Source organism: Tetrao urogallus (assembly GCF_951394365.1).
Source record: "Tetrao urogallus genome assembly, chromosome: 12".
Classification (NCBI taxonomy): Eukaryota; Metazoa; Chordata; class Aves; order Galliformes; family Phasianidae; genus Tetrao; species Tetrao urogallus.
Genome location: NC_136825.1, coordinates 12034853 through 12105773, shown reverse-complemented (window position 1 = coordinate 12105773; position 70921 = coordinate 12034853). Strand labels below are relative to the sequence as shown.

The window sequence follows — 70921 nt, the reverse complement described above, 5'->3', positions numbered from 1 at the left end:
TTTGTACTGGGCTATTTTTAATCAATGATAAGAATAGTTTGAAAAATTTCTGCAGTGAGCTGTGTTATTTTCCTGTCTTTCGTTTGTTGTCAACAGGGGGCGTTTTGGGCAAGTTCATAAGTGCACAGAAGTCTCAACTGGTCTCAATTTGGCAGCCAAAGTCATTAAAGTGAAAGGAGCGAAAGAAAAGGTAACTATGTTCCTGTGAGCCTAAATGAGTGCATGCTGTAAACCATGTGAATGGCATTCATTTTAGCGCCACGTCACTGAACCTCCTTGTAGGAGTCAATTTCTCATTGCATAGTACCAAATATTAGAACTTGTCTGTTAAAGTAGTAGCTTGGGCTTCATATGACTGTTGGTCATTTCCAGTGTTTGTGATTAAGCCATTTGTTCACATGAAACCTGTCATACAGATGCTGCAGGGTTAAAAATTATTGTATTCAAATATATTGGAGTTCAAGGAGCATATTTGCTCTTTTTTTTATTTTTATTTTTATTTTTTTTTTCAGGAGGATGTGAAAAATGAAATTAACATCATGAACCAATTAAATCATGTGAATTTGATCCAGCTTTATGATGCCTTTGAAGCCAAAAATAATATAACTTTGATCATGGAATAGTAAGTTTAAATGATTTCAGGAACTGTTGGAATTTGGGTTTGCTTTGGTTACTAAAAGAAAAGGAGAACGATAACTCTGAGATATGAAAAAGGCTTGAGTGGCTTTTGAGCCTATGAGAGTGGAAGCTACATATTTTAAAGGCAATATCTTCACATTAAAAAATACATACACTGCAAGATTGCAGTTTAAGCAGATGCTAAGGAAGGTAGTTATCTTCAAGCATATGGAGCTAATTACAAGACTATTAATGAAATAATTTTGCTATGGTTCATTTTTCATTTGAGTTTAACGTTGAGGCGTCGCTGTCCCTAGCTACCAAACAACAGTATGGGGTAAGTAAAACCTCAGATAAGAAGTAAAGTGAGAATACAGAGTACGGAAATGACACAAGGGAGATTACTTAAAGTATGGCTACTGGTTTTTTTGTTTGTTTTTTTTTTTTTTTCAAACTGAGTTTCCAGTACAAAATGAATTGCTGTTGACGTGAAAGAAACAAGGAAAAAAAATAGAAAAAAAAAAAAAAAAAAAAAAAAACATTTAAAAATGTCTATATTCTACTCTTTCATTTAAATAATTGTAATTTTTACCCTGCAAAACCTCGTCAGATCTGTGTGTCTGATGTAATGTTCTATTTTTTTCTTTTTTTTTGTGCAGGATTGGTTTCAGTTGTCAGCTCAAGTAATATGGCTTTCAGTTTAGAAGTTGAACGCATTGTATAGGTTGAAGAGTTAATTTCCCAAAGCTAACAGGGAGATAATAATAGATACTTCAGTACATTCTATAGGTTTTCCAGGTCCCCATTTTGTCTTCAGATTGTGTGGCTTTGGATTTAGGCTTTGATTCTCCCCTTCTGCTTCCTCCCAAATGTTAGCAATAAGTCTTCCAGTGTGGAAGGCACTCTAAAGTGATGCTTAATTTCACACACAAAAATAAGTTTCTTACAGTCATTTAGTCTGCAGATGTGATACATGCTGGTTGTGTTGTTAGGACCTGTGCTAAATTAGAAACTGAGTTTCCAATGTGGAAATAAATGAAGTTAATGAGGAATTTTGGTGTTTTTAATGCTTATCTGTTAAAATTTTAGTCTGGATGGTGGTGAATTATTTGACCGGATCACGGATGAAAACTACAGTCTAACAGAGTTGGATGCAATCTTATTTACCAAACAAATCTGTGAAGGAGTCCATTACTTGCACCAGCATTATATTCTCCATTTAGATCTGAAGGTCAGTGATATCCATTAGTGATGGCTTACACCACTACAGGCTGTAATTGCTATTATTTCTTATTTCATTAATCTCATAAAGAAATAGACTTCCTTAATTCAATAGCCACAGTGAATGAAGTTCCAGAGATGTTTTTTTTCAGTGTCTATTTAGTAGCTTACTTATAATAATGGAATAATGCATTTCTGTAATTTTTTTTTTTTGCTGTTAAATCAGAAACTTTTCATTGTGTGACATTAAACAATGACCTTCTGTTCTTCTTCAAAAATAAACAAAAGAAACCAACCCCAAAACATCTTTGGACAGAAATGCTTAGAAATGCTTCCAGTCTTCATTCTTCCTGCACTTATAATTGTATCCAAACATCTTTTCCATCTTCTTCCTATTGTTCCTTTTACTGCCTGGATCTGAACTGTGTGATTCCTTAACTGATGTGGCTGAAAACAGGCCACATCATTTTCCTTGTTCATACAGTGCCTTACTCAGATGGTAGTAGTCCTGGTTGGCCTACAGGCAGCTCTGCAGTTCTGACTTTGGAAACTCACTCTCTCCTTTGAAAAACAGTCACATTAGGGAAAAGAAAACTAGCAAATAAATGGAGAACAGTAGCAAAAACAAAACAAAGGAAACTTTTTCCTCTGCTTTCGTGAACAAAACAGAGGGTGCATTTGATGTGTTTCTTGTGACTTTCGTGGAATCCCTTTCATAAATTCAGGGGTAAACCATAACCATTAGACCTGACTCTGTTGTACATGAAGCAGGTGCTTTTCATTTCAAAATCTATTTATATTCAGTACAGGAATAGTGTTGTACTGGAGTGGAAGTTAAACTTCCTTACAGGAGATCCAAAACCAAACCTTTCTCTAACTTATGTGTCAGCCAAATCCTTATCTCTAATAATAAGAAGGAAAAGAGTCATCCTAAAGATTCTAAAATCTCTGAGATATTTTTCTTATTCTTACTAAATTTGTGTACTAGTCATGTTTAACTTGTCTTTTTGTACTAACTCTTGTCTTTTTGTAGCCTGAAAACATATTATGTGTAAATCACACAGGGAACCAGATAAAAATTATTGACTTTGGATTCGCAAGAAGGTAAGGGTTCTGTTATGAATTTTTAAAAAATCCCATTGAAATATGCTACTGGTAGTTCTTATTATATTTTTTATGCATTTACTGGCTCTGAGGTGATTCTGATATGTGAATGAGCTAAATACTATGCTGCTGCAGGCATGAGTTCTGCTGTGTGCATTAATTATCTAATTGCTTTTTCAAGTAGGGTTTCTGTTGAATAAAGATATACAACTGTTCTAATTGTTTCAAAATGATTCCCCTTCTAAAGCTTTTACTCTAGGGACTCCATGCACACATCTCATGTGAAACATAAAGCCCTCAGAGAAATAGAGGCTTTTCACTGTGCTCTTACTTTGCTTGCTTTGTTTGCTTGAGGAAAGCTGTGGGAACATGAGTCAGATCCTCAGAATTGAAAGAATTGACTCCTGTTGGTGTAACTATAAAAACATTTCTTTATTTTTTTTTTTCTAAACCCTTTGAGGATTTTGTTAAGTCAGGACCTGGTATATGCATGCATATACGTGCCAGCATGTACATATGTATCATACATACATATATGTATTCTGGTGTCTATCCAAGGACTCTTGTTTTAGAAGTATTTATGAAAACAGATGGATGCACTGAGATTAATTTATTTATGAAATGGAGGGTAAAGATGTAATTTTTTTACTTAAGTAGAGTTTAAAACAAAATCTTCCAAGAAGCTGAGATATAAAAGCAATGCTTTAATTGCTTTCTGTCTGTGTACTTAGATGTAACTCCCACAGGTGTCGGTGAAACTTATTACTGGTTCAGTGTCTGTACACTTAATTTTTAAGCAATAAAATTGAATCATTTTCTCCCTATTCAGATCTGTGTTTTACATGTTACTAAGCCCAAATAATCCTGTTAAGAGAATCTCACTTTTGCAGTTACATTTTGCTGAAGTCTGCTGTACAGACCTTTAACCTAAGACGTAGCTGAGCATAGGGAAGCAAATGCTCTCCAAACCCCTTTTAATGGAAACAGGTTTGTTTGTTTTATGTTGGACAACATCTGCTGGAAAGGTGAAACCTGGCAGAAAGCATAGCTTCTCTCATTCCCTGACAGAGGTCTACGCAGATTTTATTGCTCTTGGTCTTTTTTTCTGTTTTTACTCAGAGAAGTGGAAAACTGATTGTCTTATACCTGCAGTCACAGCAGAATTCACTTCTTAGTTTTCAAGATCTTAAAAAAGACTTTTAATTAAGGTCTTCAAGACCTTAATGCTGTTCTGGTTGGCTTGGAGACTGCTATGCTAGCTTTTTTGGTTGTTTTTTTTTTTTTTTTGTACCATGCTTTGATTTCTAGAGATGAGATATTTGTTCTCCTGGCCTGCTCTCAGCATTGATGTCTGTTTCTTTCTGTTAAAGGTACAAACCTCGAGAAAAATTGAAGGTTAACTTTGGAACTCCAGAGTTCTTGGCTCCTGAAGTGGTGAACTATGACTTTGTTTCCTACCCAACAGACATGTGGAGCGTAGGCGTCATCACGTACATGTTGTGAGTATGAGAGGTCATGGCAATGGCACCAAAGGCTCTATGAGAACAGAGCAGTGGAGGGTGTCTGTGGTACAGGAGCGTGGCAGGCAGCGAGCCCATCAGAATGGAACTCCTAATTCATGCTGTTAAAAGCAAACAGTGAGCTGCAACCCTTTAATGTGAAGGTACCTCACAGTTGGTGTTAAGTCTCTGAACAACAAATAGGCCTTTAGATAAGAATGTAAACATTCTTCTCCTTTACCCCACCTTATTTATCAAGTTCAAGTGGATCATATTGTGATTCCTTGGAAAAGTGGCCCAAAGCATTTCAGAATTTCCATTTTTATTGGATTCTTGAAGATTTAGATTAATTTTCAAATTTGCAGTCTGATAATTGGTCTGCATCTGCCCAGAGGAATTAATGTTAAATGCTGGGCCACAGGTCACATCACAAATGGGAGTAAGACTTTTTTTCTGTTGAAGGCAGGGATGGCTGTGGAATGCTCTGGTGAGCTGACTCAGCGTCTCAGAATTTTTCACAAATGCTTTCTGTGAACGGAATAAATGGTTTAAATTTGTTAGCCAAAAAGTAACTGGATGAAATAATGAATTGCTGAAACAATAAATCTGAGGCTAGAGGCTAATTGAAAACAATATGCTGTTCAGAAACCAGTGTAATTTGAGCCAACCTTGGTTATAGGCTTTGATTTAGGAAAGCTCTTGAACCCTCCTAGCTCTTCTAGTTGGGAAAGCACTGAAATATGTACTGAGACTCCTGCTGAATTTATTTTACTAGAGATCCAATAATGGTGTGCTCTGACTTAGCTGACTGAGCTGCTGAGCAGTAACATTAACAATACAGTTCTTGGCGGGGACTGACAGGTAGGACCCCCATGTCTGAGAACTCTTCCTCTTGAAAAATTGGCCAGAACTATAGAACAGAAGATTCAAGGGAGAAGAAATTCATCTTGCATGTAACTGTTTATCTCCCACTTCGCTTTTTAAAACTTTTTTTTAAATTTTATTTATTTATTTATTAAGGCTTAGTGGCTTGTCCCCATTCCTGGGAGAAACTGATGCGGAGACGATGAATTATGTAGTCAATTGCAACTGGGATTTTGATGCAGAAGCTTTTGAACAGCTGTCAGAGGAAGCAAAAGATTTTATTTCCAGACTACTTGTGAAAGAGAAAAGGTACCTCCTTCTCTGATCATGAGAACAGTGTAGCACCTAATAGTGTTTACTTCCTTCTAGCCCACTGTTTGAATTACAGTCAACAATGAGAAGTTATTATATGACATTTTCTTTTGCTGTTCTGTGCTTACTGGACAGTTCCTCAAGGCAGAAGAGAGGAAGTCTGGAAGGATTTGCTGTGTAGAAATCTGTCTTTAATATTCCTTCTCTGCATAAAAGCTATTTCGTTTGTTACTTTGAATTCTTACAAGCCTTGTCGTAAATTGTGGGGGGGAAAAAAGAAGTTTATTGAGTATACAGAGGATGAATAGAAGCTACAGCTGTGAAAATGTGCATAGTTTTCTTCTGAAGTGGTCTAAGTGCATTTGGTAGCTATTAAGAAGCATTTAGGACTTACCTCTGCATGTTGGTTTCTCATTCTGGGATTAAGTAAAATAAAAAGTGATTGTATGTATGAAACAACAGAAGAATGAGAGTGACATTGATGTCAGAAAATGGCTATGGGGCTGGGGTAGGGTGGATAGAAAATAGTTTTCTCTTGCTGGGTGATGATACAAAACTAATCAAAACAGGAAATAATGCATACAGAAAAGCAGAGGGCAATATTCGAGGGGTATTTCAAGGAGTGCTTAGAATAGTACCGTCTTCCAGATCATTGCCTAAATCAGACAAATTGGTTATAATACTTTATTACATTTTGAGCCAGAAGTCATAGGGTTTGTTTTTAAAAAATGCAAATTGAACTTACTTCAAAATCTTGTCTCCCTGCCTCCCTCACAAGATTTTCTCTATTTTTCAAGGTTTTTGGACAGGTTTTCATGTTTGGGGCCATTGTTGAATGTCTGAAAATAATGTTATATTTATCTGTATCTAAGCTTAGGATGAACGGATGTTTGTGCTTTTTAAATATGAGGCACAGAATAAGCCTGCACTCTCAGGACAGGTGGATGGCACCACAACAGTTTTTCTTCATGCGATGATTCTTTCAGTGGTTCTTGATTTGCATAACAAAATTATACATAACCGATGAACCTGTACAGCTGCTGCTTCACAACAAAATCCAAACAAGGTAAAATAGAATAGTTGAACACCGGACAGTCAACCCACTGCACACCCTGCCAGCAACTTTTCACACCACTCATTCCTTACACTGGAGAGTGCAGGATGTTGTTAGGACTCTATGCACTGGAATGAATAGCATCTCAAGAAGCCTTTCCACTCACTTGCATTGGTTTATTTAAGGGAAACATTTATGTAATCTGTAGATTGAGGAGCCTGAGATTCAGAGAAAATGGCAAGAGGGGTGGCTGTGTTTACACGGTACTTCTGTTTTTTTTTCTTGCAGCTGCCGGATGAGTGCAACACAGTGTTTGAAGCATGAGTGGTTAAACAACCTGCCTGCCAAAGCCAAGAGGTTCAAGCTTCGCCTGAAGTCCCAGTTGCTGCTGCAAAGTTACATAGCTCAAAGAAAATGGAAGGTAATTAGCCTGGAAAATCTTCCAGGGGGAAAATCAGCTCAACCCAGGCAGGTTCTGCTTTTCTGAATATTGGCTCAGTTTTACTAAATTATTGTAAACATGAGTTTAGGAATTCTTCAGTTTGTTATTTGAAGTTCTATATTTTTTTTCTTTACAAGTTCAGAGGCTTCAAATGCTATTTAGCTCACTCCAATTTTTTTTTTTTCTTCTTCTTTTAATGGAGACATTTTTGCATTGACAACGGTTGTGATGGGATACAATGAAAGGCAGTTTTGTTTCCCACTGCAGAGAATGGAAGACTGGGAGAGGGAAAAAAAAATAGGCTTAAAGACATTAGGAAAAATTCTCAGAACCTTTCTGATAAGCCCAAGACTTTTCAGAAGTAAATTGTGAGTGAAGAAGGAAGTGATAGATTCCACTCGTATGTTTGTTGGTTTGTAAATAATTGACATACTCACCTTTTACAAACAAGCAATGGAGGAAATGCTAAGAAAACTCAGATCCATCTTCTGTCCTGTCACTGGAGACTTGTAATTCCTTATCAAGAAGTTGAATCTTATACCTTCTCAACTCTTTGACTCAAGCTGTTTCACTCTTATGCATTTGTGTTGTAAAAAACGTGTCATCTAAGACATGACACTGTAACTCGTACTAGTGCAATCCATGGTACCAGCTTTCTGTTCTGTAGTAATCAGAGGTTTCTCAGTACAAAGCATTGTGTTACCTCCTGCTGGCAAGATTCCAGTATCATCCTTGAGGATTCTTAGAATTCAACTAGTGGCAGATCATTTTTTTGTTTTGCACTGGGCCCTGTATACCAAGGCTGAAGTGCTGCAGCCAGTGCGTGTCACATAGGGAACCATGCTATATCCATACGTAACCATGTTCCCTGCAGTGTAAAGACAAGTACTGAAAGCTGATCAGCTTTTCCTCAGGCTTCTCTTTGATTTTATTTGGCATTTCTGTGAAGGAGGGCTGTCGTCATAGCATATAAAACTAAGACTTTGGGAGCTGTAGAAAGACTGTTTCTTGCTTTAAGTGAGCTGATTTACCTGTGGCTTAGACAGTGATTGTTTTCTGACCCTGTACTCAGTTTTCCCAGAATCACAGAATGGCTGATGTTGGCAGGGACCTCACGTCCACCCCTTTTGCTCAAGCAGGACCACATATAGGTGGCTTTTCAGTAACCTGAAGGAGAGAGGCACCCCGTCTGTGCAACGTGTTCTATTGCTTACTCATTCTTACAATTGAAAAGGATTACTGATGTTCAGATAGAACCTGCTGTCTCAGTTTGTTGCCAATTGCCTCTTTTGTCAACACTGAAAAGAGCCTGACTACATCCTTTTTGCACCCTCCCTTCAAATATTTATATATATTGATAAGATTCCTTTGAGCTTTCTCTCTTCCAAGCAGAGCAGTCTCAGATCTCTCATCTTGTCCTCATAGGAGAGACTCCAGTCCCTTACCCATCTTATGGGCCATTTATTAGACTCTCAGGTTTTAGGTCTCTTCTCTAATGTGGAGCCCAGAACTGGACACAGTACTACAGCTGTGGTTTCACCATTGTTGAGGATCAACTTCTTTGAGCTGCTCACATTAAACAGTGCAACCTGGGGCACCATTAGCTACCTTTATGGCAAGGGCACGCTGCTGACTCATGTTCAACTTAGCAACTTAACATGTTCAACCTCCATGAGGACCTTTAGGTAAATAGATTGTCTTTTTTTGCTGAAGGAAAATCTAGAAAGAAAAAGTCCTTTTCCTCAGTTATACTCACACTCAGACCACTCTGTTTTGTTCACAGAAACATTTTTATGTGGTGGCTGCTGCTAACAGACTGAAGAGATTTCAGAGTATGTCTGTCAAGCTTGCATAATGTTGTATGAAGCAACTACCATGCTTGAAGATGGATGTGAAACCAAAGGAGAACAACTCAGTATCTTCAGTAATTTCTATCCCGTATATAATGTCAAGTCTTGCATCTGTCTTTCTCATATATTGTGTGTTAGTGCTTAGTTACCTGAAATGTCTCTGAAAGCAGACAAGAAACAGAAAGTGTTACCTGAAAGCAGAGGCACTGAAATAACTTAAGAAAACAGAATATACTTTGTTTTGTTCTTACAAGCTTTTAGTTGTACATAGTGATGAAAAAATAGAATTTAGTGGGGCTGACCTCTTCCTGAAGGCGTTATTGGTCTGTTTTTACCAAAAAGACCAGCAGTTTTCTGGCTTCTCACACCAAGCACGGGATCTCTAAAGACTTTCTTCACAACTGCTGTGTACACAATCAGTTTTAGTGGACTGCCACAAGAATAGCACGATATTTTCCCTCAGGTTTGTTACTTAAGCAGGAAGATCAAACTTTTACTTTTGTGAGAAGATAGATGGGTGAAACTGCCACAAATAAAAACTAGGCAGTGGCTGCTGGGTCGCTCTGCAAATATCTCATAATGTACTGGAAAGACTTCCAGACACTTCATTTCACATTTTAAATGTGTAAATGCTTTTCATTGGGTGTGACTGCAGCCCTTAGTATTGTAGTTCTTATTTTGAGATTTTTTTTAAATCCTTTTCAACGATTTTAATGCATTTTATCTGGAAAGTTGATATGCAGAACACATTCTAATGCTGTTTAGCTCCAGAGAAATGGTGTATTGCTAGACTCTGTTTTTGGCCCAGCTGGAACATTGAAACCCTTTTTTTCCCAACTTGCTCTCAAACATAAGACTTTTTCTTCACAATACTAACTCTTCATGATGTCTAAAGAATTGAAGCCACTTACAATTTCTCAGCTAAAAATGCAACATTATTTATTAGACCTGTGGTTTCTTTCATTCCTGTTCTAGATTTTGTAGAGCTCAATGTAAGCTGAACAGGCTCTTTATTAGTGATACTTTTTGGTTTTCCTAAAACTAGCTTTTCAGTGAAGACATCTAGCTGCTGCCAAGCTCCCATTAACTTTACAGATTTTCATATCCCTTAAATTAGCAAAAGTGCTGGTTGCTAATAAAGAAGATTTTATGAATGCCTTACCCTAGCCTAGTTATCTTCTTTCCACTCTAGTGCTTCCCACTTATTCTAATCCCTGGATTCTGGACTGGTGCCGATTTTCTACTATCAAAGCAGTGAAAAATGATTAAAATCCAGTGAATCTTTACAATGTATCACCTTCTGTGAAGGCCCACTTTTGTTCATATTTTCCTTCCACAGTGGTTCTGCATGCTAGAAGTGGATATATTCTTTGGTCTGTATATTTCTGAACTAATACTAATAAAATACATTATAAAGGAACAGGCCCATTCCTCCATTTTGGTTCAAAAAACAAACATTAGAAAGCATCTTTGATTAGGTCTTACAGAATGTAAGATCTCACCCCTCTGCCACACGTTAGATATTAATAGCAGATGTTTTGTTACAGCTCCTACTGGGGGTTCATTAACTAAGATTTTTCTCTGCACGCCATGCATTTGTTTGGAGTCCATTCCACAATAAAGTTGCTGTTATATTTCAGGACTCTCACCAGGTATGAAATTGGCTTTTACTATTTAAAGGTGACTAGAATTTATTTCTTCTTTATTTTTCAATTATACTGTGAGATGAAATGAAAGGTAATTTGCTAGTAAGCTTCATTTTACCACTTACTGTGTAGTACTTCCTCTATTTTTGTAAGGGGTTAATACATATAGCTGTTCTCTGCTGTCTTATATTTCCTCTCCATCTACGAAAAGAGGATGCATCTGGCTTGCTATTTTGTTCTTAACAGAAATCTTTTTAGCTTCTGTAGCCATGTAATTCTGCAATACAGTGAAAACCATCTCTGCAGTCTCATGGGATATTTCATAATGTCCTGCATGGTCTACAAAAAGCTAAAAACACCCTACACACAGTCTGCAAGACACTGGAACAGAGTATGGAAAAACAAAAAAACAGGTGGCCCTACAGGGTAATAGCTGAAGCTGGAATCAGTGTCACCCAGGTAAGCAAGGAACATGCTAAGCAGTGAGGTATTTGGCAGACCATCAAAATACTGTTGAGAAGCTCAGATGGGAATGATGTTTCAAATCTAAGTGCTCAGACAGGAGTTATTTCCCTTCATGCAAATAGCTAAGGAGTTTCTGGTTGTTTTTTTTTTTTTTTTTTTGGAATGATGATTTATAAAAGTTAACTTGTTCATACAACTCAGACAGAAGACAAGAAATGGGCAGCAGAATTGGCTTGACTTTATTATAGTAACGCTAGTCCTGGACTGCTAAAGGTTATGATTTTTCTTTCAAAAATAGTTACTTTAAGTCCCACTCTGAATAGGTGGGATGAAAGTATAGGATGACACAAGTTGCCTCTAAGACCTATGGGTCAGGGCACTCTTCAGTTGAAGCTTAATGCTCCTGAGATACAACAGAAAGGTCTGTGTCCCAGCTTCACTAGGTTCGAAATCCTTGTTCCCTGGATACCTTCCACAGATGGGTCCTCCTGTCTTACTTTGCTCCCCAGAAGTTTTACATACAACAAGCATGTGCATAAAAATGCACGTCCTAATGCAAAGCTTTTCCTTCTGATATCTTTATTGTTTCTTGGAACAGCTGGGCCCCATTACATACACAAGAGACTTCAGTCCTACACAGGCATAAAAACTATTGTCAGTTCAGTGAATAAGTGTTTGACAGTTTTAAAAATTACTCTGTCTTTAATTCATCTGTTGTTTTTGCTGTTTAACAAGGCACAGTTGGTCTCCTCCCACTCTTTTTCATTGTCTACTGCCAGCTAGAGGCACAAGGACATGTGACTTATAATTTATTCACATTGAACATCATATTGGAGCGTCACCTGCTGCTTGTACCAGGAAAAATGAAGCAGTCCTACCACCTAATGCTACATCTGCTCAAGTACCAGCCTGGCAAATAATTAAACATGCTTCTTCCAAAAATCACCTCAATTGTCATTTACTAAAAATAACTTTTAAAAACTAGCTCAAAAAATAAAATTAGCTGAATACCAGCCAGTCATCACTTGTATGCTACAGGAATTGTGAAGAACAAAAGGACTGTTAACGTTATGAGCAAGCAGTAGTGATATTACAAGGTGGCACTATAGAAACAGTACCACTGTTTGTCTCTTGTGCCTTAGCAGCATTTTCCAGGATTCTCCTTTTCCATTCTTCATAGTCTTGCTTTGTTTCAGTCTTTGGCCGTTTACATGGAATCTCATCATCATAATCTTCAGAACCTATGTTTGAAAAAAAAAAAAAAAAAGGTAAGTACATGATGAGCCAGCACCAGCAATGTGTTGTTGGAAATAATCAGCCAGTGTACAGAGATCAGCCTATTCGTGTACAGAGACCATTACTGCACTATCTCAACTCTCTGGTTTCCTCATCTGCCCCCCTCCCAAGGCAGTCACCTTTTCACTTTTCTGGTTGAGTGTAAGAGTTAACTTTACTACAACTACTCAGTATAATAAACATTGTCCTTTTGCTGCGTTTAATTAGTCCTTCTATTACAGTAGATTGCAGAATGGTGTCAACCAATTTTTATTGCTTATTCTACAACTAAAATACTGCAAAGCAGCAACAAAACCCCAAACTACTCCGATAATCTTAGTTCACAGCTAAACACAACTTACTTTCTTTCTCACATTGCTCCAGGTCAGTCTGCTGGGTTTCAGATGTCTCTGCAGCTAATGGAATATCATCTTCTAAAAAACAAACAAACAAAAAAGTTAAGTTACTTTACTTCTGAATGATGTGGGATGAGTGATGTGGGATGTTATTCTACATCCAGTTGTTCACGGCAGTGATGCCTTCCCCCAGTGCCCTCCCTTTGTGATGTATTCTTTCCAGGTTGCTGCCTGCTGTGTTAGCATAGCTTCTTGTGCAGCTAGATAGTGAATAGACTTAACTGATTGACCTGGCTGGAAAACAGCTTAGCAGGCAAGTGGTGTTTCCTCATCAAAAAGATTCTCTGTTAAAGACTGATAGCCAAACTGTATATGCAGAGGTGCCAGCACCCTCCAAGGCTTGCGAGGATTGGCTGGCTGCTTTACCTAGTGCTGCTACTGCATGTGTAACCATAATCATCAGCTTTGTTCATATCAAAAAACACCTTGCTGCCATTCTTGATTATTCACAAAGCATTCTCCCTTCTGTACCATTTCCACAACTGCTTTGTTTTACAGATACCCACAGCATGCTGTCAATTTATACCTAACCTGAAAAAGGAACTCCTGTCTGCCTTGAAGCTGCTTTTGTGGTGGGATAATTTCTCTGTTGGCAGCTCCATGCCTAGCAAGAGCAGCTTTTGGTTTGGATTCAGGCAGCACACTCTAGAAAACACTGCAGTGTGAAATATGAAGTGGAGGAGGAATACTGTCAGTGGGAGAGTGAGAATAAAAATCTGGGGAGGGAAAGAGGAGATAAACAGGAAGGAACAAAGATACAAGGACAGAAAGGAACATATACTTCAATCTTTGCCCTATGCTAAAGAGTGGGGAGAGCTGGAAGTTCAGCAGCAGGTGAGAAAGACTCTTATGTCTGCCTGCTGTGTGTGGAGGCATGGTGTCAGGTAATGGTTGAATTACTACAAGGAGATCAAGGCTTAGCTGTGTGTTAATCCCTGTGAAGGAAAGGAAAACACAGGAGCGTCAATTAAAGCAACAGAGGTAGTAAAAGGTTTATGCTAATTTCCATATTGTGTTGCTATATTAAACAGGATGAAGAAAGCAGGCAAGGATGAATCCAAAATGCTTTAGTGGTATGGGAGAAAGAGGGGATAACTTTCAGCAGCAGAAAATGTAAAGAACTGTGAGCATTAAGGAAGAGGATAGGTACTGTGGGCCTTGTCATGTTCTAAACTGTTGTGACCTTCCCAGAAGCAAGGACTGTGAGTGGGAACAGGACTGAGGGAAATGCTGGAATGGTGGGCAGGTTTGGCTGAAAGAAAATAGTTGAAGTGACCAAAATGAAATCACCAGCAGAAATGCATGGGGACACTGTGAGCCTAGACGTTGGGTAAGCTGTATTACAAAGATAAGGTCAAAAACATACTGTTGAATTGCTGGCTTATCTTCTCCATCTGACTGCACAGGCGATCAAATATTGCTTTTTTCACTCCAGATATAGCCAACATCCTAGATTTGTCCACTTTCAGCTTCAAACACCTGTAACAGAAAATTAATTTATCTCTCAGCAAGTATCATCCAGCTGAGATGATATTTATTACTCTATCAACGCTGCCTTTGGGAAGGAAGAGTCAAGATGGATCTGGAAGTGAAGCCCACAGTTAGCTCAAATTATGAGAGGAAATTCTATCAGGAAAAGGTACTTCATAGGTTTCAAGGGAAGCAAGGCAACTACTCTTGTGAAGAACTGAATGGGACTGCAGTCAAAACATTTGTCAAGAGCTATGAAACTACACAACACCTGAATTGTTGACTGTTAAAAGGCACAATATTGAGAGGGAAAACATGTACGCGCAAGCAAATTCTTCCCAATTGTTAAATGTGTCAGGCTCTCCTATCAGCCATCTCCTGAGATGATGCTGGTCTAAAGCTGAGACAAATCCATCCCCCAAATGTTAGAGCCTGAGGATGGGATGGTGCAGGTGCTCATTGGTAAGCTGGCAGCAGCCATTCTTTCATCTTGAGCAATATCTCACCAAGAGACATGCAGAACTTCTTGCTTTATGTCCAACACCAATCTACACTGACAAGAGAAGAAAGTTCTGGTTAAATCTGAAAATATTACTACTGTTATATTGGCTTGGTGGACTTCTTCAGCTACTGTCAGGGATAACACATCCAAATGGAATTATCTGCTTCATCAATCACACACCAGGAAAGGCAGATTTCATTTCTTCTAGGACAAGTAATTCAAGATCCTCTTCTGTACGTCTGCTGTAATACTTCTGCTCCCCCCTGAAAGCAAATGCAGTGTAGGCTGGAGATTTCCTTGTAAAAGGGTTCTTGTGCTAGAGATGTCTCCAGTTCCAGGAGTAGAGATGCAGAATGCAGTAGTAAAGAGCCTTTAGCCATGCTGAATCAATCAGTTGCTTACACTGCATGCACTATTTCTGTTGAATGTCTCACCAGCTATCTAAGCCTATAAAAGAACCCCTTACACTGTACTCACCTGCACGCAGTGAATAGTGCAGCTGCTATAAATAGTGGTTTTGAGAAATCAAGTTCCATTTGCTGTGCTTCAGGGAGGCTGGATTCATACCTAAAGAATAACAGAGTGATAGTTGTATAATGCATTTGCTTCAAATGAAACTTTTGAAATTAATTTGTCACATGGTACTCAGCAGTTAAATATTGGATATCTCAGTCCTTTGAAACCTAGTCAAGCACAAAAAGCTGCTACTGCTTTAGAGGAGATAAACAGACTGGGGAATAGAAGGGAATGGGAATCACTTCCTCTTTTTGATTTAAAGGTATTTTAAGGTAGAGATCTGAATCGAGGTATATCAGAATAATTTCATTTGTGCTACCCATTTACGCTTGCTTTTATCTTTAAAATTACATGAAGAGATCTTTAGATCTGTCCTATTACAAAGGGTAGAACTATAGATTTTTTGATCTATATTTAAACCTTCACCTGTACAATATATAGTGGATGACATACTGGATATTCAGCATTGTGAAGAATTTAAGTTTTTATTGTTCACCTTTACCAGGCTGTTTAAGTACCACAGCGTTCACAGCCTTTGTTTCCCACCAGAATCCTCGGAAACCCCACCAACATTTAAACGTGCTCAGCAGCAGAACAGCACTCCAGAGCTTCTCCCTGACTGCTCTTGCTAAAGTAGATCTTACAGCCAGGTTTTAGTAAAATTTTTTGGATCCCCACTGAAGTGCTATATCTCATGTTCTGACAGGTAATGTGCACTGTAAGAGATCTGCTTCTCCAGAATGGTTGTTTCTCCCGCCTGTTTTGAACTGTGCCATGAGCAGCAGCTAATTACAGTGCTGCAGGCAAAGACACAAAGTCCTGTTTTTTCAAACTGCTCTGAGCTGAAAAACTGGAACTTGGGCAGCGACTTACTGTGCTCCAGAGGCTCAGTCTTTCTAATGTGTTTTAAATAGGTAACGTGCTGTCAGTGCTAAGAACTCACCTCGTGGGCCTTCAGAAGCAGCCGCCCGCCCTTCTCCCCAGCCGGCTCCTCACCCTTGCGGGCACGGAGCCGTACAGCCGCTCACCTCTGCAGGATTTCCGAGGCCGCGCTCAGTGCCTCCGTGCAGCACAACTGCACCGCCAGCTCGCGCATCCCCAGCCGGGCGTTCACCCCCAGCAAACACTCCAAGGCCTTCACGGAGCTCTGGTACGCGGTCTTGTTCAAACCGGAGAGTTTAACAAAGGAGCTCTGTTCGAGATAAAGAAAGAACACGAGGATCGCCGAGGCTCCTCGCCGGCTCTGGCGGAGAAACCACGCGCCGCTTCCGACGGCGCTACGGCGGAGATCCGTGCGGGGCGCGGGAGGTTTGGGGCCGGCTCACCTTGCCGGCGGGATGCTTGGCGCAGCGGGCCGCCAGCTCCAGGCACATCACGGCCAGGCCGCTCGCGGTCACGTGCGCCATCAGCCCCGCGCACTTCACCTGGGACAGCCGCAGGTACTCCTCGGCTTTCCTGCAAAACACCGCGGTGACGCGGAGGCGGCGGCGGAGCCTCGTCCGTAGGTGACCGGGCTGCGTGCAGGGCCCGGTGCACGCAGGGCACGCTCCTCCCGCCACCCCTGCCGATGCTCTCGAGCCCCGCACCGCGCTACCTGACGACGCGCGGCTCGCCGATCCCCAGCCGTACCGCCAGCCGCCGTACCGCGCCGCGCTCCATCCGCCTGGCTCTCGATTCCCGCTCGTTGTGCCCGCGTCGCGCGGCTCCCGACCCGCCACCGGGCTCGCCGACCGACCGGTCCGTCTAGCCGTCAATCGTCCCCGCAGAGCCAATCGACCCGCAGAGAAGCGCTTCCTCGGCGCCGGCCAATGGAAGGGCGGCGGCGCGGCGGAGGGGCGGGGCGGCGCGGGCGGCGCAGTCACATGACGGCGCGCGGCGCTGCGGGGCGTTGCTGGTGGGGGCGGCTCGTGGCGGCGGCGCGACCATGGTGAGGGGCGGCGGGGTTGGCGCGTGGTGGTTGTAGGGCAGTGGGGGGGGGAGCGGGGAGAGCCCCGAGTCCCGCCGCCGCCGCCCCCTCGAGGGCGGGAGTCGGCCGCTGAGAGAAGGCCCGGGGTCGGGCCGGGCCCGGAGGCTGCAGCTCGGGAGCACCGTCAGCGGTTGCGCGCGGCGGGGCCGTGCGGGGGAGGCGTGGCGGGGTCTGAGGGCTCTGGAGGCCGCGAGGCCGCTGCTCGGCGCGGGTGGGGCCGAGGCGAGGCGGGGCCGGGTCCTAAACGGCAGCGTGAGCCGCTGCGGCCGGGGTCTGGGGCAGGCCGCTCTGCAGCGGTTGTGAGTGCTTATGAAAGAACCTGGAGCGTGGAGTAGCGCTTACCGAGACGTGCTTCTGAATGCTCGGCGACAACAAAAGGACAGCTGTGCTTCCTGGCACAACCCGAGTTCAGTGAATTTGCTGAGGCGATATCCTCAGCAGCGTGTGCTGTGGCATCTCTGCCTCTTGGTCCGTCCAGCTGCAGTGTGAGCAGTGCTGGCCGTGTCTGCGCAGCGAGGCGCGGACATACTCGGTGCCACAAATGAACTGAAGCAGAGCTGTGCAGTCCCAGGGCTGCTGGGGCAGATTTGTGTTCTGACGACGTCTGTGTGTTGGGTTGGATTTAATGCTGCATCCTCCAGAATTGTGTGTGTGTGTGTGTGGCCGTGAATCCTGTCATGAAGGGGAAATATTTGAATGGATAACAGGAAATGTGCAGTGTGTGCAGGTGATCTGCCTCCCGAGTCACTGCCACAGGTACCTCATGGTTCCCAGCTGGCACGGCTCCCTTGTGTTTGTCACTTCCGTGTCTGCTCTCTGTCCCCTTCTTCCAATGCCCTGTGGTGTCTGATGGAGGAAGAGAAGACCAGCGCTGTGCTGGCGTGGTCCCCTCTACCAGATCGAGCTCTGCTGCTGTTTCCAGTGGCCATGCTGAAAGCAAAATGTTTGAGCCTTAAACTAGAGTGTTGTTTCTTGCTGCTGTCAGTTATCTCATGACTAAACAGCACAGCCCCTTGATTCTTGTGGATTGCTTGTGCCTTCTTGTGGAAGTAAATGACATCTTAAACATGTGAAAAAGGTGTTCTTTAGTTTACCCTCAGGCTTCTCTGTTGTGAGACTTACAAGCTCTGGTGTTGCAGAGTAATGCTTCTAATATAAATGTAAAATGCCTGTGCTTTCTTTTAGTTAGTGCCAAGCCATGCTGTGATGCTCACAGCAATCTGCTGTGTGTGATCAGGCTTCGTAGCTAGGCCGGCTTCAGTCCTAATCTTCTGCAGCAAGCCTGTTGTCTACCTTGGTTATATGCTCCTTTTGCGTGGGCAGTGATAGGGTGATTGGTGTCCTCATGAAATTTGAAGGAGGTAGAGAAACTTGGGTAAGTCACTTCTGTTGTGATACCAAACATGGGATGTGAGCAAACAGGAGGAGAAGTTGGATGGAATATGCTGGAAGCACATCTAAGTAATGATACTTAGGGTAGATAAAAAAATACACCTTAGAACAGAAGCAAAATCTTCCACTTAGTTGTGTTACCCATACCCTACATCCAGTTTTAGGTGTGTGCATTATCAGAGTACAGGCTGCTTGGTAGGTTCTGCAGGCTTACCTTGATTTCTTTCGTGGTTTAATGCTCTAAGTTCTGTGGAGTGCTGCAGTTTGCTAGACTTCAAAGCCATCTGCACCCTGACCTGGGGTTTTTGCCATCTCCAGAGTGCTGCTAAGCCTTAAATATGCAACAGACTGTGTATTGATGTCTTCTCGTGGAAACGAGTGTCAGAAATCAAGTAAATTATACACTGTAGGTTTAATGATAATGTTCTGTGTCAGCAGTAGCTGTTACTGTCAGAATGTACATGTCCAGAGCCATGTTTGCAGTACGAATTATCTTCCAGGTAACTGGTGTTACCATGTGATCAGCCAGGCAATATGCTTCTTCCAAGCTAGTTTGGGGTTTAAATTTTTTCTTCCCCAAGGCAACTCAACAGCATCAAACTGGCAGAAAGCACTGTGGGGTGTTAAGACTCAAGCATTTAAGTCAGGCTGGCTGCATAGTTGCTGAGAATTGTTATCTTGTGTTTGTGCAGTAGCTTATATCTTACTGTGCTTGGTGCTGAGGAGGGAGGCCGTGTTGTGCCTTGATTACATAGCTCTGCTGCTTTTCTCAGGAGTCGATATATCTTCTACTTCGGGAGTTTAGATTGGAATAGGATTCCACAGAGCAGTTGTGTTCCTGATTAAATAACGCTTGGAACTGATGTGTGGGTTCTTGCTATGGAGTGGAAGGTACAGGACATAAACAGCTTTATTCACCATTGTATCTGGCACAGCAGCTGGTTCCCAGTTTGATAGGAGCCATGTCTCCTCAACCTCAGCCGTGTGTGTCTGGCACGCGGTAGTAACCAGCTCACATGCAGACGTACCCTGTGCTTCTGAAGCTTAGAGCAGTAGGTAGAAAAGGGTCAGCTGGTACTTTCTATAGAGATTTCAAAGTCAGAATATTTGGGAAGGAGCTGGAACTTGTTTGGTAGCGCTGCTGTTCAGATGCTCATCCCTTTCAGAGGCCGTGCTGCTACAGGCTGTGCCCCTTGGGCTGCCTCGGTTATGTTTGTTGCAGTCAGGGAAGGTTTTTTTTTGCCACTTGTGCAGCTGTAGAACACCACGATTGCCTTTTCTTTAGGTGCAGAAGTGCAGTACCTTCTACCTATCTTCATTTATTCCAAGTTCTATTGGAAAGACAAAATTACTCAAAGCCTTTGTAGAGTTTGTAGCTATGAATTGCCCCGGAGGTACAGCCACCTCACTGTGCTGCTCTGCCATATGCTTCAGTGCTGTGCAGAAGGCCCATGCTTTGTGGTAAGTGCAGTCACTCTGATTAGCAGAGCTAACTTGCTCTGTTGACGAAACAGATTTGCTAATGGGTTATTGTTCATGGTTTAGCTGTTAGTGAGGTGCTGAGTTACAGTTGAAGAACTTCCACCCATAGCCTTCTGCTCCAAGCAGAACTGTCACCGAGGTTGGATCAGAGCAGCCTTGACTTCTCCCTGCTGGAAGAAGGATGGAGATTCACCACCTGGTGAGATAGAACCAGGGCACAAACAACATTGTGTGGTATTGCCTTCTCTGTAGGGTAGTAGGGAAAACACACAGGAGAAGTTGTCTGTGGCTCTTGTGAGGGAGATTGCAGTTACAGGATAGGAATCAAGGGTAGTGGTGAATGTGGAAGAAAGGAGGAAAACATGGTATGCCAAGGCTGCAGTGCCCTACAGCTACTAAATTGGTGTTAAATTTAACTTCTCTATTTTAATGAAAACCCAAATTAAAATCTTGCTCCTTAAAAGATGCTTATGGGAACTGCAAGCACGGAGCATTTGAGAGAAGTGAATACTGGAGATACTGGTTTTAAGAACATCAAGATGGTGTTGTAGTTGATGGCCTTTTAGATTCTTATCAAGATATTTGGTTACAGAGGGCAGGAGCCTTCTGAACACAGTGGAAGAGGAAGGGAACAAGAACCAAGAGTTGAGAAATTACTGAAGCTGTGGGCTCAGAGCACCAGCACAGGATTCTGTGTGCATAAATGGTATTTCTCAAGACCAGAGAAGGTGCAGTTGGGCCACAGTTCCAGTGCTTCTATCTGATGATAACTGAGGGGTGCCCTCTGAAACCAAACCCCCAGGCTGAGAGAGGCCAGGGGAGCTCTAATGAGATGCTGAGGGCTGCCCTAAGTGACAGCAGCGTGGTGGTGGTTCTTCTCTGGGTGTTAGGTATGGGGAGTGGTACTGAATGCAGTGTGTGAGCTGCTGGGGCACTGTGAGGAAGCTGGGTATGGGTTTAGGTTGATGTAGACTTGAATGTCATGTGTAATGTAAAAGAAGGAAGCTCCACTGACCTCATTGATCTGGCAGAGGAAAGGAAGCAGCTGCAGGAGGGAGAGCCTGTTCCAGCTGTGTGGGGGGATGTGTAAGGCTGTAAGCAATGGGTCTAATCAATACAGAAAATGCAGTATGACCCTTGGAAAGGCAGATGAATTTGTTTTGTATGGTGAAGGCCTGGAGCGTTCTTATTTGAGGAGAAACTCAGCAAATCTCTTCCTGAGGAAGATAGGGGACATGAGGAAATGATGATTCTCATTGGGTTTCTGTTACTTTCTGCAAGTCATCTTTACCTTCCATGAAGAGGTAATTGTACTTTATCCTTTGCTTATCTGGAGCTAGGCCTCAGCAGAGCTGTGTGGCTTGGATAGTAGCTAGCTGATAGCTTGTGACCTGTGTGTGCAGAATACGATCTGTATGGTTGTGGTCTGGGCTTCATGCCTTGCTTTGATCTTCTGGCAAGGAGTAATGATGCTTGCCATCAGGGTGATGATGTCCATGTGTTCTCATGAACCTTCTTCTTGCCAAATACTGATGTTGTATTTTTGACCTGAAAATGCTGGTAAAGGAGGTAGAAGTTGACTATTCTACCCTCTTGGCTCTGTGTTCTAGGAAATAACAATGCTGTCCATATTTATATATGGATAATATAGGCTGTCCATAACTCATCTTGTCCCTGCCCTCAAGTTCATAGACTCATAGAATGGCTGAGGCTGGAGAGGACCTCAAAGACCATCTAGTTCAAACCCCCTGCCGTGGGCTGGTTGCCATCCACCAGCTTAGGCTGCCCGGGGCTGCATCCAGCCTGGCCTCGAGCCCCTCCAGGAATAGGGCAACCACAACCTTGTTGGACAACATGTTCCTGCAACTCACCACCCTCTGAGTAAAGCATTTCTTCCTTACATTTAGCTTAAGTCTCCTCTGTTTAAGTTTAAAGCGATTCCCCTTTGCACAATCACTATCAGGCCGTGCAGAAAGTTGCTCCCTTCAAGTACTGTAAGGCTGCAGTAGCGTTTTCCTGGAGAAAAGAAAGTTTTTGCAGAGTAAACCTTTACCCCATAATTAATGAATATTTAGCTATTTGACAACTCTTAATGGTCGTGTTGCTGTGACACTTGCACTGTATTCTAAACTATGGGAGAACAGTTTGAATCAAGTCATAGGTAGATTCATTAAAATTGTTGTTTGTTTTCCTTCCAGCCAACAACACAGCAGTCTCCCCAGGATGAACAGGAAAAACTCCTGGATGAAGCCATTCAGGCTGTGAAGGTGCAGTCTTTCCAAATGAAGAGATGCTTGGTAAGAATGTAACTTAAAAATGCGGTGAAGCTTCCCATCTGCTAGGAGTAAAATAGTAAATCAATACTAATCTGTAGTGCATTGAGAGAACTTAACTCCTTGTGTCTTTGTGTTAGAGCCTTTGCAAGTGAATGAGGCAGCTACTAAATGAGTGAGGGAGTCTTCAGTGTTCCTTAAATAGCTGTTGTTTGTTGGTTGTTTTTTTTTTTTTACCCAGTATTTGACAAGATAAATTATAAAGGTGCACCTTCATTAGTTGGTGCTTCCATTTGAATCAGCCTAAACTGAGGGTGAGCCTGCCAGCTGTTACCAGTTCACTGCTCAAATGCACTCTATGTGCAGCTACACGATGAGAAATTGTTCTTGTCAGTGTTCAGTGTACTGTTGCTTTGTAACTGGAGTCTTTTCACGAGCTGCGGACTGTGAGGCTAATGTGTTATCTGCTGCTAAAGAGAACTTTTATAGGACTAATTGTAGACTGATGCATCAGTTCTCCTCTAATTGGAGAACAACATTGACTGGGGTTTCTGCTGGAATATTCAGCTTGAAATTGTAGTCAGTGCAGACCATAGTATAATCACGTGAACGTTTCTTGGCTTTGAGAAGCTTTAGCTTTATCTAGAGAATTATTTAGAGAAGCTGTTTAAAGCCGCAGTGACAGAACTTAAATATTCCCATATATTTTTATTTTCATCTGGCTGGGCAAGCTAACTTTGTGGTCAGATGACAGTAGCAAGGAAGTCAATGCCTCTGCCAGTTTTCTGCTGCATGAAATATTTTTGAAGTCTTGAAAGCAGTTGCCTCTGAACTTTCCACTTTTATTTGTGACTGAGTAACCATATGCTAAGTGTGTAACCCTAGCCATTCCATCCACTGCCCTCCCAAACTTAATGCTGTTTTTAATGATGTGTTCAGTAAGTACATATAGATGGTTGATTGGCAGTTTCTTGTGTCCTGTGGTGCTAGGCAGTCATATGCATTGTAAGCACATGCTGTATGTGACTCTTGCTTTCAGTAAGCTGTTATTGTTGGGTGAGGAGGGGAAAGGAGAAATCAAACAGTGGCTCCCACTGGCATTATGTGTGTTCTGAGTGCTGGAGGTTTCTTCGTAAGATCTGAGAAAACAGGAGATGGGATGACTTAGGAGTAGTCCTAGTTTGCTTGCTGAATAGAACTTGAGTGATGGGTGTGGATTTCTAAACAGGAAAAAATATTTTTTGATAATATAATACTTTATTGCTACAGCTATATCTTGTGCTTTCTAGCTGCCTTCAGCTTAGTTTGTAGGGAGGATGTAATATAGGCTAGATACTAATTTATTTGAATTAGAACTCTCACTTTCCTGATGTTTAGGTACTTAATGCTTGCATGTTGGGTTTGTGGTTTTTTTTTTTGTTTTTTTTTTTTTTTTTAAGAAACCTATGCTTTAAGTTTTTTTTGTTTGTTTAAGTACTCTGGTTTCCTGGAGTTATTTGTGATAGATTGTTGTTTTACCTCCTCTGAAGGACAAAAACAAGCTCATGGATGCTTTGAAACACGCGTCCAACAAGCTTGGTGAGCTGCGGACTTCTATGTTGTCTCCTAAGAGCTATTATGAGCTCTGTATCCTTTGAAGGTTAAAGGAACAAGTGGTTGCTGAATTTGGAATGAAATGTTCACCTGCTCTTTTTGTTGTTTGTGGTTGTTCAGTTGCTATCTCTTTTCTCATTTTTGTTAGCACTTCTCTACTAATTATCTGGATGTATAATAAGAGAATATCCAGGTGTTTGCTCACTGTTTGAAGTTATTTTCCCTTTGGTGTGAAGAAGGTCTTTAATGTCTTTTGTATCTTTCATTGTGAGTCTTCAGGAGTCTAGGTTTATAAGAATAGTACCTCTATAAAAAGTTGTGCTTACTGTATGCTACCCAAAAATATCTATAAAACCAACTTACTTTGCCTTTTTGTTTTCACAGAGTCTAACCCTAATTCAAGTGCTGTAATCTATGCACTTGTCTGTCGTCTTGTACCTGAATGACAGGAGGCTTTTCATGAAGTTTGAGAATTGAATGTGAATATATTTGAAATTGCTTTCTTTGTGCCTGCTGTTGAGGAAGTTGTTCTTCTGTACCACGTTGTTTGCCTTTCTTAGTCTAGATATTCTGTTCCATCACATTCACTTGTTAGCTGTTTTAACTGCTTGTATTTCTTGCTCTTTTCTAATATGCTAAGAATGGAAATTGAAGTTTAGGTTTATTTGGTACACTTAATGCCAGTAGTGATGAATTTTTCTGAAGTGCTACCTAGTTAGGCTTGACTTGTTTAAAACCTATGATTGTATTTGAACAGCATCTTTCCTCTTTGGTGTGATTGAACAAATTTCTCTCTAGGTCTGTTGTAGATGCTTTGAACTAAAATCCTTAACTAAGAGAACAAGACATGGCAATTTCTGATGAGCTACACTACTTGGAAGTCTACCTGACAGATGAATTTGCCAAAGGAAGGAAAGTGGCAGACCTTTATGAGCTAGTACAGTATGCTGGAAATATTATTCCAAGACTGTAAGTGTATATGTGTTTGGCATTTTCTTAAATAAAAATGTCAGATAATGGTCAATATCTGAATTCTGATAATGGGCTGTATTCTTGCTTGACAGCAAGACTTGCTTGTAAATGTTACAGCTGCATATCTTAAGAGTGGATTCCTATGAGATTTAGGCCAAGAGTGCAACTTCAGAATGTAGATTGTTCCTGCCAAGATCTTATTTTTGCACATGACTGAGATGGGAACACTTTTTAGTAAAGCAGGCTTGGAGTAAAGAGCTGGTCAGCACAAAACTAACCAAGTTGTCCATTCTGCTCAGTGAGATTAACAGCACATCTAGCATTTTTTTTTTCCCAGTGCTACCTGTTAAGTAACTTGTAGCTGAGGGTCTAGGTCTTTGAGCTACACACAGAATAGGTACTTCATAAGCATCTGTCTCCTAGTGGTGAGTAACCACAGCTTAGTCTTTCTAAATGTAGTTTTTAAGTGAATGTGCTAGAGGTAATACTGAAGGGCTTATGTTCAAATGTGTCACTGTAGGGCTAGAGTGGACCTTCGAGATATAAAGACTTCAGAAGTTTCTGTGCTAAGTAAAATTTTATTTTTGGCCTTCACAGTGGTGCCAGGAAGGGTCTCTGGGGTACCAGGCTCATGCAGATTGGGTGATTTGGAGTAATGCCACTATGTCTTTACCTCATCATAATCATCTGATTTTTATTCTTACCTACTTGATGTAGGCTATGTTTCTCTCTGATGAACCCTTCTGGTGCTCTCATGAGTTAGCAAAGCTTGCAGAGTTGAGGCTTCTGAGCCAAATATTTGCATGTTCTGAGGATTGTAAGGGTGGTTTTTTTTTTTTTGTTGTTGTTTTTTTTTTGTTTTTTTGTTTTTTTACTTTTAAGCTGTTCCTTCTATGCTTTGCTTAATACAGAGATAGGAAGGACTAAGTGCAGTTGTGAGGATTTCTGAGGAGCGTAACACCTTTTATGCTAAACTACAGTGTGAAAGAGGTTTAATGCTTCACCGTTATACATACCTTATCTTTGTGCCAGAGTTACTTTCCAGTCCTGCAGGGTGTTGTAAGTATAGACAAGCAGTAATTCACTCCGTACGTGCTGAGCATGTATGCATTCCTTGTGCAAAAAATTGCAGTGAGGTAAATCAGCTTTTCAGACTTACTGTGTTCTGTAGCAGAGGAGAGCAGGAGTTGAAAGCTGGCAAAATATCTGAAGTTATGGCACCCCGGTACCTGGATGTCATCTAACTGCTTTCTGCACTTTGGTAATGCTGTCAGGATTGAAGTGGGCTGTTGCCTTTAAGGTATTTTAGTGTTATTTGACAATCTGTTGCTCTGTTCTGTGCCTTCTGCAGGTATCTCCTAATAACAGTAGGTGTTGTGTATGTCAAGTCATTTCCACAGTCCAGGAAAGATATTTTGAAAGACCTGGTGGAGATGTGCCGTGGAGTACAGCATCCTCTTAGAGGTCTCTTCCTTCGTAACTATCTCCTGCAGTGTACCAGGAACATCTTACCAGATGAAGGCGAGCAAGCAGAGTAAGACAGCACATAACTTTAAACACAAGTGTTTTTAAACAGAACGTAATTACATATGTGACATGACTTTTTCGGGTTTGAAAGAGGTGGATATCATCTACGGTTTGGGTTGGAAGGAACCTTTAAGGTCATCTAGTTCCAACCCTCCTGCTATAGGCAGGGACACCTCCCTGTAGACCAGGCTGTGCAAAGCCCCATCCAGCTTGGGCTTGAATGCTTCTAGAGAAGGAGCATAATTTAAAAATTCTTGTCAAAACTGAATTCTGTTAATTTGGGAAGGGAATTCTTAAGGTTTCCTTATTTAAGTGAGAATGTGAACTGTTCTTATGAACCTAGACATCCCACCACATGCTTCCCCAACCTTTTATCTTAAAATCTGGGTAGACAGAAAGCTTTTCATATTCCTAACCTGTTCTCAATTGCAGTGAAGAAACCACTGGAGACATCAGTGATTCTATGGACTTTGTGCTGCTGAACTTTGCTGAGATGAATAAACTTTGGGTGCGAATGCAACACCAGGGCCACAGTAGGGACAGAGAAAAGAGAGAGCGGGAAAGGCAGGAACTGAGAATTCTGGTAGGAACCAACCTTGTTCGCCTCAGTCAGCTGGAAGGTGTTAATGTGGAACGATACAAGCAGGTAGGATGACTGTCCACACTTTCCAACCTCTGCTGTTTTTTCCCCATGTCAAACCAGTTTGGGCTTCCAGATAAGCAGGTTGGGAAGAGTTACAGCTGTGCTAAAAGCTTGGTAGTCATGGCACTTCTAGAACCACTTTTCACTTGAAACTTGGAAAGCTAGTGAAACTGTGTGATGTGTTGAGAAGCTAAGCTAAAGACCTTACTCATGGATTTTTCCTATAAACTTTTTCAGTAGGGTTGGCATGAAGTTTTGACTTCATTTTACTGATTCCCATAATAATAATAATAATAATAGGTGGGTTTAAGAGAGATGTGCATATAGAGCATTCTGTAGTAGACTTCACAACTTCTTCTAAGTTATGCCTTCCAAAGCATTTGGGAAGAATTGTTTGTTTTGTGAAAGGATAGCCAGCAAAACTTAATATTCCTGCCTAAAAAAGACTTGCATGTTTTGAATTAGTACCATGTGCCAAAGGGGCATCTGACTGGGAGCGGAAAACTTTTTCTCTGAACACTTAGACTTTCTGATAAAGTCTTTACATAAAGAAAAGCCAAGAAGTGTTAGAAATACTGCTCTACTTGGATTAAATGCATCTATGAGTATAAACTTCAGGACTGTAAAAACACTACAGGGCTGTTCTTCTTATTACAGATTGTTCTGCCTGGAATATTGGAGCAGGTTGTAAACTGTAGAGATGCTTTAGCTCAGGAGTACCTCATGGAGTGTATCATACAGGTGAGCTACTTAAATTCAGTTGCATTATTAGTTTAGAACACAGGGATAATTATTTCTGTGCTTTTAGTCAGGTTCAGAGTATTTTTACTTCTTCCTTATGAACTGGGAAATTTCTTCAATGGTACTCTTTCTCATTGGCTTGATGCATACTAGTTTTCACCAGGTGGACGGAGTGGAGTGGTATCCATTTTGTGCTCCTTCTGTTGCAGAAGCTGGTAAGCTATCTGAGCAACCATGCTTGCAGTAAGAATTATGATAGGTAGCCAGGCCTTCAGGTTACCAATTTGTCTTTCATCTTTTGCTTTACATATTTGCTAAGACAAGATCAGTTTGGGAAACCCTAGAACAGTCATAGGACTGTGTTTAATGTGTGGTATTTGCTTTTCAATAACTATTTTGTTTTACTGCTGTGTGATAGTGGGCAAAGTCAGTTAATAACTTGACGATTACTGGTCTAAAATTTCAGGTTTTCCCAGATGAATTTCATCTCCAAACCTTGAACCCATTTCTCAGAGCTTGTGCTGAGCTGCACCAAAATGTTAATGTGAAAAATATAATAATTGCTTTAATTGACAGGTAAGTGATTGGGGGGTGTGGAAATTGGCTCAAAATGAAGTGTGTATTGCACACGCAGATGATAACTCTTAGCAGTTGAAAGCTTTCAATTTTTCATATTTTATTCATGTTTAACTTTACTGTATTTTTATCACCTGCAATTAAGACTGTGAAGAATATTATTCATGTAGTTTCTGTTCTCTGGGCTCTGCTTTAGCGGCTTCTAATGTGTCCTACTTTCAAGGACAGATTAAAACTTCAAAAGCAGATGAAGCCAGGAAACAAGTTATTGACCAGCTTTGTGTTTTTGAACTAGAGTGGCAGCAGTATTCTGATTTGACAACCTCGTCAGAAAAGAGCTGGTAGGAAGCAGAACTACTTTATTGATTCTTATTTTGGGGAAATACTGCTTTTAACTGCTTGCACTGAATTAAAATATTAAGGGAGGAATCTCAACTGAAGTTTCTATTTGTATCCTGAATGGAACCAACACCCATGACAGCGAGTACCTGTACTTTCTTACTGCAGAAAGATGCACTTAGGATAAGATCATTAACCTTGAAGCCTCAAAAAAAACCTTGCTTTTGCACACCAATGTACACCTTTGTGTAACTGGTCCATTCATACCACTGTAGGAAGTTCAGTTACTGTAGGGACCTCTTGCTAGATTTACATAATCATGTAGCAATGTAATTCTTGCATAGAGGCTTTCATTTTGTACCTTCTGTTGTCACATTTATTTGCAGGACTTGAACAACTTTGGTATTGCCTCCACAGTAAGTCTTCTGTTCTTACTCTTACAGATACTCAGTAGTAAGGAAATGAGTGGCAGTGGACCTGCTGTGTTTCTAGGCATATCAGTACTGTGTTGGCTGCTGTTAGTGTCTTCTGGAGCCCTCTCATTCAGAGATAGGATAGAAGAGAGGTGGTGTGATTTATCTTCTTTTGTAATTGGTCAGTTTTTTGTTTAGGACTGATGTTACTCTGAAGGATAGCAGTGTTATCAGTTATTTGAGTCAATGCGTGTGATGAAAATCTTTTGTTTTGCTGTTGTTTGGAACAATTATGCAGTTCAGAACTGTGCAGTTATGACTTAGATATGTTCCACGCAGGGTTTGCTGGTTGCATTTCTCATCTTGATTTCTGGCATGAGGTAGTTGAAACTGGGCATGAACAAAGCAGAGGAGCTCGTGAAGCTTTAGCCTCTATTCCCGTGAGGCTTTCCTGTTTAAGGAGTCTTTCTGAAAAGACTTGTTGCTTTGAGGTCTTTCTTGACTTACTGTGCCATTCGCAACTTTTAATTATGCTGCCATCTGCCTGCAGCATGATGGTATTTGGAAGCCTGTCAGCCTCACACTTTGAGTTGTTCAAAGAAACTGTCTTGTCCCTTTGAGAAAAGGCAGTAATTTTCCTTGTCTTTAGAAAACCTTCTTGTTCCCAACCCGTCGAAATGTGAATAGTTTAATGTTTTCCCTGGCAGTGAGGTCTTATTGGTGCTTAAGCCTGTTCTTACGTATCTTTATTTCAGAGCAGAAGTTTGTGAAGAATTAAGTTTTTAAACTCTGTGAGAAATAATCTTAGAAACTTTAAATAGGTAATTTTGTAGATCTTTCTGTAACTCAGGAAAGAGCAATCTCTTAACTTCGCTTTTATGGAGGAAAAAAAGTCATCTACTCCACTTCAAATTTACTTTGAACTTTGCTCTTCACAGGCAGTGGACATCCCAAACATGTTATCTATAATCTATACATCTATACATCTATACATCATTATACATCTATAATTCTTTTGGAAACAAGGAGTAGTTGAGTCATAGTTCAGTTCTTCTTCCTCCCTCCTCTGGAGACCTTTTAGCTGAAAATGCTATTGGATGTTCAACACCGCTGTGGAACATCTGCTGTCCCATCAGGCTGCTCTGTAACTTTTTCTCTGCTGGAAGGAACAATCAACTTCTAGGTGAAGAGCACAGATTTGAACCTACTTTGTTCTTTCTTCATCTTGCTGTCTATCAGCACTCTTTTCTAGGACAGATATTTACTAGCCTCGGTGGTTGATTATCGCCTCTGACTCAGATGAATTTCCTTTTTGCTTTTAATAAAGCTTGCATGTATACCTAAAAAGCTTACTTTTTTCTTCTAGTATCTTATTCTGACCAGTGTCTTTCTTGTTTTTTGTTGTTACCAGGTTAGCTTTATTTGCACATCGTGAAGATGGACCTGGTATCCCAGCAGATATCAAACTGTTTGACATCTTTTCACAGCAGGTTGCTACTGTTATACAGGTATGCTGGGAATTCTTGCGTGCAGTCTGTTCTTTTTGCAAAGTTATGTGGTTTTGATCAACTCAGTGCTGTCTTAAATTTCAGTCTCGTCAAGACATGCCCTCAGAGGATGTGGTATCCTTGCAAGTTTCTCTCATTAACTTAGCTATGAAGTGCTACCCAGACCGTGTTGACTATGTTGATAAGGTGTTGGAGACAACTGTAGAAATATTCAATAAACTTAATCTGGAACAGTAAGTAAATATTACGTTCTCTCTGGAGTAGTAGCTGCCCTCAAATCTTGACTTCTACATTGTATTTTTTAAGATGAAGAGGCCTGGTTTAGATTCTACATCTTGGTGCAAGAGCCAAGCTGTGGAAGTTCATGATAAGCTACAATGGGGGAAAGCCTGACTCACCGGGATTTACTCGTCTGTGCATAAATCTCCCCATGTAGCTGTACAGATGCACAGTGTTTATGCCAAGCTTTGTGTAGTCACTATCTGTTCTTTCCCTTACAGCCCTCTGGAGTTTTCCTTTGGCTGAATTAGCAGCCACAGTTTGTTCCTGCTGTCAGTGGCTTTAAAATTTGTAATTCCTGCTGTATATCCCAAAGAGCAAGATACTGTTCTTGAGCCTTTATCTTTCTGATCTTCTTTGGTGTGGGTTGCTTAGTTGTTATGGTCTATATCAGAGTTGGTACTGGGGCAGATTTAAGTCTGCCTATGTATGTAAACTAGTAATTAATTGTGGTCTCACATGTATTTTCTTTTAGTATTGCAACAAGTAGTGCTGTTTCGAAGGAGCTGACCAGACTTCTGAAAATCCCTGTTGATACTTACAACAATATCCTGACAGTTTTGAGACTAAAACATTTCCACCCCCTGTTTGAGTACTTTGATTACGAGTCCAGGAAGAGCATGAGTTGTTATGTGCTTAGCAACGTGTTGGATTATAACACAGAAATTGTGTCCCAAGAACAGGTATGATAAAAGCTTACTTACTTGCAAATTCTGGATATCTTAGCTACTGTTTGAAGACTTGAAAACATTCTAAGGGATCTCACGTAGGTTATGCTTAGATTCTGTTCTTGTCTTCCCCATTTTATTAGCCCAGGTTTTATCTGGCTTGATTATTTTTCTGCCCGAGTTCTCAGATATCTTGATTTATGTATCTTGTTTACCTCATCCTAGAAACTACTTCTTAAGCTTTAACAAAGATCTTGATTTTTTTTTTTCCCCCTTGAAGTTTGGCTTTTTACCTGAAGAAGGTTTGAATAGTATTTTTAGAATCTGAATTTTGTCAGTACAATTATTCTGTCCCTCTATGCAGAGAGGGACTCTTCAGTGTGTAAGGCAAGTAAGTCTTAAAGCATCAACAGTTAACATGTTCTTAGTCCTTTGTCAGGACTATGAATGGCTGTAAAGACACTTCCAGTTTCTATCAACGTATGTTCATAGACTACTCATTTAAACAGCTTATGTTGCCTTTAACAGGTTGATGCTATCATGAATTTGGTATCCACGCTGATCCAGGATCAGCCAGATCAACCTGCTGAAGACCCTGACCCCGAGGACTTTGCTGATGAGCAGAGTCTTGTTGGAAGATTTATTCATCTTCTGCGTTCAGATGACCCTGACCAACAGTATAAGGTATGGCATTAGTGCTTCTGAGTGTGTTTGTGTTCTGTGAAGTGTCAGTTTTTGCATTATTTACTATAAAAGATTGATTGGAGCTTGAAGCTGCTCTGGCACTGCCAACTCAATACACAACATCATGCAAAAGTGTAGAAAGCTGCTTACCTAGAAGTAGTGTTAAGGTGCAATTCGACTAGCCTTCTAACTGCTTCATATAACCATCTATCTCAAAAGCATTGAGTGAAATTTGATTGACTTGTTTTGTTAAACTTAACTGCTTTATAGTTTTTACAGGCTATTATAGCAAAGGATGGTCATTTTTTTTCTGCAGTCTGTGTTATTCTGAGAATAGAAGGTATCTGATGCAGGTTCTAAATGTGTGCCCAGCAACTTCTGTCTCTCTACTCAATCCAGAATGTATCTGTAGTTAATACAGTATGAGCATTGCCTACTGCTTATTAAGCAGTTACAGGAAAAACTTTTGTCACTCAGTACACACACAGATACTGTACAGATGTAATTCATGTTAAGCAGTTCATATGTGTTCCTGATCCACGGAGTGCAGATTGTTGTAGATGCAAATGACGTGATTTTTTTTTTTTTAAAGGATTCTCTAAGCTTCCACTGCTTCTGTTTTTAGATCTTAAACACTGCTCGAAAACACTTTGGTGCAGGTGGGAACCAACGTATTCGTTTTACGCTGCCACCGTTGGTTTTTGCAGCATACCAGCTTGCTTTTCGCTACAAGGAAAACTCCAAAGTGGTGAGTTGGTCTCTGTATGTCTTCTGTGTACTTGTTTCTTTTTGCTTGCTTCTTTAGAGGAGCAGGGAGCATTTTGTCTGGCTGCAGCTAATAGTGTGCAAAAGCTTGACTTTTTTTTTCCCCTCAAGGCAGACTGCACAGTCGTCTGCTGATTGCACTCTTTTAACTACTGCTCAAGTTACACTAAAACAACTCTTCTTCAATTTTTATCTCTTAAATGCTTTCTAATTGAAAGTAATAGCTTAAACATGCATTTCCCCTTACTGTGGGGTTGTAGAGTGAAGAAAAAATGTTGTTTGTTAAAAGCACTCTTGAAATTGGATGTCTTGAAATTCTCTTGCAATTGTTTTGTTAAGACCTGCTGAGATCCACGCAGTTCTGTGAGGCCCACATATACCAACCCATTTCAGTAATTGTCTGACATCCAGAAGGGAACAGATTGGAGTGCTTAACACAGTTTGCTACAGTTCATATTCTTTTCTCTTACTGCTATCTTGTTCAGTCTTTAACTTGTTTTACTTCTCTAGGATGACAAGTGGGAGAAGAAGTGCCAGAAAATCTTCTCATTTGCTCATCAGACCATCAGTGCTTTGATCAAAGCAGAGCTGGCAGAGCTGCCTCTTCGTCTCTTTCTACAAGGGGCGCTGGCTGCAGGGGAGATTGGCTTTGAGAATCATGAAACTGTGGCCTATGAATTCATGTCCCAGGTAAGTGTCCAGCTGTCCTTTGCTGTCACTGTCCTGTGCTACCTTAAATTTGATTTGGATCAGTTTTCTGAACGTTGAAAATCTAGCACGATTAAAACATCAAATATTGCAGCAAATACTACTAGGTAGAAACTTCTTAACTTTGTTCTTGCTTCCCAGGGTTCTGTGTAATTGAGCTCCATTGATAATATTTCGAGTACACAGTCTGACAACGTGTTACGTTGCAATGCTGCCACATCCTCACGCGGTTGGTTTGCAGGAGGAGTGTGGCTTTCTCAATGTAAAATGCTTTTTCATTGCCTTTAAGACCATTTTCCAGCTCCTGTAGCTCATATTGTACTGATCATAGGCACTCTTGGAAGTCCTGTAAAATTTGTGGTGTTCACAGCTGTCACGCTGGTCCTTATTGATAACCATCTTTTTGTTGAAAGTCATTAAATTATTTCCAAGTCTGCTTTACCTGTGACTTAAGCTTTTCTCCCACTTGCCCACATTAGATGAAGAACTGACTTACTAATGCTATCCGCATTACAGGCCTTGTTCTAATCTTTCCTCTCATACTGCTACTAATGCATGTTCTTAAACTGAGTCACTGATACCCCCCCGTCTTTACTCACTGTGGATCAGTTGCTATTCTGACACAGCACAGTCCTGATGGACCTTATGTGCCTTACCTTACAAATAGTTTGAGATTTCTTTAGTGGTACATTCTTTTTCTGAAGGCTCTTTGTCCACACAGCAGCAATGTAAACATTTTCCTGACTGACAGTCAGGAAACCTGACTGGTCAGTAACCTACCACTTAAGCTTTTGCTGTGCTGTTTTGCATTTCAAAAAATCTTTGTTAATGAATATTTCTGTTACTGAAGTTTCTTATTTGAACAGATGCCTGAAATAAGGAGAAACTCGATCTCTGTTTTTAGAGAACCATACATGTTTTCTATGACTATTTCAATAACTTTGTTGCAGGACACGCTTCTAGTCTGTGGTTTTGACTAGATGGTGACAGTCTCTATGAAGTGTCCAATTGTGTTTTTGTTATTGCAAGTGTAATTCTTTTTATGTTGTTCTGAAGCAATAATTAAGATTTGCCTTCTTCTCTGACTAGGCTTTCTCTCTGTATGAAGATGAAATCAGTGATTCAAAGGCACAGCTGGCTGCAATCACATTGATAATTGGGACGTTTGAGAGGATGAAGTGCTTCAGTGAGGAGAACCATGAGCCGCTGAGGACTCAGTGTGCGTTGGCAGCCTCTAAGCTCCTTAAGAAACCAGACCAGTGCCGGGCTGTGAGTACTTGTGCTCATCTGTTCTGGTCTGGCCGAAACACTGACAAGAATGGAGAGGAGGTAAGAATTAAGGGACACAGTGCAGCACATCCTACCTCAGTGATGTAGCTGTGTCTTCCTTCAGAATGCACTAGCTTCTAAAGTGAACACAGTGTGATCAGCCTTGGCTGGACTGTGTTCCAATATATGAAGCTTCTAAATCTTACAGTGCACACAAATAGAGAATTAAAAAAAAACCTCAAGCTTAAAAGTGGAAGTACCATGCAAAATTTTGTGATTGTCAGCTAGTTTAAGGCTGGCTCAGAGTAATCTCCTGCATTTTACACGTCTCTATAGTTGTTTGCACATGAATCAATGAACTCTGAAGGTACAAATTGTTGAATTCAAACGTAAGAAGGGGTGCTTTTCCCACATGAGCAACAGCACTTAGGAACATTTGTTTGAAATTTGTTTCACAAGCTACGTGTTAGTGTACGTACTGTAGTGTAGGTAGTGTACAAATTTAGTTAGATACTTGAAGGCTTTCAACAACTGTTTGTTATTGCCTGGTTTACGGAAAGCTTACCCAAACTGTTAAAATCGAGAAAGGTACAGTTTTAATGGTAGGTTGTTCTGCAGTTTGTGTCATTCTCTACAGTTGTTTTTGTAATGTACCCCTGTGAAATGCTATCTGTGTGTTGAGGGAAGAGATGTTGGTTCTCCCTATTCTATTTCTTATATTATTTTATTCTATTTGTAACTTTATTTTTCCTTGTAGCTTCATGGAGGAAAGAGAGTGATGGAGTGCCTGAAGAAGGCTTTAAAAATAGCAAATCAGTGCATGGACCCTTCTCTGCAAGTCCAACTTTTCATAGAAATTCTCAATAGATACATCTATTTTTACGAAAAGGAAAATGAGGCAGTGAGTAAAAATGCATTATTCATTAAATCTGTTTTCTAATACCTGTATTCACTTATACCCCGGATCATGTCTGCTTAGTGTGCTAAATAGTAATACTAAGTGGTCAATTTTTGGTATGCTAGTAAAATACAATGCTCTCCATGTTGTAGAGATAACTTCTTTCATAGGAAAGAAAATCACTTGTAATCTAGTTCTGAATTTAAATTGTGAGACTTGGATACATCTACTTTTATTAGGTCAAAACTGACTATGATTTAAGATCTTACTGCATTTTCATTTAACTTCAGAGGTATTTAACTTAATGTGCACTAAGGGAAATAAAATTCTTAGAGCTATTCAAGGTCACTGCTTAGAGTGCTGCCAAAGGTTGGTGTAGACTTTAATCTCAAACTGGTGTGATGTCTTGCATGCCAGCCTAAGTTTCACCTGACATCTGAGATAATGGTTGCAGCATACTCATTGTTTAGTTAGCATGTAGCTGGTAAACTTCTGAAGTTCCTATGTCACCATTTAGTGAAGAACAGATGTTAATAACTTATCATGTAATTCTGAGAGAACATCTGAAGAGATTTTAGGGATATGATAACTTCCAGCAGCAGAACCAATTTCCAGCTACTACAGTAGTGTTGGAGTTGTTGGATCTGTGGATTGAGGCAAAACACTGTGTTTCAAGGCACTGAGCACATCTGTAAGAACAGTCCCTGATACAGTGGCGGTCTGCAGTGCATTTTGTGCTTTGGTGTTCTGTGTAATGCTGGATTTGTTGCCTTAGACAGCTGTACTTTCCTAAGCTGTGACTTGGTTACTAGGAATAACTTAATCTGATGCTACCATCCTGACTTCTACAGGAGACAGATTGTCTAGACAGTCTGGTTGTGTGCTTTATTTGTTTAAAGTTATTAACGTTTGTAATGAATAAAGTGAAGAGAAATGCTGTGTTAAGTTACAAATCTATAGGTTTCTTCACTTGAGAGGCTGTTCATATTTGCTGGAGTTGGGGGGAGCTTTCACAAAATTCTGAAACCTGAAGTATTGTGCCTGCTAGGAGGAGCAAGAGAAGGTGCAGAATCCAGCAGTTTGTCTGCATATGTTATCAATAGTAACTGTAAGAACTGCCCAAATACCAAGGGAAGTCTGTCTGTAGTCTATTAAAACTAATATTTATGTGTTACACAGAGGTCTTGTCAATTATTTTGTTGCTCATGTCTTCTCCTGCAGGTGACAATTCAAGTTTTGAATCAACTCATACAAAAGATAAGAGAAGATCTTCCAAACCTCGAATCTACTGAAGAAACAGAACAAATTAACAAACACTTTCACAACACACTGGAGCACTTGCGTCTGAGGAGGGAATCACCAGAATCTGAGGGGCCAATTTATGAAGGTCTTGTTCTTTAAAGGAGAATGCACTGTACTTCTTTCTTTTCATTTACATACCATATGGTTTGTTTTGTGTTTTTTTTTTTTTTTTTTTTTTTTAAAGATAGTTTCATAGATTGTGCCTTTCAGAAATGTCAAGTTAACATTCATGTGCTCAGTCTGGCACTTCAAACACTTGTGTTAAGTACTCTAACGAATTTGAAAGGTTGGACCAGCAACTACAGGTTTCTTCAGTTAGCATGGCTGAATCTTTCTTTGGAATCTATGTGACATGGTAGGGCTCTTCTGTTTTTGACTTCTCTTGTCTGTTTGCTGTTGCTTCTGTGGCACTAGAGTTCTAAACTGGCAGTGACTGTCATCTGAAACTGTGATCCTTGCAGAGCATCAGACTTTTGGGATTATTGTATGTCAGGTTCTGCTTGTGCTTTTCTTTTAATGCAAGTTAAGACTAAGTGTAATGTTTTTCCCTAAAAACTAGAATATATTAATGCATGTTTGGAGAGTTTTAAAATACCATGTTCAAAAACAGAAGCTATATTTTGCATATTAAGGCTCTGTGACATTCAGCGAGAGCCAGTACCGTGCACAGGGAGTATTTATCAAGATAATTTTGTTCCAAATAGTATAAAAATAGAGAAATTGCAATCTATATAGATATGTATAACCTTCATTACTGTAAATTTAGGGGAAAATGCATTACACCAGTTTATTCCGTATCATGATTTTTGCACCAGTGAAACAATAAAATTGCTATTAACACCTGTTGTTTTGTCTGTTCAGAGCCCACTGTTGAACCTAGTACTACCTTCTGATAAAAGCAGAGGGACTTCTACTTTGAAGGGACAAAAAAACAAAGGCATGGTTAACCTGGACCAACTAAGGAGGGTGCTAGCTGTCCTGATGCAGAAAACTGTCATCCAAAATCAATTTCTGCTGAAAGGTGCCTGTTCATACTTCAGAGTGCTTTTCTGACTTGAATGGTGGAGAAGTCTGCTAGATTCTGGGTCTGTGCTAAAGAGATACGTGGCAATTAAATCATGAAGCTGTAGAAATTTGAGTGGTAGAGCAATTCCCAATGATATGTGAAGACTGATCTAGTTGTAGATTTAGTACCATTTCCTAAAAACTTTGTTGAAATCTTGTTTCTTTACCTTAACTGACTGCAGTGTTCTAAAGCTACCGACTGAACTTGGTCACTGCTATTAAAATGGCATAGGCTATATTGGATGAGGTAGTCAAACTTTGCTGGGTTGTTCAATAATTTAGTGTCACTGCTTGTTTTTGAAAATGACAAATATAATCCTAGGAAACCTAAGAATTACAGAGAAGATAAGAATTAGGTTGTTGCTCTGCTGGTTTGGAAGTGGAGGAGGAATGGAGGGAACCTCATGGCCTCATTTGCTTTGTGGTGTAAGTAAAAAACTTTTGAATACCATTACTCAGTATCTGTTGATGCTGTCCCTTGTTTAAGAAAAAAGTTAAAGCACTTTTTGTTATGAAGCATTCATAGTAAAATGTGATTATTATGTTCATGTAGATGCATTCATATGGTTGGAATATGCCCTCTTATCTTAGAATATTTGTGAAACTATGTTTAATTCTTAAGGTAACCTGTACTTGTAACTCAGGAATTATTTCTTAATAATAGTTTTGTGGCTTCAGCTGCAGTTATTCTCATGTTATAAGCTTACTTCTGTATGCTCTTGGTTAAGATGACAGTCGTAACTCTTTCACAGTTGTTAATTACCTTTATTGAAATTTTACAAAACGAACTCCATCATTAGTGAACTTTCAGATCAGCTGTGCTAAGATGCTTTTTGGCTGTGGCACTGAGTGACTGTGGATGTTCAATAGCTATGAATTGTTCTCAGAATTAAATGTCTGTAAAACTGCAGAAGATGCTAATGAAGGTGGAAATGAATCACCTTTTCCACCCAAGTCAGTGTTCCTTTATTGGTGTAGTTGTTCAGCTTTTCTGGTAACCTGACTGTTCTGGTACCTCTTGTTCCAAGCTTTTCCTTGGTACTATTGGTTAGGGACTATTAGGTTATTAGGGACTATTGGTTAGTTGGTTAGGGACTGGGGATTTCCTCCCCAGAATGCATATACCTAGCAGCTAAGACCCTGAAGTCCTTACAGAGTGGCTGGGGGCAAAATAATAACAAATCCAAACTAACAAATTTCTTACCAGTTTTACTTAAATATTAATAATGAGACACTCTCCAGTTGTTGGATATGAAATTTGTATTCCCTTTTTGTCTCTTCAGTGCTAGTGCATCATCACCAGAAAGTACACTGTAGGCAAATCCTTGAAGAGCTTTGAGAAATTACCTTTGTTTTCATTGATTGCTATTTCTTCAGCTATGCAGATGACTGTATTCTATAAGTTCCTGAATATTTACTCATCAGTGTTCCCTTAAATATTCAGTGCACAGTGCATTTACTATTTACAGATGAATACTGGCCAGTTTGTGTTCCCACTGAAAGCAAGATGTGCTTACTGACAAATTTCACAGTTTTTTTTTTTTTTTTTACATAAAAATATGAGGATGAACTTTAACTTTTCCTGGGCACAGGAGTTTGATAAAGGCTTTCCTGAAAGTCATGTGGCATAGTGGGTACAGAATGGGATTAATGGCTGAATTCACCCACAGAAGCCAAAATGAAGTCTCATAAAGTGAATGTAACACACAGTGCCCATGGCAAGCTGCTCTGATGATCATTAAAAGTGTATAAGGTGCCCAACACAAACCAAACACACTTACAATAATTGCTAAAGATTTAGCTACTCTTTTATCTCGAGTAAGTCTAAATCTGTTTGTCATAGCAGCGTCTGCTCTCGTGGTGGCGCTGCCTGTGTCTTCTGTAGTTTTACAGAAACTGTTCCTATGAGACTTGGTCTCTACGTCCACCTGAAGTGGTGTAAGGTCTTGATTGACATTCACATTTAATGACTGACTGTCAAATTTACATAGGCTGAGCCTTGAAGCCTTCTGCAGGGGAGAAAGGCTGCTTCCTTTCTTCTTCTTGTGTTTCTGTCTGTTAGCAGGTTTTACCAAAAATATGGTGTGTACCCTTTTTTTCCCTCGGAAACTCATCTCACAGTCCTCTTGGCCAGGAGATAAGTTTTCATTTCTAAGGGATATGCGTTTCCTAATATTGAGGTAAATGCTTAAGTTGAGGTATGTAACAGTGATGAAAGGTGTAAAGAATTCAATGGTAGAAGCAATCATTAGGAAATACCAGTTGTAGAAGAACTCTGCATGACATTCTCCTTCTGGAAGGATGCTCTTCTGGGCTACGTACTCCCAGCTGAGAATGGCTGGACCATAGAGAAGAAAAGCAGCAATCCATACAGTGATCATCTTCAGTACTGCATTTCTGGTCTTCCCTTTCTGTGCTCTGTAACTCACCTGAGAAAGGAAGAAGTCACGTATATTAATGGCATCTCAAGTGGTTCCATGGGCACCTTGGAATGTGGACCTCTTATCTTTTGAAGGTTGATGATAACATATATTGGTTTGGGGGTAGGGGTTACAGGCTCACAAAACCACGGAAAATATGTTTGTTAGAGTGGGTGTTTCAGAAATACTATCATGGTGATGGGTAGGTTCTGAGAATGTGCATCAGACCTTACAAACCAGAAAATAGGCTTTTCTGAAGTAAATACTCACTGCAGTTTCTAGAATTAGCAGTTACTAGTTGCTTATGTATTCTGTTGCATAAGCTATGACACAAGTTTACAGTTCATCAAAGCTATCAAAGACAGCTCTTTGAAATTCATTGATGTATTCTATATTAAACGATCTAGAAACTGTAATAAATGAATAGAGCTTGCACGGGTATTCTGTGAATGCAGATCCTCGATGCTTTGTATAGATAGCTTTTTTTTCTTAAGCGAAAGTTGCCCACAAGAAGAAATGGCGAAGAGCTTTTGTTTTATACCCTTATTTTCATTTTGTCACAAATTACTTACAGAACTGTTACCTGCAAGTGGGATTGATTTGTGGTCTGCAAAATGCTTCACAGGGTGAGTATTTTTTCTTATTTAGAAAACAGGGAATCTAAGGTGCCACAAGGGTTGTATGGCGTTAAGTCAGTAAACTACATCAGCACTACAGAGTAGAACCTCAAGATCATCTAAGTTTTCATATTCTAATTTGCTGGTGTACCAGACAATATTCATATAATGAATTGGAATTCCATCTTCCTGTCTCTACAGTGGTTAATCCCAGGGACCTATGACACAATATTTTGGAATACAAAGTCCTCAGCCTTGAAATCTCCTTGAATTCATGCCCGTTGCCCCAGTCTGTGAATTTTGGTCTCCAGGGCTTATGCTGTTTTGGTTAGTATGGCAGTACAGCTGAGGAATTCTGAGTTTGTCTGAATTGGGTCTCATTTTTGCAGTCCTTTTCAAGACTGCTCCTGAAATCATTAGCAACTTCTGTAGGAACTTTGAAGCTTTCACTGAGAGAATAATTTAGAACTCATTCACGTATTCTCATGTTGCTCTACACCAGTAGGCAGATTCTGTACTCTTTGGGAGGGATTTTTATATGGACGATTTATTTGAAATGTTTCAAAGAGGCTGAACTCTATCATTTATTATAAACAGCTTGGTTCTGAAACCATCCAGTCTATATATTTATATTATGTGTACAGTCATGAGTGTGGTTTCTAAAAGTAAAATTCATGGCTAATACAGAACTTAGAAAATAAAGGAATGTTGTGTTGACTATTTGAGAATTAATCTGTTTATTTCTCCCGTTGGAAAAAATAGTTGGTGAAATACTAAGCTACCTATGAACTGTGTTAAGTGCTGTTGTTTCTTCTAACTATTTACTGAAAAGTTATTGTTGCTTCAGTGTGATTTACATTGAACAATGAAGCTAATTCAATGTTTTAATGAAATACAAGTGAAATGGTGCTGAAGAAAACCCACGAACTGCTTGTAGAAGAATGAGACCTAATGCCAGTGATAACGTGTTGTTTGGGCACCATGGAAGGGCTTAGTACCTGGTGCAGAGCTCTGCCTTTACTGGAGGCTGGCAGTAGGTGTGTTGCTGTGTTTGAGGGAACGCTCTGTTGCACCCGGGTAATGATTTTCTGAGCTCTTCTAAGGTGTGACTGCAGAAGAAGTGAGAGGCTCTGCTCTTCTAGCTTCAACAGCAGCACGTACAGCCTGTGCCAGTTTCTAAAGCAGCAGAGAAGTGAGAAACAACTCTCTGCCAAAGCCAATTGTTCCTAAACCTACTTCCAGAACAGAGCGGGTGTATCGAGACTGCTCCCATCTCCTGTGTTGTCTGAGGAGCACAAGGATCACCCAAGCAAGCCCTTCCTGCAGCTGCTCTGTTCTGGGCTTCTCTCTGCTAGCCGCGGCTTTTGCCGTTCGTGCCCTGGAGCGCAGCCCTTACCGCCTTGGTGACAGAGATGAACCTGTCGAAGCTGATAAGGACGATGTTGAAGACGGAGGCGGTGCACACCAGGTAGTCCACCACCAGCCACAGCTTGCACAAGCCCCGGCCGAGCCTCCACTCGCCCGTGAGCACGTAGGGGATGTAGAGCGGGATGCAGAAGCCGCCTGTGGACACAGCCGGTGGTGACTCTCGCGGCGCACCGCGCTCCCCCGGCCCTTCGCCGCCCCGGCACTCACCCACCAGGAGGTCGGCGACGGCCAAGTTGAGGAAGAAGAAGTCTCCCTGGGTGCGGAGGCGCCGGTCCACCACGAACGCCAGGATGACCAGGGCGTTGCCCAGCACCGTGACCAGCACCAGCAGCCCCATGAGCGCCGCCAGCAGCGCCGCGGCGGCGCCGGAGAAGGGCCCCGCGCGCTGCCCGTCCGCCGCGCAGGCGCCGCCGGCCGCCCGCGAAACGCCGGACCGGTTGAGCCGCGCCGAACCCTGCCCCATGGCTCGCCCCGCGATGCCGGCCCGCGTCTGCCGCGCGCCCCGCGCTGCTCCCGGCCCCGCCCCGGCGGGCGGAGGGAGGGGCCGGGCGGGAGGCTCGCCCCGAAGGGACGGCGCGCGTGTAGCGAAAGCGGTCCGCCGACGGTCGCTGGGGGCTGCGCGGCGCCGGCCGTCGGCGGACCGCTCGCGCCCTGCCACGCGCCTACGGGTCCTCCCCGGGGTCCCCGCCGTAACCTTCGCTGAAATCAGCCGCTGGTAAGCTCTTTCGTATGAGCGGCGAAAGATCTGTGTAAATCTGCCGTTTGAAATAAGTGTTAGGAGCGATCACCACAGCTTTGTGAAGAGAGGACGGTGTGTGCCGCGTCAGGTAGGGCGAGCAGCGCGGCTCTGTAACGGCTGTCCGTCGTGTGCCTGAGGTGCCGCTCTCGAGCCCCCGGCCGCTGCCTGGGGTGCTGGGGGTGCACCTGCGAGGCCCCGCACGTCGTTGCCTGTGCGATGCCTGGCAGCAAAGTGTTCTCACAAAGTGTCCCTGTAGCATCCTCTCCCTAAAGCAAGTAAGTGAAGCTACCACAGTGAAGCAACAAGAAACCGTAGCTTGTTACCACATTGACTACTCCTTTATTTGGGGACTCTTTTTCACTTTGTTTTGAGCTGAGTTCTCAGTTTGCCATTCACTTGAGTTGGGGCGGCAGCGAGCTTGCGGATAACTGCTGCTGTCTGGTTGTGTGCTGGTATGAAAAACATAGAGGCAGCCAAGACACACAATGAAGAGAAGTATCTCAATCACCAGGAGAACATGGGGAAGTTAATTTGTTCTTTATTGAATAATCACTTTTAAATGGATGTTTTCAGGCGTTTTCTACTGACTTGTGTTGGTTTTCCTTTAGCATGCTTCAAAGCTTCAAAGATGATCTCCTCTTTAGTTAATCCCTTCTTTGAAGTACAACTAGGATAGTAAGCATACTTGAACTGCATATTTTCCCATCAGCTCTTGGGAGAAGAGCTTCCCTTCAAGATGTACGTTGTAGTGGTGTGGATATGTTTAGGAATACTGTGGGGAAAAGCTCGAAACACACACGGGCGAGAGAAGAGAGTGCAGCTCGTTGCTCCCATTGTCGGAGCAGGCTGTGCTGGAGGGAGGGCACTGATAACCAGGCCTGGCAGGGTGAAGTGAAAGAGCATGAAGAGCTCTGTGTAAAACGTTCTTATGTAAGGCTGAGCTGTAGACTTCTGAAAGTAAATTTTGTTCTTGATCTTGAATAGTCTCTTGCTGAAAATCAAATAACTAGAATTGTTAAAGAGGAATGACAATAGCCCAAGATAATAATGAAAAATGTGACATTTCCCAAGGCAATCAATATTGATGTGTTCTGAAACTTAAAACTTTTGTTCCATGATTCTTTCGCTGATGATTGTTTTAATTTCCAGAAGATTTCTCTCAGTCCTTAATGAAAAAGGGAGCTGTCTGATTCATGCAACTTCCCATGACTAGTGTATGTGGGTGAACATATCTACAGAAATGACAGAAAAACAGAATGTTTTTTCCCCCCATCCCAGGCAGATGACTCTTTCAGAACAGGCCAAATTCATCATCCAAATGGATTTGGGAAAGCTGCATTGTGAGGGGGTAGACTCCAGCTGGCTGCATATCCTCTTGCTTCAAAGATGATCTCCTCTTTAGTTAATCCCTTCTTTGAAGTACAACTGGGATAGTAAGCATACTTGAACTGCATATTTCCCAGAATCTCAATTTGGAATTACATTGTTGTGTCTTTTACCAAATAACATCTTGTATGTAATAGTTCTTCCTTTGCTTGTTCCTTGTGAAGATATTTAGTTCTAGTCCCAGGACTCCACATACAGGATAATTCTTTCCTGGTGTATATGTGTTGACTGGCATGAAGCTTTAGGCTTTAATTTCCAGTGGTCTGAAGAGCACTTCTCAGTGAAACAGATGCAAGCATACTGTAGCTGGAACCATCGCTTACTTAAAGGAAGTTGTTAACTAATTTGCATGTTTCTGAAAAGATATGTAATTTCTAATAGCCTCGTTTAAGGTTCTATCAACTGTTCTCTAGCTACTTGTTGGTATTTCACAGTTTAAAAAGAAAAAAAAGCCTCCTTGTCCAGGAACAGTGGAATGATTTTTAGACTTGAGAGACTATACAGGTTGCTCTATCAGATGATAAATCCTGCTGTCAAATGGGACTGAGCACAGCTAAATGAACAGGGGAAACAAAAGTCCGTAATGATCATTTCCTATTAATTTTATACACTCTGCCAGTCAGGTTTTTGCCTGCATGGTGGTTCACTTTGTTCTTTGAATCTTCTCTAGATGTCTTCTTGCATGAGATGCAATAGTTATTTAAAAATAATAATTCCTCTTGTTCCTGCGCGTGTAGAGAAAGCACACCTATTTGATCTGTGCCAGTGTAAAGACATCTCGTTCAGAGTACGCGGTGTTAACATCTGCTGATTATGCATTTTCTTCTGTTCAGTAAAGAAACATTCAGTCCAGTTCAGTCCTGTGCATAATGAGTGCTGTGGCACAGCAAGGTTTGGTGTAGGTATCAGTGCTAACAGCTGGCTCTGAGTAGCCCCACCTGCCTTTAAGACACATAAAGGCATGGTTAGAGCTTGAAATGGAGACAGTACTTCCTTTCTTGTGCAAAGGAGGAGTACTGCTACCCACTCAGTCCTTATGAGCAGTGTTGTCATCTCTTCACACGTAATAAACTGGTTTCCATCCACTTCAAGTGTGATCTGCTGCTTGATGAAGATCTGTTTTGTTTATGTGTACTACAGTGCAGCACTGAGGAGGTCATAGTGTGCAGGCCAGGGTTCTGCTGTGTTCTGCATTCAGGTGATGTCATTACTAGCTAATGCTCTTGGAAAATTAGACTGGCCACAAGATCCCAGAAGCAGTTATCCCATAGGCAACTGCCTCAAAGTGAAACCAAAGTTGTTAGCGCTGAGGAACATCATAACTGAATATATTATAGGCACTAGGAATAGTTTTATTCCATTTTGCTCCTCCTAGATACACTCAACAGCTTCTCACGCTATTCCATGTGCATGGTACTACCAATCAAGTGATGCAGCATATTTGGCTTTCATGTCTTTCTCATCCTGACTGTTGATGTATGGATATTTCACTTAAGTACTTTCATTCATGTTATCCAAGGGTATCAGCACAGTTTTGTCTCTTGGCTGTAAGCATGTTGCAGAGGACTTAATGTTTGTTTATGTAGTTATTTGTATTTAGTGAGAGCTGGACAGACATCCAAAACATCTCTCAGTACATTGGTGGGCATTGCAAAAATGAGAGAGGGATTGTGTTTTTTCTCTATTCTTAACTGATTCTCTCTTCTTTGTACTGACAGTGACCAGACACATGATCTTACGTCCTTAGCATGCTCAAAGTGCTGTGGTATTTCTATCCAAACTGTTGCTGAGGTCCCAGGATCCCCTTTTCCCTCAATGAATGGCATCCTCCAGAACTGAGCTGGTGCCCATCTGGCTTCTGCATCCCTTGTGGAGACTACATTCCCTTCACCTTGGCCTACAGGGAGGCTTCTTAATAAGAACAGGTGAAATTAAGAGTACGTTCATGTAAGAAAATCCAACACATTTAATGAGGCTAAATCATTACCATGACTCAACGCATGGTAAGTGACAAATTAAATTTAAAAAAAGAAAATGGTAACAACAACAAAGCTAGAGAGAACAGTTGGAAGAAATTTTCATGATAAGTCAAAGAGACAAACGCTCAGCAGTACTCACAGTTATGTTCCCCCCTCTGGTCTTTCAGTCTTTACCTCTCTGTACATAGGCAGTCTTCAGTGCTATGAATCAACCATTCCTGAAAGAGGTGTATGGGAAGTGGTCCTCCAGCAGTCACTGAGCTCCTTCACTGACTTCAGCATACTTGGGTCAGCCCCTAATTGTACAATTCTCTGGGCAGCACAAAAGGGCTGATTTTAGCTGAGTGCAAAGGGGAAAACTGCAATACATGAGTAGGAGGCAGAAGCCCATGTTCTGTTCTTGGCTCTGTCACAAACTTGTACATTGGGCTTCATAGAAAGTCTCTTTTTTGTGCGTTTCCCTATTCTTGCAGGGGACAGGGTACTTAAAGCTCTTTCAGAAATATTCTAGAAGCAACAGTGTTCAAGATTCACAGCTAGACAGACTGTAAAACAATGGCAGCAGAACAATAGCTCTTACATCCTGCTCTGTTCATAGTTAAACTCCATAGGCAAGGCAGCTCCCACCTGCTGGGTGTTCAGATAGATTCATCTTTGCACATGGTGGTTAAGCATGCTGTTCCCATTAGTGTCAGTGGGAGTTAAATAAGCAATTACAGAACATTAAGAGGAAATGCTAGCCTTTAATCATCCTTTACTTTAAAAAAAAAAAAAAAAAAAAAAAAAGCATCCTGAAACTGAACTAACACAGTTCTTTTTAAAGTGGTCACTGACACTCCTCATATGCTTGAAGTTCATCCTTGATTCTGTACTAGCAAATATCCCTATCCTGGCTAGAGCTCTATATAGCAGTATTAAAACCATTGCTTCTGTGTGTTACAGTTAAAAAATTGACCAAATCTAAATGTGCCTTTTTAGCAGTTCTCCAAACTGCACTGTCTCTGTGTTGGGCACAGAGCTGAAAATGTTTTGCCAAATGTGGATGTCATTAAATGTTCTGTTCTGTAGAAAGAGCTTATTTCTTCAGGAGAGCTTCATACTGGACTTAAAGTTTTGTCTCAATAAAAGTAGGGAATTGTTTCCTGTGTTGGAATGTTGTGTTTAAAGAGCGTTATTCTGTGATGAAATAGTTGAGCTTTTCAAGTAAAGGAAGATTTCATTTCAAAACTGTTATAAGTACTGCAAAGAAAAACAGGAAAAAAAAATGAATAAAATTATGAACTGTCTCAAGTATGGAACTAAGAAAATGTAAGAAAACAAGTTTTCTGCTGGGGAAAAAAAGCTTTTGGATTTGATGCAAATCCTTTTATAGTCTTTTTCTGTTATGCATAAATGTTATGCTTATGTTTTGAAATAATCCCATTGTTTTCCATTTCATACACCATTATTTCTTATGGCTCTACTGGTTATCCTGATCTGCACTTCCACCAAACATGAGTAATTACCTCTCTTAAGAAAAGCCACTGCTCACATAGGACTTGAAGAGTGAACCTTTAATGTTCTTTTGTAAAATATTTGGGTTTCTTGTAGTGCTGCTCAGGGGTTACATGTACATAACCCCTCCTAGCTGAGACCTCAGGATTGGGAAATTAGCTCCTGTGTGCTTGGATTCTCCAGCTTTAAGAGAAGAACTTCCAGGCTCCAGGAGGTTGTGGTAAGGGTCAGTAAGGAGACTCTTAGCATTTCACATAAGTGATGGTGTGGTGTTGGTGGCTGTACGCGGTGGAGAAAGCTGGGGATGAGACAGCTTGGGGAAGTGCTGCTGGCCAGCATTGTGTTATTTGTATCACCTGGCACTTCGGGAGAACTTGCAAAATTACTGGCTTCCAAATTTTTAAGGCTAATAGTTGAGATTATTTTTCAAAGTGGGAATTTTTTACTTTCATACATTGGTTTGTAGTGATGGACTTTTACTGTGTGTTTTTCCTGTGTTGGACAGCTATCAGGAAAGCTTGCCAGGGGGACACCCTGCTTCCCAACTGTCTTATTTTGAAGGCAATCTTTTGTTCTTTTGTGAAAAAGCCCGGCTGTATTAACGCAGTGACAGATTCTCATTAGCACACAGTGCACTGCTCTGCTACAAAAGTGGTGTATCTTAAAAAGACATATCTATAAAAAAGCATGTAAACAATATCCAGGGTTTTTTTTTTTAAAGTTGGATGAGAAATATTTTCCATTTCAGTTGAATTGTGTTCTACATTATAGACACTGTTACAGAGTGTCAGCGCATACAAAGGGAAGAAAGAGTGGCTTCAAACACATATAAAAGCATTGCTTTTATTTTTCAAATAAATAAGGACCTGTTTTTGAAGGGTAAGATTTCCAGATGCAGGGGGAAAAATTTATTTGGATGTCAGTGGTTCATTCAAAAGAAAAATAATTTTTGTCTTTAAACTACTTAACCGTTATTTTATTTATTAATTTGGCTGTAATTTAAAGTTTATACATCCTGGTTGAAATGCATCTTTTCATTGTTTTGTTTGAATTCAAACATTTCTTCTCAGGAGCGGTGAGGCAGCGGAGCAGCTGCCCAGGGCATGGGGAGTCACTGTCCCTGCAGGTGTTGAAGAAGAAATTGGATGCTGCACTGAGTGGCGTGGTTGGGAGCAGTCGCTGGCATAGGCTGGTGGTTGGACGGGGTGACTTTAGTGGTCTTTCCAACCTGGATGGTTCTATGATTCCATGATAACCAAAATAAATTCTGATTTTTTGGGGGGGAAAAAAAAAAAAGCTTATTTTTTTGATTCAAGCTGTTGTGTTAATTGATTATGATCCAATGCATAAATTGCTTCTCCCAGAGGATGCATCTTGTATTGCGTTTACTTAGAAACAAAATTAAAAAAAAAAACAAACAGGGTACCTATCCTGAACAAGCTATGATAACCACAGAAAATGAAGGCTTTCATTAAAGGAATTTGTTATGAGCGTTTTGGAGGAGTTATGGAGCTGTGTGCACATATGAATCCAACTGCCTCCAAACATATGTGCCATCCAACCTACAAGAAATAACATTCTTGCCAATTTTATCTAGATGAGTAGATTGCAGTCATTAGGAAAGACTGGGCCACGTATTCTGTTGTTTTAGAAAGCCACCACAGAGGATATTCCAGTATCTGCTGTACTGAGCAGAAAATGTGTTTTCTGTAGGAAATGTTTTTCCTGACAGGGCTTAAACATACCTTTAAAACTTCAAAATATTTTAAGAATTCCACTACAGGAAGAGTTGACTTTATCATTTGAGCATATGTGCAGTTACGTGTTGTGTTGTAATTTCACATAAGCATATACGTTTCAGCAGTATTTAGTGAAATTGTTGTAATTGCACACAAATTGCTAAGGAGATTGAAAGCACGGAAAATGAAGTCAACTACAGAAAAGCATCTAGAAAAGTCTGATGTCACTGTGCTTTAGTTCTGCTTTACCACATCCAAAGCAAACTGGCTGCCTATTGCTGTTCTATCAGCTGAAGTAGCACGCTTCACATAGCTCCAGCCTTTCAAACTACCATCTGCTAAGACATAATCGTAAGCCCACTGACAAGTGTTTGTCAGAAATCACTTCATGCTAATTGATCTCTTTTCCAACACACTTCAGTAGCTAATTTTTAAGACCCAAGAGCCATCGTTACTCTGCTTTCATCATCAAGATAGGGACACAGCTGTACTACAGGGAAAAAAGAACTTAAAGCACTTGAAATACAACAAAATCACAGGAGGACAATTTCTAAACAGCCATGTTCAAAATTTGAACTGAAATGAAGCATTGATCACAGCAACATGTCCCATCACCAACAGCTGTGTTCTTTTGCATCTTTAGTAAACTTATTTTGTTTTGTTTGCAGTGAATGAGGAGGTGCAGTGATCATACAAAACCAACGCTGTCAGCAATTTTCATTCTTTTCAAGCTTGCCATCTTCCTGATGTGATTATGCCCAATGATTTGTTGCATTCTGCATTTGCAGTAATTGTGATTTCATCCTTATCTTAATCACTGCTTCTTTCCTATTATTTCTAAGATGTGGTCAGCAGCTCTTTGGGTGCAGAAAGTTGAGTGGTCACTGTCAGCAGTGATGCCTGTTCTTATGAATGCCAATGGAAAATGACGGTAATATGGCAAAATATAGCTTTCATAGTGTTGTGCGGTGCAAAATGGCATGGGCTTGAATTTTGTGTTATTATGTAGCTTATTTCTGAAAGTCATTATCTAGAGTGAATTCCCTCATTCTGAAAATGAGGCACTTGGCAATGTCAGGCACGTTTGTGGTTAAAGAAAGTCAATACGCAGCAGATAGAGTAGTGTAAATCTTGAAACTCTTCTGGTGAATTGCAAGAAAAGAGGGGTCTATAAACACAAAAAATCCAAACCTGTAATGCTATTACTGTGGTTTTAAGAAATAAGGTGTTGGACCAGTTTTCAGTCCATGAAGTACATTTCTGAAGAAGCCAGAGTTGAGGAGGTTCTGAAAACCGCTTAAATAATAGTAGAAAAAGCACTTCAGAAGCATCCTCTGCTAATAAAGTCAAGCAGTAATAGAAGCAAATGATTTCAAACTGATTTTTCTGATTTTCAAAGATATATTGGTTGCAGTGATACGGCTCCGTCTCTGATAGGTGTAGACATTTGGACGAAGAGAGCTCACATGTGAAGCTCCAAAGTAGTTCTATAAAAGAACCCATGAATTGGATTTGAGTTTCTGAGGGGATGAAGCAATGAAGCTATAGAGGTTTGCAAAAGTTCAATCGCTTTTCTGGTTGTATTTGATTTATTTAGGCTTACAATGATAAAATACCTGTCAAAGAACATACTTTATAGCTAATAACCCAAATAATTAACAGCAGTCTGCAGTTATATGGCACAGTTCATCCCCAGATATAAAAGTTGTTTACAAATGAGTTAATCAAGCACACGCAGTAAAAAAATATTGTCTAAGTTTTATGAGGGAGAAATGGAAGCCTAACGAGATTAAATTATTGCCATGGTAGCAAAAGGAATTTGTGTCAAGAACAGAAATGTATGCAGACTTTTTACTGCCTTATGTACCATTCTTTTTAGACTTTTTTGTGTCTTTTTATTATTTCTTTCTCATCACTGTGAATCTGTGCTGATTCTGAACCACTTATCCCACACACATCTGATAGACATTTTCAGACTGACAAGCCTTATAAAAAGCTTTTTTTTCATTACATGTAGTAATATAATTTGATCTTTTGATACTTGTATTTTAAGGTTGCTTCATAATGAGAGGTAAAGAAAACATTGCTTTAAGAAACCTTAAAGTAGAAACAGTCTGTGCTTTCAAATGAAATCTGCATATATCCACAAATGAGAACTTCTGTCGAGGGGTTTCTCATCCAGCAGTGAGTTAAAATAGAGATGATGTTTCTTTGGATAGGAGCACTGGATAAAGCACTGCTATTTTTCTTTAGGTTTTTAACTTTGGAACTGAATTTCCAGGTGGCATGAACAGACACTGCTTCAGTGAGGTCAGTGGCGCACAATCAAGTTCTGGTCCAAACTATCCAGGTGAGTTTGTATCCTACATCAATTTCTCTGGACAGATGCTTTTTCTTCATAACCTCACAGTTAAAATTAAGGGCCGCCCTGACCTGAGGAACTGCCTGCTCTTATCTGCAATAACTGGCAGCCATCAGGCTCGCACTTTGGAGATCTGAAGCAACAGCTCAGCAGAATTTCCCCCAGCAATTTATTTCCCACTGCACAGCAGCCCTGCTCTGCAGGGGTCACAGGCTGACTTGCATATGCAGTCTTCAGCAGCCCTCAGCCGTGCAGCTTCTCTGAGCCAGGGCTGTGTGTTACAGCAGCCTTTGAGAAAGGCGTTTGGTTGATGTTTAAGCCACCTGCATAGGGACTGCTGTGATGTGGCTGCCTGTGAGGTGCATGCTATCTTGATCCCCAGCCTGGATGAATTGCACACGTGGGATTTGCTTCACCATGGTGTTCCTTCCATTAAAAATCAGTGAAATATCAAAAGAGAACAAATTAATACTTTTTAATGCTAACATTACATTTTACATAACAATACATTTTTAATGCTAAGCAGGTTAATCATGTTTGAGATCTAAGGCAGCCCTCTCATGGCTGTTTCTGTTTTAAAGCAATTAAAAAACAAACAAACAAACATACAAAAGACAACAAAAAAAAACCCAACAGCAGTTTGAATAGCCATTGTTTGGAGGAAAAATGGTGGCACATCCAGGAGCAGCTCTGCAGAACACCATTCTACATGCCTGGCTCCAGCAGTGACAAAGCATGCTGTATGAGCATAACCTGTTCTGTCCCAAACCTGCGACATTGATCTTTTCCTTCTGACCTGCTTCCCACAGAGCTCTGCACATTCTTGCTGGAGCATCCTAACCTTTCTTGTCTATTGTTAGTTGCTGCCTGTCCTCAGCTCCTGTAGTGATGTCCAGTCGCCTCATCTCTGCTAAATACCCACTCTGTAAAATACAAACATCTTCCAACTGCTTAGCTTAACCTTACTTACTTTGTTTGGAATTTAAACCTTACTAGACCTGTGGCAACTTTACTTTCAGATTCTTTATCTGAATAGCCACAGTAGAATCTGCTCCAAAAGGACACAATCTGCTTCTAGCAGACATAACAGTAAGCAGGAGCAAGGTTTCAGCACGGAACGAGCCGTGTTGCTGCTGAACGTGAGGCTGCTGGGCAGTCTCATTTGCCACTATTTGAGGGTGAATTTGTTCATGCAGACAGGATAACAAAATCCTCTCTTTTATCAAAGAAGGTGCGTGTTCAAACTTGTACCAAATAGGGAATGGCACAACGTAAACCTAATGTACTTCCTACCACGGATAATTTGGTATCTGTGTAAGTTACCCTCCAGCCTGTGTAATATTTTGCTGGTAGGTCTGCCAATGACATGGGAACTGGCTTACTGAGCACGTTCTGCCTGCCCTTTCCCCGCCAAGGTGCCATGTTTAATTGGCAGAAATTTGCGTTTGTGACTCCAGCGTGGCTCTGCGCCCGGTTCCTCAGCCCAGGTTCCTCCCAGTGAGCCCAGATCGCCGGCCCGCCCCGCAGCGCAGCGGCCCGCCCGCCGCCCGGCAGCCAATGGGGGCGGGCGCTGCCCGTGACGGCGGCGCGGCGAATTTGAAATTTGTGCGGGTTGAAGCGGAGCGGAGCGGGCGGTATGGCCGGAACGGGGCCGCCGGGCGGGAGCGTCGCTGGGCTGCAGGGGGGCGCCGAGGAGGCGAAGCCAGGTGAGGTTCGAACGCCCTGGGGTGGGGGGGGCTGCGGCTGCCGCTGCCGCTGCGGCGCTTGCGTTCGCGCAACCGTTTGCGCGAAGCGTTGCTGCCGCGGCTGCGGAATTCGGGCTCTGAGGAATAAATTCGCGTGCGTGGTGCAGGCGTGGCCTGCCGGGATCTTTGGTAGCACTTCTGAAGGAGTACTTGAAGGTTAAAATCGCCTTATAATTTTCAGCGTATGAATTTCAGCTTTTTTGTGGTGTACTGTGAGATTTGTTAGGGAAAGCAGGCGTGTGACGGACCTCGGGCCGAGCAGGGGTTGTTTAGGAATAGAAGAGCGAGCGATGATTGCGTGGACCTGACGGCCTGTGGGGTTTGCTTTGTTCCCACTGCTCCCCCAGCTCCCACCCAGCAGGATGAGGACACCTGCAGCGATTATGGAAGCCGTGACAAGCCGGGCACTGCCCTGGGGAGGACTGTACCGGATGGGAGTGTGCTTTTTCCTGATATTTTTCGCACGGATCATCTTTTGTTTTATGAGCGATTTAAAGCTTACCAGGATTACATTTTGGGTAAGTGATTTTAGCAGGGAAAGAGTATGTGGCAAGGTTTCTTAAGACTTCTGCTCTAAGTGGAGTCAGTTCTGCCTGAAACGCTCACTCTTGATAGCGAGGACTGGAACACAGATGGGGTGTGTGTGTCATTAGTGCTGGGCTGTCTGCTGTCACCTCAGCTGATGGGCCCAGGGAGTAATGGCTTTAACATGAGTAAATGTGAAGGTCTGAAAGGAAAAGTGCTAATGCTGGGCCCTGTGCTTGGTTTTATTGATGTTATTAGAACTTTTCTGCGTGTGGTGAGACTCCTTGAGATAAAGCATAGACTCAGCAGCACTGCTGCTGAAACCTTCTGTGCTTTTCATTTTTCACTGAGGACTTTTCATTATTTTCTTACATAAATGCACTGCCTTACTTTTCATTTTAGCTGACTGCAAAGCTTCTGAGGTGAAGGAATTCACGGCTGAGTACCTGGAGAAGGTCCTTGAGCCATCGGGATGGCAGGCTGTTTGGCGCACTAATGTGTTTGAGGTCCTCGTGGAGGTAAATGGAATGTGGTTGTTCAGGCATTGGTCTCCCACTAATGTCATTTATCTCTCTGACAGGCAGATCACTTTCTATGAGATTTATGAACTGCTAGAAAATAGTATGGTTTTTTGTATGTAATTGCCAATGAGGACTAAAGCAATAGGAATTTGTTTCAAAAGAATCCTTATTCTTAAACACCATTTTGTACACTGCTGTGCTTTCTATACCTAAAAGCCTGAGGTTGGAACCTGTAATCTGAATACTTGTATCGGGGACTGTTATGGCAGTGAGGCACTGCTGCTCAGAATGAGCTCTTCAGGGCTGCAACTCCAGAAAATGCAAGTCGCAACTCCAGAAAATTATGCACTAGGTAGGCTTCCTTTTTTTTTTTTTTTTTTTTTTTTTTTTTGCTTTATCACATAGTTCACCCTTGGAATTTAACTGTCTATTACTTAAAGCTTACTTCTGCTTTTAAAATACAGCATTTTCAGTGGGACAGTTGAATTTTGTTTTCGAGACACAATTGTGGATAAACTGGTGTTGATATCTTGAGAATAAGCTGCATCTAGTTCCATAAAGTTGCTGTGGTCAGCATGTCATCTGTGGTTTTGAGTAGAGCACGATTGCTATTTGCGAGATAAATTTATCGGTGCTAAACCAAAATATTTGAACAGTGTTCATTTGCTGTGTGCTAGAGCACTGCATAATCACTTACCTTTTCTTGAGCTTCTCAAGAACTGGGCAAATAATTTTGAACCTCAGAGTGGCAATATAAAGCCTGAATGATGTCCCTATGTGTAGCAAAAATACACCATATGGGTTAGTGTCATAGATCCTCTCTAGCGTCTGAATATTTCTTGGGAGGACTGTGCTTAAAAGGAAGCAACGTTCTCAAAGGGATCCTTGAAACAAGGAGGAGGAGTCCAAGTTGGTATGGGTGCACTGTGAGGTTAAGCCTGGTGGGCACAGGAGGGATAAGTGCTTTGTCCAGAGCTGGCTGCTGGGGTAGTTTTCTCAGTCACCAGGCTGTGGTCACTTCTAAGTTCTTCCTATCATTAACATTCTTCTGTCTAATCTGCTTTGATACTAACAATAGCTCTTGTAGACCTGCTGGAGGATTGCAGGTTTGGGATCCTTCTTTTTTAGATCTACCAGTATCTGAGTCTTTCATATTTGTGCAAACCTGGGATGTTTGATCAAGCTTGAACTTGTATTGCATGTTTTCAGAAGGGAAGAACTTTATCTTTTGATCTTTTCAGCAAAATTAGTGATAAAATAGTTTGCTGATGAACTCATGAGATGGTTTATATCTTGTGGATGCTTGGAAGAATGAACCCTAGAAGAGTCTAGGAAAACTGTGAGCCATGGATTTGTTTGAATCTGAAGATCCTATTTTTTGTGTTTTAAAACCAATTTGAGAAGCCATTTACTGGCCTTGGATAGGTGTTATGAGTTTTTTTTGTTTTTTTTTTTTTTTTTTAAAACCTAGTTTTGAATGTCAAAGAGATTACTCCAGATCTTTTGATTTTTAGGAGTTTATTTCTGGGATTATCGTTTCTTCTGACCAGATTGCCTTTGCTGTAATACGTACTGTGTGTTGATCTGTGTGGGTCAGCTGGCACTTAGTGAGGTCTGCTGGGTTGTGCACATCATGTGCACCTTCCTCAGCCGTTTCTGTGGTTCTGCGTAGAGAAATTCTAAGAGCTATTCATTCCAACAGGTGGTTGATGTGGAGTACTCAGATCTGAAGGCAGTTGTGCAGCTCTGTGAGCCTTTCCTGTGCGAGTCACAGGTTAGCACCTTTACGTTGGAATGCATGCAGGAACTCTTGGAGCTGAAGGAGCGTCGGATACCGCTGCAGGAGCTGTGGGTTGTGTATGATGAGTCGGGAGAGTTTGATCAGACAGCACTAGCTGTGGAGCATGTCAGGTAGGAAACTGCTTTAAGGCTAATTCTTGTCTTGAGCAATTGCACTCTGGTTGTGTGCTGTCCTGAGTTCTTGTGGCTAGACTGGCATCCCCACGTGTCTAGCTTTCCACATTCAATATTATGACTGGTACCATAAAAGCTATGGGGGGAGTCTGATTACAGAGGAAATGTGTTTGCCTTTGGTAGCTGAAGGCAGTCACACAAAAATGGGGTGTATTTATCTGAGAAGAGACTCATTCTGCTGGCCATTGCTCAGTAGCAGAGACCTGAGCGTGTATCACAGAGGTGGCAAACTTCTTGTGGAGAGGAAAAGCTTAGTGGAAAGATGCCTGGCCAAAACTGAATAATCAGAGAGCCATAGAATCTTGTGCAAGTCTTCTTTTTAAATCCAGATTATACTCGCTCAGTCTCTTGATGGAAGTCAGAAGGACTCGGGCTGTTATGGATTTTAATCCAAGAAATACAAATTAAAACTCTTCATATAAAAAACCAACTGTTGTGTCTACTAAATGGCTTACAGGAGGGTGATGTGGAATTGGAGAAAGAATGTTTTCATTTGCGTTCTGTAACCTATTACGTCTGAATTTTTAGTGCCACTGTCTCTGCTTGTTTAAATGTGGCCTCTTTTGTGTTTAAAAGCTTACTTTGCTTCAAAAGGTTCTTCTATGAGTGCATCTGGAGGACCTGGGATGAGGAGGAGGAGGATGATTTTGATTACTTTGTACGATGTGTGGAGCCTCGACTGAGACTGTAAGTGTAACACTTCTTGTGTTAATGGGTGGGACCACAGGAAAGGGTGCTGTGGGAATAGTGGCATGCATAAATCTCCAAGGAATGTTTTCACTAGTGAATTAAAGCAAGCCTGTTCTAGTAGCAGCCACTGTCTGATGCTCTATTTTGTTACAGAAGAGGGTACAACTGAAGTTGCTGCTTTATTTCTGAACCCTTGTGTTTTCCTGTAATCCCTAACCTCCCATCAGATGGCGCTCCAAATCCAGCTATTGCCTCCTTGGACTTGCAGGAGTGACTAATGTAACGCTATCTAAAGCAGGCATGAAATGCTGTCATACCTTTAGGCATAGAATAGGAACCAGAATGGAACAGAATGTAAACAAAAACTCGTAAATCATTTATACTGAAGAAGGATTATGTGCATTTCTGTTATCTGTGGGGTTAGCTGGCATTAGGTTTTCTGAAGGTGAGTTTTACTTTTTTAATGCCATCTGTCTATATGGAAATTGAGCAGTGCACGAGGACACAGTCTGGTTACATGCTGGAGGGGGTTAAATAACCCAAGCACACTTCTGTTTTCAACATAGCATAACTGAGCATGAGTTTGTCATTCAGGTGCAAGTCTGCTATGATGCTTTGGAACTAAATCAGCTATTATTTACAGCTAACCCTGGAATGCTCTTCAGAATGTAGTGTGTGCTAGAATACAGTGTATAGCACAAGCTTTACAAAGGAAATTAGAATCATTACTTGTACTCTAAAGGTGGCTGTGGGTCTCTGTTTCTAACAGGACACAGTGAGTTTTGAGGATTCTGATATGCTTGGATTTCTAACAGATCATACAAATTAGAGGGAAGTGTTCTATGTGGAAATTAGAAATTGTAAACGTTTGTGAAGTGTTTATAGTGTGAGCTTGCAATGCATGGCTATTCTGTTGTTGAGGTTTTGGATCTTTATGAAGTCTTTGCATGGAATTAACCAGAATGCAATGGTATGCCAGGAGAGATTGTTTTCATCTGTGAATGACCTTAGAGTTGGTTTATTTGGGATTCAAAATGTTTAAAAAAAAAAAAAAACCAAAAACTTCAAGTAGACGTTATCTTTTTTCCCACACTGCTTAATGCAAAGTCTCTCCTCCAAACTATGTTGATGTGAGTGCCATCCTGTGTTGTGATTGAAGTCCTCATGTGTTGACTCTAGAGCTGCATGGAAACGCGTGATGCTTTAAACTTTACAGATCTCTGGTGTGCACTCTTTCAATCAGAATAGATAAATTCATGTGTGGTGTTAGGATGTAATACTGTTTTTTTGAGGCAAGTAATATGAATTGTTTAATTGAAGCTTGGGGAAAAAAAAAAAAAACAAAAAACAATAAAACAAGATCAAGTTTTATGCATTTTCATAGTGACCAGCCCTAAAATTAAGTATGCATTTCAGGACCAACCTACATTTAACTCTTAGTTTCCATCTAGTATTTTATTTCTACTATATATATTATTGCTATAAATCCTTTTTTTCATTTAATCGTGCTGTGTTAACTTTCTGCTGCCTCTGATTGCTTTGCCAAAATCTTGTGAGTCTTTTTCTTTATATCCTTTTTATTGTAACTGCATACTTATTTACTTCTCTTTTTTATAGTTTTTTTTCTTGCTCTTTTCTGAATTAAATGCACCACTTAAAAATAATCTTTTGAACTTTGAAGATTTGCCTTTATTTCATTCAGCCTCTTCAGCAGAGTTATTTATGCTGTGTTAAGTTGGTTCTCTACAAAAATGAAAATATTAAGTCTTGTTTTGTTTCATGTTATTAATTATTGTCCAGCATTTCTTTTTCTTTTTTAGTGACTGTGATAAGTTCTACATGACTGCCTGGCACTGTCTAGTTGGCAGATATCTTAATCTTAATGCAACTTCAGGCTTGCATTTTCTGCCCTGTAATTTCATTTGTAGAAGATACTTCTGGGGTGACACAAAATTTCCTGTGCAGTGCTTTCACATCTTCATCTCATGCAGATACTGCCTTATTTGTTTCTGGGATTTTGTCCAGGTTATTGTTTAGGTTGCTGCTGATACAGACTTCACATTATGGGCTTATTCTTGTAGTTTAGACATAGCTTTCTCAGGCTTTCCAATAAATGCTTGAGAAGTAGGCTAATTTTGATTTCTAATGGATTTAGGAGTTGCTTTTTTTTTTTTTTTTTTTTTTTTTTGGTAACTGTACCATTTCTTTTAGAATATGTTTCATATAATTGTTACCTATATGCCATGAGAGATCATTTAGAGAAGTAAGTAAAATATTTGTATGTTCTGAGGGTTTTGGTTTGATGCAGACTGCAAAGAATTTTAACTTCAATACTAATACAGGGCATCTCAGATTCTCTCTGGGTTTGTATTTGATCTTTCAAAATTGGAAATGAAAGTATGCTGATCTCTGGCTCTGAATTGCAGGCATTATGACATCCTCGAGCACCGTGTGCCTTCTGGTCTTGTTGCTGATTACCACAGCTACTTGTCTCAATGTGAAGAGCTCTACAGGAAGTTTTTAAATGTGAGGAACAACATATCAAGCAGTGATTCAGACTCTGAAATGGAAAATGTCTCCATGGTGGAGGGATTAAAGTTGTATGAGAAAATAGAGCACTTGAAACAAAAACTAAAACTAATTGAGAATCCTCTGCTGAGGTACTTAGCGGGTTTAATGGAAAGGGAGCCCTGATGGGGAAACCATGTGTAGAGTGTTCTTCACCGAAGGCTTTGTTCCTTGTTCTAGGTATGTATTTGGTTACCAAAAATACAGTGGTCTCCAAGCTAAAGGGCAGAGACCAACAGGTATCAAGATCACTCATGTTGTGTCCGCAACTGTGATGGCGAGTCTCTTGCAGTCTTTGATAAGGGACAGACTTTGCCCTGAGTCTTGTGGTGAAGAACTAGAAATACAGGTAAAGTAACAGCAATTGCCTGCTCACCCATGATTTTGTCTACTCGAGAAACAATACAAAAGAATCGTGTACATGGAAGACGATACACTTGTACAGTACCGTTTTTGAGTCTGAAAACAGCACTGTAATTTAATAAGACAAAGTTGCAAGTAATTTCTCTTAATTTGTTTGCTGAGTAATGTGCGAGCAGTTTCCTTCCAATGTGTAAGAAATAAACCTGTAATAAATGTGCAAAGGAGTAATACTCTAATATTAGATAGCTCTGTATTTTGAGTTGCTGATAACAATTTAAGGTTTCAAGATTCAACATTCTATTGCTATGGTTCTGCATAGGAAACTTGCTTAGGAAACTTATTTAGAGCAATTAGTTTTAGTGACTTCAGCTAGGATTTTCAGCACTTCAGCTTAGTCTGTCATACAGAATAGTCTGTAGTCCTTGGGCCCAAATGAAATTGCTTACTGTATTCTAATCATGTTCATGAATTGCAGGTGGGCAAAGCAGACCTGAACAGAGCATTCCCTATTAACTCTGGGGATATAAATCAGATTTTCTCAGTTGGCAGTTGAATAATTTTTACAGTGCTTGCCCTAGAATTTGCCAGGACGCAATAAACTCGAAGTTTTTCTGTACTATTTGTTTCCTGTTATGCGGAATTGCTCAGAGGATATCAGCCTGCACTTTTCAGGTACTGAGGTCTTTTTTTAGGGAAAAGAACCATGTGGACCTATTATTTGCCACTGTGATGTCTGAACTCTGTTCTGGAGTGACTTGCTTAGAAATAGGGTTCTGCATGTTTGGACCGACTCAAATCTTATTGCTGAGTTCTTTGTTTTTATTGACTTTTCTTTCCTGTCTGCTATGTGCTGCTTCATGTAATTCATGGCAAGTCACTTGTAACAGAATTCACGTGTTGGCCTGAAACCCAGGCCATACTGAAACTTGCTTTCCAGTGCATATGCTCTTCAGTCTGCCACTGCCCCAGATTTCTCATGGAATGGTCGTAACACAAAGGAATGCTTTAAGGCTGTTTTTGTCTAGAGCGCTATGATTGTGGAATTCCAAGTAGAAACGGCCTGTTAGTGGTGCCATTATAAAGGATTTCTTTCAGGCAAAGGCAGCAACGTTTAATTAAAGAACAAATTTAGGGGCATAAATATGCCTATTTTATAGCATTTTTTCAGGAGTTGATTATGTTGTTTGTCTCTTACAGTTCCACAATGATCCGCTGGCAGCTGTAAATGCTTGTTATGAAGGAGACACAGTCATCATCTGTCCTGGTCATTATGTTGTGGATGGCGTGTTCTGCATTGCTGATTCTATTGAAATGGAAGGTAGAAAGCTTGCTAAGGAGAGAGTCCAGGGTCCTAAACTAGCTATGCACAAAGATATATATATTTTTTTCAATTTGGAGAAGCTTGACTTGGTATTTGCTTTTTACTTTGGAGTGTTCCTATTTCTGCTTGTAGGGCTGTCTGTGGTGTATGGTGTTCTATTAACAACAGTTATTCCTGCAAATAAGCTTAAAGTTTTGCTGATGAATAGTGGATTTGCTGTTTTCTTCTGTTTGACTGGATTATATAGGTACTACATCTAGTACTGTTACCTGTGGAACTAGATGCTGTACCTGTATCTGTATCCAGCAGAAACACGATTGTATATTTTTACATCTGACAAGCACAGATCATTCTGAGAAGCTTCATTTTGAGTACTTAGTGGAGGTTCTTGCTGTCCTTTGCATTCTTACAGACCTAATGTACTTCATAGAGGTGGTCTGAGACTCACTGCCAGATAGCACTCATGAATACAGCGAGGAAAAAGCCAAGTTCTGTCAACTCAGTTTATGGTATTTGTTGTGCCAGCTGTGCATATGGGCTGCTGATGTAAATCTGTGCATTATGTGATGTACCTGGATAGAAAGAGCTATTGATTTAGTCTCTGTTCTGTAGAAGTGGACACACCATATGTGATTCTATTTTTCTCTCCAAGTATTTGTTTCAAATACTCCTGCGTTGTCTAGGTTATGCTACTGTCTTTTCCTCATAATTCTTAGTTTCCCAGTGTAATTTCTCTGCTTCAGGCTTGCATGCTGCTGTAACATAATGGTCTGTGTATCACCAGGGCTTGTGCAGCTGTTCATGTTCTTCTTCAGCTGTAGTTTTATCTTGTCAAAACTTCATTATGGGAAAGGCTGGGAATTTAATTTCCTGCTGCTTGGGACTATATTTTCCTTGCCCTTCTCTTATGAATATCACTTTCTCTTTTGCTCTTCTCTTGTATGATTTATATAGAGTTGTGTGCTGGTGGACAGTGCTGGTTAAAGGACTTCAAACTGCTTGATTTGCTTGCAAAAATTGATTTGTTCTAAAATTGTGTGGACTGGAGTTTATGACAACTTCTCTCATACTTTTGAGGAAACAGTAATGCAAATGGTGAAATAGCACTCCCATTAAAGAATGAGGTATGCTATATTAAGAAGCAAGGCATGTAAATGTGGCTTTAGTACAAACTGCACTCTGAATAATGAATATGTCAGGGTACTTAATCTTCTTATATGGACTTCTGTTAAAGAAGTTTTTATAGCAGTAATAGCAGCTGAAAACATTTGAAGTAGGAGCATCAAGAAAGAAGTTGCTGGCACTAATCTGAGTGGCTAGTTATAGCTGCAATGAAGTTGTGACTCATCAAAGATATGATATTGCTTTGCTTAGTAGTGGTGGTATTTTTTTCCATGCATGCGCAAACCAGTGCTGTGGTTGAAAGTATGAGGAAAAGAAATACTTCAGAGGACTGGGGAAGGTTAAAGCTGTAACACAGGAAATTATAGTAAGGACAATCACTTGGTGAAGGTATGCAGCAAAGGTACCAAATAACTTTGCAGCTTGTACAATAGTTGAAGTTGGAAGAGAAGCTGAACATCGATCCTAATACCTGTGATCAGTTATGGGATGACAGTTGCTGTTAGCTCCTGTAAAGTTGCTTAACAGGGTGTACAACCTTGAGCTAGCTATGTATCGAATAGTGCTTGATGGCAGGTGAATCAATTTCTCTCTATTCCTTATCTTTTAAACAGCTTCTTTACTGCTAGAGCTGCTGCTTTGTAAGTGAGGCAGGCGAAAAGCTTGGTTAGAAGATCTGTGGGTAGTCTGGACAATTTTTCTTAAAACTCTTGCCATGAATGATAAACAACCTCATTCTTTGGGGTGTATAGCTAAACAGGATCTGCCTCTTGAAGTCCCAGGGTGCACTTTCTTTCCATTCTGAAGTAAACTGCCCCTTGCTATCTCCTCTCCAGGAGCCCTAGAAAAAGATTACTAGCTATTGTAGTGTGCTGAAGTATCACCAAACTGCCTTCAGTTGCTGTCTCTAAAACTTTCTCTCAGCTCTTGTTCAAAAGCTTTTTTTTCAACCTTTCTACTTGCACATTATTTATTTATGTACTTGGTTAAAAGCTAGCATCCTGTATGGGCACTTCTTATCTGAGCTTTTTTGCGTGTTCTGAAAATGATAGGACTCATACTGCTTTAATAGATGTTGCATTATTGCTTTCCTTATCATGATTCTTGCCAGTGACAAGCAATAGAAGCTTTACATGCTCATAAATTTCCCTGTGAGTGTTTGAATGCTGACAAGTGTGGATGGCTTTAGTAAAACAGTGGTGGCATAGGCTTTTGAAAGTTCCTTTTTAATCTGGAAGTCCATATAACATAACACAGGAACGTGTTTTGACCCAGGTTTCATTCAAACAGAAAAGCTGAGTGAAACTTAGGACTATAGCATGAATTCCTTTTGTTTCCTTGCACTGTGGTAGTGACTGCTTCCTCAGAGCCCTAGCTTGCTCTGCTGTGCTCATCCGTTTTGAAAGCCAACTGCAGGTTCTCATGCGGCCTTTGTTACTGTACCTCCATCCAGAGTATTGCAGCTTTGGGGAGTGAGGACTTGGATCTCAGTGAATGTGATCTCTGTTACACATCTGTTCAACTGGCAAAAATAATTTGGCATTTGGTGTCATTCAAAGAGGGTGATTTGGAATTCTGGGTTATTTAATTCATTGGACTGTAGTGCAGAAGGGTGTAAGTTGAGGCTTGGCCAATGGGTAGAAAACTATTTGAGATTATCGAACCTCAAGTTCTAAATCCTCTTATTTGATGTGAATATCTGCCTGTGATTGTTACCAGTTGCTCATCAAACTTTCACCCCTGCTTTAAGGCTATGGCCTGCCAGATGACATTGTGATAGAAAAGCAAGGGAAAGGAGACAACTTTGTGGACTGTACAGGAGCCAATATAAAGATCTCCAATTTGAAGTTGGTACAACACGATGCTGTGGAAGGGATTTTAAGTAAGTATAAAACCACTTTAATGTTCTTATGAGTCTTCTGTGACTTTCTTTCCATTTTTTTTAAACGAATCCAGTACACAGAGCTTACTGGTTTTAACTTTCAAGCTGTTGTAGCACTCAGGCTTAACTTTTGGGTAAGATAACCTTGGATGAGATAACTTGACCTCTCTGCTCTTGGGTTTTGCAGCAGTAGGTCAGGTTTCAGTGTGTCAGGCTGTGTGGAAAAGGAAATAATTTCTCATGCTACAAAGAACTCCCAACACTTGACAGCTCTTTGCTGAGGGTTGATATGGACTTCAGAAGTAACACAGACCTTTGTTTTCTGACTTTTAAACTGAAACTCAGAGAATCCCAAATTGTATCCATTGAGTTTGGCCATGGCTGTTTCTCTTTGTAGAAGGTACTAATTAATACTTAGCCTTGGCAAGCATTTGTTTTAAAACATGTTTTGTTAACACCTGTATATACGTATCTAATAACTTATTAATACAAAAGACTTTTAAGAAGGTTAAAAAACAAACAAAACAAAACAAAAACCCCAAACAAAACTGCTGGCACTAGAAAAACAAACAGTGTCTAAACAAACAAAAAACAACTTCAAGGCAAATCCTTTGATTAGTGCTCATTTGTAGTGTACCTGCTTATCCTGACAGAATACCATGAGCTCAAACTGCCTGAGCAAATCAGTAAAACTTGCATAAGATGTTTTTAAATGGTCATTTTGACATACTGTAAAAAATATTGTGAATCTATCTACCTGTTTGCTTTTGCATGTATGATTCATTTAACAGTGTTTGTTGTGTGTGTGTGTGTATGTAGATGTTCATCAAGGGAAAACAACTTTGGAGAATTGTGTATTACAGTGTGAAACTACAGGCATAACTGTACGAACTTCAGCTGAACTATTAATGAAGAACTCAGATCTGTATGGTGCCAAGGTAGGAAATAGCCAGTTAAAAATTTGTTTATAAATTTAAATAGAGTTGTACTAGGCAGTGATACTCTCAGTGAAGGGGTGGTTTCTTTCCCTCTTGTGAGAATCTTTACAGGTTATCTTGAACATCTGTGTGTCACACTAAGAGATTGTTCCCAGGGATCTTATGGTCTTCAGTAGTACCCAATGAAGTATCTCGTGCAGGGGCTATCTATGAAACAGTGATTACTGCATTGTTGAACTGATTCATGTCCTGCTGTATCTTTAAGGTGATTTTCTGTGTTGTTTTTTTTTTTCCCCCCTGCCTATAAATAACTCATTAATCCTAGTTTGGCAAATTAAGTGGCCTTATTCTTCTGACAGATATGACATGATATCCTTCTGACAGAATTGAACTCCCATTAGCACACTTGGGAGGATGATAGGGCTTTGAATGTTGAGGTGGATGTCTAAAGAGCCAGAAAGCAATAAAAGGATGCATAGTCATTCTTTGCTAGTAATTTTATAGACTAGCAACAGTAGCATTATTTGTGGGACTTCCATGTTTGATATTGCTGTTCAAGTTAACAGAGCTGTGAAGCTGGAGTGGTGCAGATAAATGAATGAGCACCAAGATCAACCATGGAGATGTCATGCCAAATTGTCAGCATTCCTGAACTATTTGTGAACTGCAGTGGGTTTTGTCTCGTAGGGTGCTGGTGTGGAAATATACCCAGGTAGTACGTGCACCTTGTTGGACAATGGCATACACCACTGCAAGGAGGGAATACTCATAAAGGTCAGTTGAAGGCAGAATGCACTTTTTTCTTCAACTTAATAGCACACAAACTTATAGCTGTCAGAATTGGTGCAGATAACTTGTGTTTAGCTTGACTTATAACCATGCTTTCTTATAGTGGAACTCTTGTGTATTACAACTTATGATGGTGGTACTTGTTTGCCTTGGGTTGGTACAATGAAGCAATGTTTTGTTTCTTGTTTGCCAGAAAGAGGTCTTTTGCAATATTGCTTGCATACACTGAAAACATTCTAGCCAATGCAGAGAACTAATTCTGTCTAAAAGTGAAATGATTTGCATCCCATTGGGTGGACATAACCAGTTGGATTTCTATTTCCTTTCTATAGAATTTCTTAGATGAACATTATGACATCCCCAAAATAAGCATGGCCAATAATGTGATCCATAATAATGAAGGATATGGTGTGGTCCTGGTAAAACCAACTGTTTCTTCTGATGTAAAGGATGCTTCAGCAGAAGGAACAACAGGTATTTTTCTCTGACTTCATAGAAGTAAATAATAAAAAAAAAGAAACAGAAACGCTTAAGCCTAGTATACACAAGTTTTTTTGAATTCCATAACTAGGAAGTGAGTCTTTCAAAAACTTCTCACAATGTCTGTTTTGATTTAGTTGGAATATATCTCTGTAACTATCAGAACAATGGAATTTCCTGAATTAGACTTCCTGCAGGTAAATACTGTGTATATCTGTGCTCCGTGCTATGTGTACACTTAGATATTTTTTTTTTTAAAGTCCTTAAGCATCTAATCTATACTTCCCACTAAGCAAAGCCTGTATAACTACCTCAATCTTACAGAAACAAGAGTGTTGATCAGCAAGAAAGCAGATGTGACTTCTGTTATAGCTCTTCTGGTTCTTAGTTCTCTGCTCCATTTTTCCTTTCAGCACTAGAGCTGAGACGTGCTGGTTAGCACAGTCTTGCAGCACAGAAATTGTTTTCTGCAGTAAATAAAATGTGACAATTGTATTTCTCTTCATATGTCTTATTTGAGAACTGCCAGTCGCAAGTATGGTATGTAAACGCAGTCTAATATCACTGTTACTTGGTAGCTTGAAGTCCTTTTGAGAGGAAACCTTTTCATATGCTGTATTTGAAATGTATGGTTGTCACTAAACAACTACCCAAATGTGTGGGGTGTGCAAATGTTACAACTGAAGAAGTCTTCATTCTGGTAGTTTTAACTGATTTGGCTATTTTGCATGCTTGGCAATGATGTTCTCATTGTTCCCTGATCTAGGGGATGCACAGTCTACCCAGTCAAGTGATGAGAGAGCACATGTAGAGGGCTTCAGACAAGGACAACTACCTGAGTGTGTAGCTGATGAATTGGAGTTTTATAAGCAAGCTGAGATTTCTGAAGGCAATCATGAAATTGTAAGTGAACTTGGTGCTGCTTCTGCAAAGAAGAGTCAGATGCACAGGAAAAGGCTGAGTGAACTGGGAATCACAGAAGCTGATGACAACTTAATGTCACAGGAGATGTTTGTTTCTATTGTGGGCAATCAGTTCAAATGGAATGGCAAAGGAAGTTTTGGTACTTTTCTCTTCTGACAGTCCTGATTCCTAGTGGCATTGTAATAAGATTTGCACAAGCTGTTTTTTTCACTGCTACTTTCTGAGGAGGTAACTTCCACCAGCTTTCCATAATGTTAGTAAAATATTTATTAATTATATATAGATACACACACATATATACAGCATGTGAAAGCTACTTTCTTGGGCATGGGCAATGCTGGTAGAAAAGAGAACTCTGCTAATCTATGGACTTGCTCTTTGCTACCTGTCATTTTTGGTTGTTTTTTTCTTCTTTTTGGTATATTTATTTAACTCCTTTGGTTCTTTTTTAACATATAAATAAAATAAATCTTTCTACAAACAAAAAGTTTGTCATGGAAGAATGGAGAACAGCTGCTCAGCAATTGGTGGTACATCTTCCTCCATAGTTTTTTTTAAAGTGCTGTTAGCCTCTACATCCCTCCTATAAGAGAATGATAGACTTAGTTTTGTGTGCAAAACAGAAGCTGGTGAACTGTTGCATGAAATGTAGTAGTTGGCTTTGCTTTAAGAATTTTTTAGAGAAATTGGCATCTGGAAGGATAGCATCGTTCAGTCTTCTTTGGAAATAAGCTGGCACACAGCAGCAGCTGCCACTGCCTGTGTACCTTTGACATAAGGAGGGATGGTGTCTAACTAAAACTCTGAATAAGAAATAAAAATAGATGTTTCTATGGTTAGTGTTATTCTACTATATCTTTCAGCACATTATTCTAAAATGTTTGAAACTCCTATGCCACATATAGCAGCAGATCTCTTGGAAATAAAAGGAAAACTGAAAAGGAAAAAAACCAAGAGCTTTGCATGAGATCTCATCAGCACACAGCTATGGAGCATTTGGTTAAAAAAAAAAAAAAAAGCATTTCAGTGACTCACCATTCATTACAAATTAACTGGAGATGAAATTTGGCTGAACTGCCTGCCCCAGGACTCTGCCTTTTCAGTGCTTCTCATTCCTTATAAATATAAATCCAAATACCTTATTTAAGCTTATATTGCCTTTGGGAGTTTATTTCCATACTTCAGTTCAAAACCAGTTCTACATGTTTAAAAAAAAAATAAAAAATCCCAAGTGATTCAAGGTGGTGCTGAAAAACACAGGATGGTGTTGAGAAGAAGGAAGGTGCCAGCAAGAGAATTTCGGAATAACTTCTGCAAGTAACTTAGCAAGTATATACCTTCCCTTGCACTGTAGAGTGTTGCTTAAGGTGGAGATGAGTTGTCTACTCCAGGTTTTTCACTCCACCCACTTCTGAAACTTCAGTGGGAATCAAAATTCTCTTGAGCCTATGACTTGCTTTAGTGTGAGCAATAGGTAGAAAGGAGAAAAGTGTAACTTAAAAGCATTTTTTTCCTGCTTTTTTTTTTTTTTTTTTTTTTTTTTTTTTACATGACCTGCAGCATTAATTGCAGCTTTCCTATCCCCGTGCTGTTTTTGTTCTGCTCAGTGAACTTGACTTCAGGACTGTGCTTTTGAGTTTTAATGAGCCTGAATGCCATTACAACATCTTAACATGCACAAGACAATAAATGTTTGCAGTTTAGTGGCTGTAACAAAATACCTAACTCAAGTGAAATCCCACTACTTGTACTGACAGTGGTGATCTTATGGGATTTATCATGTCATGTGTGATGTTTAGTGCTTTGATGTTATACTTTTAATTCCTGAGTGCAATCCTAATTAAGGGTCTAGAGCTAAAAACTGATTTTGTGGTTTTGTAGCGAGCTGTCTTTGTGATATGTAGGTAGCATTTCTTTCTCTTGTAATTAATTTTAAAGCTGGCTTCTGTTGACAACTTTTGAGTTCCCTTTTTATGTTCAGCTTAAAGTTTATAAAGGCAGAAATTAAAATATTCCTTTTCAATATCACCATTTTTTTTGGTCTGTTCCTGTGCCATGTGCCAGTGGTATGCTGCTGTATGGGTTGTCAGCAGGTGAGGAAGCAACATGTGAAAAATAAGATTTTATGCAGGAATTCTGTTATAAAATTGCGGTTTAATTCTTGATGACATTAGAGCTTTGAAGGACCAAACTTCCAATTGAGCCATGCCCTTTTTGTGGAGTTTGGCCTTACCACTGTTTTCTACTTCAGCACGTGCATCTTCAGTCCAGGCTGTTGTTTCTGCAAGCTGTAATCCTAACCAGTAATTTCATCTGTCTTTAGCACATTATGTGCTTATTTTCTCAAGTATGCTCTTTCTTTATTCACTTCTTTTGTGCTTCTTTCAAGGCTTTGCTGTCGCTTTCTTGCCAGCTTTCAGTTGTAGATCAAATAGTGAATTGAATACGTCACAGAAGCAGTTAGTGCATAGATCTGTCTGCAGTAAGGGGTATGGCCATAGGCTGCCACACATTCAGATGGTACTGTGGAACAGGGAGGATGATTTCACAGATTCGTGCTTCTCTTTTAGTGTTTTGTTGTTTTTTTTTTTCCTCTCA

The 70921-nt window shown here is 40.6% G+C and overlaps 4 protein-coding genes and 1 pseudogene across 5 annotated transcripts in view; 3 read left to right on the top strand and 2 right to left on the bottom strand.

The window, feature by feature from the left end:
• The window catches only part of MYLK3 (myosin light chain kinase 3), a gene marked incomplete at both ends in the record, with an annotated part of 20738 nt that extends 11769 nt beyond the window's left edge, over nucleotides 1–8969 (top strand). Inside the window, 8 exons of the mRNA XM_079541592.1 lie at nucleotides 97–190; nucleotides 513–622; nucleotides 1708–1849; nucleotides 2873–2943; nucleotides 4314–4442; nucleotides 5463–5615; nucleotides 6961–7093; nucleotides 8898–8969. Of these exons, the coding sequence (XP_079397718.1) occupies nucleotides 97–190; nucleotides 513–622; nucleotides 1708–1849; nucleotides 2873–2943; nucleotides 4314–4442; nucleotides 5463–5615; nucleotides 6961–7093; nucleotides 8898–8969 (904 nt within the window). The remainder of the gene's footprint in view (nucleotides 1–96; nucleotides 191–512; nucleotides 623–1707; nucleotides 1850–2872; nucleotides 2944–4313; nucleotides 4443–5462; nucleotides 5616–6960; nucleotides 7094–8897) is intronic.
• Nucleotides 8970–11654: 2685 nt separating this feature from the next.
• On the bottom strand, nucleotides 11655–16913 carry ORC6 (origin recognition complex subunit 6; the record flags this gene model as incomplete). The annotated part of the gene is made up of 8 exons (XM_079541360.1): nucleotides 11655–11707; nucleotides 12194–12316; nucleotides 12713–12784; nucleotides 14133–14245; nucleotides 15216–15305; nucleotides 16283–16446; nucleotides 16580–16709; nucleotides 16849–16913. 8 exons carry the CDS (start codon nucleotides 16911–16913, stop codon nucleotides 11655–11657), a joined length of 810 nt encoding a protein of 269 aa, XP_079397486.1.
• A 2154-nt stretch (nucleotides 16914–19067) lies between these two features.
• On the top strand, nucleotides 19068–37351 carry VPS35 (VPS35 retromer complex component; the record flags this gene model as incomplete). Its single annotated transcript, XM_079541312.1, has 17 exons — nucleotides 19068–19112; nucleotides 22293–22391; nucleotides 23897–23993; nucleotides 24806–24929; nucleotides 26284–26466; nucleotides 26892–27105; nucleotides 27760–27843; nucleotides 28310–28419; nucleotides 30583–30679; nucleotides 30764–30912; nucleotides 31434–31641; nucleotides 32155–32310; nucleotides 32936–33058; nucleotides 33586–33765; nucleotides 34873–35112; nucleotides 35810–35953; nucleotides 37172–37351. The coding sequence occupies 17 exons, from the start codon at nucleotides 19068–19070 to the stop codon at nucleotides 37349–37351; spliced, it is 2433 nt and encodes an 810-aa protein (XP_079397438.1).
• A 2513-nt stretch (nucleotides 37352–39864) lies between these two features.
• Nucleotides 39865–43245, bottom strand: LOC306950917 (histamine H3 receptor pseudogene; annotated as a pseudogene). Its single transcript has 2 exons — nucleotides 42751–43245; nucleotides 39865–40746 (listed from the first exon to the last, which is right to left on the bottom strand). The product of its transcript is annotated as a histamine H3 receptor pseudogene (transcript).
• A 10872-nt stretch (nucleotides 43246–54117) lies between these two features.
• SHCBP1 (SHC binding and spindle associated 1) lies at nucleotides 54118–68479 on the top strand (the record flags this gene model as incomplete). Its single annotated transcript, XM_079541369.1, has 13 exons — nucleotides 54118–54187; nucleotides 54574–54744; nucleotides 55154–55269; nucleotides 56975–57183; nucleotides 57841–57933; nucleotides 60363–60596; nucleotides 60685–60853; nucleotides 62065–62185; nucleotides 65061–65192; nucleotides 66012–66130; nucleotides 66818–66904; nucleotides 67252–67393; nucleotides 68166–68479. The coding sequence occupies 13 exons, from the start codon at nucleotides 54118–54120 to the stop codon at nucleotides 68477–68479; spliced, it is 1977 nt and encodes a 658-aa protein (XP_079397495.1).
• Nucleotides 68480–70921: the final 2442 nt, after the last annotated feature.